The sequence below is a fragment of the Canis aureus genome, chromosome 1 (genome assembly GCF_053574225.1).
Source record: "Canis aureus isolate CA01 chromosome 1, VMU_Caureus_v.1.0, whole genome shotgun sequence".
NCBI classification, from domain to species: Eukaryota; Metazoa; Chordata; class Mammalia; order Carnivora; family Canidae; genus Canis; species Canis aureus.
Genome location: NC_135611.1, coordinates 102,383,143 through 102,454,817, shown reverse-complemented (window position 1 = coordinate 102,454,817; position 71,675 = coordinate 102,383,143). Strand labels below are relative to the sequence as shown.

At 42.0% G+C, this 71,675-nt stretch overlaps 2 protein-coding genes and 1 long non-coding RNA gene across 15 annotated transcripts in view; 1 reads left to right on the top strand and 2 right to left on the bottom strand.

Moving 5' to 3' along the window:
* Positions 1-20,704: 20,704 nt before the first annotated feature.
* Positions 20,705-24,447, bottom strand: LOC144323406 (uncharacterized). The gene is made up of 2 exons (XR_013388841.1): positions 23,686-24,447; positions 20,705-21,009 (listed from the first exon to the last, which is right to left on the bottom strand). It is a non-coding gene; the product is annotated as an uncharacterized LOC144323406 (long non-coding RNA).
* ZNF667 (zinc finger protein 667) lies at positions 22,869-48,816 on the top strand. Of its 5 annotated transcripts, none has more exons than XM_077913223.1 (6): positions 24,452-24,596; positions 27,507-27,630; positions 37,661-37,752; positions 39,544-39,670; positions 40,166-40,258; positions 46,477-48,816. In XM_077913223.1, exons 3-6 carry the CDS (start codon positions 37,720-37,722, stop codon positions 48,054-48,056), a joined length of 1,833 nt encoding a protein of 610 aa, XP_077769349.1. In that variant the 5' UTR covers positions 24,452-24,596; positions 27,507-27,630; positions 37,661-37,719; the 3' UTR covers positions 48,057-48,816. The 5 variants fall into 5 exon arrangements, with proteins under 5 accessions (XP_077769357.1, XP_077769353.1, XP_077769347.1 ...); XM_077913224.1 differs by lacking the exon at positions 27,507-27,630 and adding an exon at positions 27,681-27,895 and having other exon boundaries at positions 24,469-24,596; XM_077913231.1 differs by lacking the exons at positions 24,452-24,596; positions 27,507-27,630 and adding an exon at positions 22,869-22,998.
* Positions 48,817-62,659: 13,843 nt separating this feature from the next.
* ZNF583 (zinc finger protein 583) overlaps positions 62,660-71,675 on the bottom strand; it is a 17,255-nt gene continuing 8,239 nt past the window's right edge. For 5 of the 9 annotated variants that reach the window (XM_077913270.1, XM_077913261.1, XM_077913279.1 and 2 more), the window contains 2 exons: positions 71,450-71,545; positions 63,463-65,653 (listed from right to left, as the gene is read on the bottom strand). In XM_077913270.1, the coding sequence (XP_077769396.1) occupies positions 64,179-65,653; positions 71,450-71,545 (1,571 nt within the window). In that variant the 3' untranslated portion in view covers positions 63,463-64,178. Of the gene's footprint in view, positions 65,654-71,449; positions 71,549-71,675 lie in introns of all 9 variants that reach the window. The other 4 variants (XM_077913244.1, XM_077913252.1, XM_077913242.1 and 1 more) reach the window with 2 other exon arrangements.

Below are 71,675 nucleotides of genomic sequence, written 5' to 3'. Positions count from 1 at the left end.
TGCCCTATCTAGGGTCACACAGCTTTGGTTGTATATGAAATTGTATCTTGGGGTGCCTGGTGGCTCAGTCGGTTAAGTGTCTGACTCGTGATTTTGGCGTGGCTCATCATCTCAGGGTTTTGAATTCAAGCCCACACAGGGCTCTGTGTTCAGTGTAGAGTCTGCTTGAGTTTCTCTTTCCTTCTCCTTTGTTCCCCCCTCCCCTGCAACCTGCTTGCCCTCTCTCTAAACAAAATCTTTAGTTTTTATTTTTATTTTATTTTTAAGATTTTACTTATTTATTCATGAGAGACAGAGGCAGAGACATAGGGAGAGGCAGACTCCATGCAGGGAGCCCGAGGTGGGACTTGATCCCAGGATTTCAGGATCACATGCTGAGCCGAAGGCAGACGCTTGATTGCTGAGCCACACAGGCATCCCTATTTATTTATTTTAAGGAGAGAGAGAAGGTGCACAGCTCAAGGAAGAGCAGAGGGAGAGGGACAAGCTGATTCCATGCTGAGCACAGAGCCAGACTAGGGGCTCATCATCTCAGGACTCTGAGATCATAACCTGAGCTGAAATCAAGAGTTGGATATTCAACCAACTGAGCCACCCAGACACCCTAACAAATAAAATCTTTAAAAATAAAATAAAATCTTTAAAATAAAAATAAATAAAATAAAATTGGTTTTTATGTCTTAACACGTACAATGTTCACATGATTCAAAAGTTAAATTTATATAAAAAGGTAGACGAGGGCAGCCCCGGTGGCGCAGCAGTTTGGCAACGCCTGCAGCCTAGGGCATGATCGTGGAGACCCGGGATCGAGTCCCACATCGGGCTCCCTGCAAGGAGCCTGCTTCTCCCTCTGCCTGTGTCTCTGCCTCTCTCTCTCTCTCTCTCTCTGTGTCGCTCATGAATAAAATAAAATAATAAAATAAAATAAAATAAAATAGCAAAATAAAATATAAAATAAATAAAATAAAATAAAATAAAATAAAATAAAATAAAATAAAAAATAAAAAAATAAAAGGTATACGAAGGGCAGCCCCGGGTGGCTCAGCGGTTTAGCACCGCCTTCGGCCCAGGGCCTGATCCTGGAGACCCGGAATCGAGTCCCACATCGGGCTCCGTGCTTGGAGCCAGCTTCTCCCTCTGCCTGTGTCTCCGCCTCTGTGTGTGTGTGTGTGTCTCTTGTGAATAAATTAAAAAAAAAAAAAAAAAAGACGAAGGGAGGTTTTACTCACATCTCATTCCCGTGGATCCTCTCCAAGTAACCATTTCTATTTGTTTTTATCGTTTCTGTGCTTTTTTTTTTTTTTTTTTTTTTATGATAGTCACACACACACAGAGAGAGAGAGGCAGAGACACAGGCAGAGGGAGAAGCAGGCTCCATGCACCGGGAGCCCGACGTGGGATTCGATCCCGGGTCTCCAGGATCGCGCCCTGGGCCAAAGGCAGGCGCTAAACCGCTGCGCCACCCAGGGATCCCCGTTTCTGTGCTTCTTATCCAAAAGGCATGACACTGTAGACACTCATTATTGTTACTATTAATAAACACCCCAGATGCAAACACATAGAGGGGATGAGGGGACTTGACAATATCTACCCCCTCTTTCCACATGTATCTGGTGATGAAGTATTCCAGAATATGAAACACATACGGGATAGGGGATTTTACAATGCCTTATTGTATTAGTGGTGCAAAAATCAGGGCAGGGAATTCGCTGTAAACATGGAGAAATGTGAAGGACCCAAAGAATAAAGCACTGGATGTTCCAGTCTTTTCCTTTGTAAATATACTTTGCTCACCTGTGCAAATCAGGGGTCATCAAAGTTTGCTATAAAGGGCTAGATGGGGGGATCCCTGGGTGGCTCACTGGTTTAGCACCTGCCTTTGGCCCAGGGCACAATCCTGGAGTACCCGGATGGAGTCCCGCGTTGGGCTCCTGGCATGGAGCCTGCTTCTCCCTCCTCCTGTGTCTCTGCCTCTCTCTCTTTATCTCTTTCATGAATAAATAAATTAATTAATTAAAAAAAAAATAAAGGGCTAGATGGTAAATATTTTCAGCCTAGTCAGCCACACAGCCTCCATTACAATTATTCAACTCTGTCATTGACATGCAAACACAGCCATAGACAATAGATAAACAATTTGGCCTGTGGGCCACTGTTTATCCACCCCTCCACATGGCTTCCAAGAACCCAACACATTGGTCCAGAAGAGCTGTTTGTGAGGATTGTTTCATAAGCCCTGGAATCTGGAGGTGAACCTGGGCATTTCCTCTTACATTCAAATCAAATTGGACAAAAAAAGCCCTGACTGTCACCCAAGTGGAAATCCAAGATGTCTAAGGAGACGCCCTGAAACCCTATTTTGTGGGCAAATTGGATCTGGAAGAATGGTGGCTTCTCAGAACTTGCAGAATGGAGGCGTCCTTGAAGGGTATTTTGTTTTGTTTTGTTTTAAGATTTTATTTTTAAGTAATCTTTACACCCGTTGTGGGGCTTGAACCCACAACCTGAAATCAACAAGTTACATGCTCCACCAATTGAGCTAGCTAGGTGCCTGAGGGTATGGTTTTAAAGTCTTCCTATCACCTGTTCCCTCTGAGCAGAGGCTGCACCCAAAGCAGCAGTGGGGTGAGCCTGACAGGGGACCTGACTGGATCCGGGAGAACAGCTCACACTGTAGACAGAGCAGGGAAGATGAGGAAAGCAGACTCTGAACATTAGATCTTTGGGCATCCCAGAGGAAGTCAGAATCACTTTTCACAATACTCAATTTTTCTCTTAATCAGGGTCAGGAGCCATATCCATTCAGTGAATACAATGTTAATTGTAATTTAGGATATTTTGGCTATAACCAAAAGAAATAACAAGGGAAACAAACTTAAGCAATGAGAAAAGTTTTGGAAGTCAAAACAACTTTTGTGTTTCACAAAGTCAAGCACTTTTTTTTCTATCCTGTTTTCATTTTCTCATGGCAAAATTGTCACCCTAAGTTCTGGGAATCCCTGGGTGGCTCAGCAGTTGAGTCTGCCTTCCACCCAGGGTGATCCTGGAGACCCGGGATCAAGTCCCACATCAGGCTCCCTGCATGGAGCCTGCTTCTCCCTCTACCTGTGTCTCTTCCTCTCTCTCTCTGTCCCTCATGAATAAATAAATAAAATCGTAAAAAAAAAAAAAAAAAGAAAAAAAGAAAGAAAGAAATAGCCAGGATAGTTTTTGTGAAGAGAGCTTAAATACTTTTAAGTTATTTCAGAGAGCAGATGCCTAACAACTGTTTCAGTGAGCTCCGTCTACGGGCAAAGCCACCAATGATTTCATGATACCTGGATTAAAATGTCATCCTTCCTGGTCCTCAAGACCAGAAAGTACAAATGAAGCACTCACATATACACACTCTGAAATCACTGCTTATACTTCAGGAGTGATGACCTCACAATTCTTCTTCATGGCTGACAGCAGTACAAAGACTATGGCAGAGGCTATTCAAATTTTTTTTTCCCCTGGGACAAACCTGAAATCTAGAGTTCTCTGTGAGAGACTTAAATTGAATTCTAAAATCCTCTAAATTTTTCATGTGGATTCTTCTTTTATTTTTAAGATTTTATTTATTTATTTATTTATTTATTTATTTATTTATTTATTTTTAAAGATTTTTATTTATTTATTCATAGAGACACAGAGAGAGAGAGGCAGAGACACAGGCAGAGGGAGAAGCAGGCCCCATGCAGAGAGCCCAACGTGGGACTCATCCAGGGTCTCCAGGATCATGCCCTGGGCTGCAGGCGGCGCTAAACCGCTGCGCCACCGGGGCTGCCCTATTTTATTTATTTAAAAGATTTTATTCATTCATTCATGAGAGACAGACACACAGGGAGAGAGACAGGCAGAGGGAGAAGCAGGCTCCATACAGGAAGCCCGACACAGGACTCGATCCCAGGTCTCCAGGATCACACACTGGGCCGAAGGCTGTGCTAAAACACTGAGCCACCTGGGCTGCCCATACATCTTTCTTTTTAAAAGCTCATTTGAATCCAAGTCTGAAGTGTGGAAATACCATGGTACAGACCTCTCTCTGACAATCAGACAGGCACAAACAGAAGAATGTGGAGAGTCAGTCAGGCTTTCTTCTGAGAATTCTCCATGCACCATCTATTCACTCCTGGCTGGTACAGGGGGATGGGGCTTACAGCTTCTGAAATCTCCAGGGGAGAGTGAAGGTACCACAGATTCTCCAAGATGAGAATGTCTTAGAAAAATTCCAGAGTTCTTTTTTTTTTTTTAAGATTTTTTTTAACATTTATTTATTCATGAAAGACAGAGAGAGAGAGGCAGAGACACAGGCAGAGGGAGAAGCAGGCTCTATGCAGGGAGCCTGACGTGGGACTCGATCCCGGGACTCAGGATCATGCCCTGGGCCAAAGGTAGGCACTAAATCGCTAAGCCACCCAGGGATCCCCCCAGAGTTCTTCTTAAAGAGATGCTACTATCATGATTGTTTTTTGTTATGATAGTGATGTATAAGTAATATGTCTTAGGGGCTCCTGGGTGGCTCAGTTGGTTAAGTGTACTTCTGCCTTCAGCTCAGGTCATGGTCCCAGCATCCTGGGATTGAGCCTTGCATCCGGCTCCCTGCTCCCTCTCCCTCTGCTTCTCCCCCTGCTTGTGCGCTCTCTCGCTCTCTCTCTCAGTCAAATAAATAAAATCTTTAAAAAAGATACCTTAGACAAGATATGATTGTCACTCAAGAATTTGAAAGGTTGGTACATCTGATGATCAGAGGGCATGAGATCTTAGTATGATTTCTGATACTTCACTGTCAATGATAATAGGAAGATTAAGAAGACGGGAAGAAGGACGAAGAGGAGGAGGGGAAGGATCAAGACAATAACACCACTTTAGGACTTAGTTTGTTTTCACCCTTCATACCTACTCCTCAATCCTTCTGCCAACCTACAAGAATACTGTGGTTTTCCTTATTTTGTAGTTTAGGACAAGGAGGCTCAAAAATAATTTGACTAACTTCACATAAATAAGAAATGGACACCTGGGTGGTTCAGTCAGTTGTGCATCAGGCTCTCAATTTCAGCTCATGTTGTGATCTCAGAGTCATGAAATTGAGCCCCATGTCAGGCTCCATGCTCAGCAGAGAGTCTACTTGAGGATTCTTTTTCTCCCTCTGCACCTCACCCCCTGTGCTCAGGCTGCCTCTCTCTCTCTCTCTCTAATAAATAAATCTTTAAAAAAAATAAGAAAGCCAATGATGCTTGTAATAGGGATGTAGTTAAGCATGATAATGGAGATTTCAGGGCTACTCACAAGGGGAATTTTTTTAAAGTGCTGGATATCTTGCCATTGGAATAGAAATAGCTGATCTGGCTGCTCCAACCACTGCAGCCAGAGGGAGGCTGCCATGGCAGCTGTAGTTAGGAATGGGGCCCTTGTGACCACGTGCAGATTCAGTCTTCTGAAAGGCCAGGGACACCATGTCTCTGAAGTCCAGAATGGAGACACCCACGGTGAGGTTGGGAAGCTGACTGGCATCTCTGTGGATCTCCTCAATGGCTACTGCAAAGCTTTGTGCCCCTTCAAAGTTTATCTCTGAAAAATCTGAACAGGAATATCAAGAACCAGGCAAGAATCGATTAGAATAATAAACAAATTCAAGCGCTCCTGGGTATTGCAGTAGGTTAAGCAACTGACTCTCGGTTTCTGTTTGGGTCTTGATCTCAAGAGTTCTGAGATCCAGCCCTGGGTGGGGCTCCATGCTCAGCGGGGAGTCTGCTTAAGATTCTCTCTCTCCCTGCCCCTCCCACTTGTGCATTCTTTATTTATTCTTTGAGAGAGAGAGAGAAATGCATGAGTGCGGGGGAGGGGCAGAAAGAGAAGGAGAAGCAGACTTCCCCCAGAGCAGGGAGCTAGGACTCTGGGATCATGACCTGAGCTAAAGGCAGATGCTTAACTGACTGAGCCACCCACGCACTGCTAAATAAATAAATCTTAAAAAAAAAAAAAAAAAAAAAACCTTAAAAAAAGATACGATTTTATTCTTGGGAATTTCCAGGGCTTTCTATGTCTTTCGATAATATTGTTAATACCTTGATTCTCAATGACCATGTAGTCTCTTTTTACTCTTTTTTGACTTCTTAAATTTTTAAAAACTTTTATGTTTAGTTGGGATCTAATTAGTAACTTTACCGTGTTGGTCTGATGAGTCTTGGATAGCATCCATTGTATTATATTTGTGTATTGTCCGTGGAGACAATATATAAACAGCATAGTGGCAGAACTGATATTCTCTCTCTTTTTTTTTTTTTTTTTCTTTTTAAGATTTATTTATTTATTCATGAGAGACACAGAGAGAGAGGCACAGACACAGGCAGAGAGAAGCGGGCTCCATGCAGGGAGCCCAACGTGAGACTCGATCCCTGGTCTCCAGGATCACGCCCTGGGCTTAAGTCGGTGCTAAACCGCTGAGCCACGGGGGCTGCCCTGATATTCTCTATTGTTCTGATGGCCAAATAAGTGGTCATCTAGCTGTCCAGTGGCCATTTAGTCTTTTGCAAAACTCGCTATTAGTCTCCTGTGGTTTTTATAGCACCCTCTTATCTTTTACCTATAAAAATTCACAGAACATCAGAGTAGATAAATCCATGTACTTACTATGACATCCATATGCACCTCGTCGTCCAGTTGTGCTTGATTGTGCAGTTTCACGTGCAGCATAATTTTGTAAAGGTTACACAACAATAACAAAGTTTGCAGGTAACCCTCGTTCATTTTATTGTCTAAAAGGTCCATCTCGGGTAGCCCCGGTGGCGGTGGCGCAGCGGTTTGGCGCTGCCTTCGGCTCAGGGCGGGATCCTGGAGAATCGGGATCGAGTCCCACGTCGGGCTCCCTGCCTGGAGCCTGCTTCTCCCTCTGCCTGTGTCTCTGCCTCTCTGTCTCTCTGTGTGTGTCTCTCATGAGTAAATAAATAAAATCTTTAAAATAAAATAAAAGCTCCATCTCTTCTACAGAAATCATTATGCAACAGTTTAGAGGTCGAGTCTGAACTTCTTGGGATGCCTGGGTGGCTCAGTTGGTTAAGCATCTGCCTTTGGCTTAGGTCAAGATCTCAGGTCCTGAGATGAGCCCTGCATCAGAGTCCCTGCTTAGCAGGGAATCTGCTTCTCTCTTTTACTCTGTTCCTCCCCTTCTCATGGTTTCTTTTTCTCTCTCTCAAATAAATAAATACAATCTTTTTTAAAAAGTCTTTGAACTCCTTATCTCAGATGACTGTCATCAATTTGTCTCACTAATCTGAAACTATTGTATAATGATTCCTACTCAATCCTTAGAAAAACTCTGCATTGAAAATTCCACTTAGGGATCCCTGGGTGGCGCAGCGGTTTGGCGCCTGCCTTTGGCCCAGGGCGCGATCCTGGAGACCCGGGATCGAATCCCACGTCGGGCTCCCGGTGCATGGAGCCTGCTTCTCCCTCTGCCTGTGTCTCTGCCTCTCTCTCTCTATCTGTGTGTGACTATCATAAATAAATAAAAATTTATAAAAAAAAAAAAAAAGAAAAAGAAAATTCCACTTAAATCACCTTCGAATCACAAGAGAAAATGTCCTAACTTGCATTCTCCACACAGAGGGCAGGAGACACGGTTGAGGAAATGCCCTGCCTGGTCAGAATTAGAGTGTGTTTGACTCGTCTCACGGACGGTCACCTTGGTGATATCTGTGTGCTCTATTCAACAGATGTGAGGAGGGTGAATAAACATGTAGGTAGGTTGGAGCAGGATTAGTAAAATAGAGAATGGGAAAATAAAGGCATGCTCTTGCTTAATCAGCAAACATCCAGAAACAGAATGTGAATGGTCTGTTTCCATTTCTTTTTTTTTTTTTTAAGATTTTAATTATTTATTCATTAGAATACACAGAGAGGAGAGAGAGAGAGATTCCTTAGGACAGGGGATTGAAGGAGATTATTCATGGTATAAGGGCAGCTTTTCCCCAGTGGACATTTTTAAATTCAATAAAGGTGGTCCAGAGGCTGAATTGAATTTTTTCTTTTTTCTTTTAAGATTTTATTTATTGGGCAGCCCGGGTGGCTCAGCGGTTTAGTGCTGCCTGCAGCCGAGGGCCTGATCCTGGAGACCCGGGATCGAGTCCCACGTCAGGCTCCCTGCATGGAGCCTGCTTCTCCCTCTGCCTGTGTCTCTGATTCTCTCTGTCTCTGTCTCTGTCTCTTTCCCCCCCGCCCCCATGTCTCTCATGAATAAATAAATAAAATCTTAAAAAAAGATTTTATTTATTCACTGTGAGAGAGAGAGAGAGACAAAGAGGGAGAACATAGGGAGAGGGAGAAGCCAATTCCCCACTGAGGAGAGACTCTGATATGGGACTCTACTAGCACAGAGCCCAATAGGGCTCAATCTCACAACCCTGAGATCATGACCTGAGCCAGAATCAAGAGTTGGATGCTCAACCAACTGAGCCACGCAGGTGCCCCTAAGTTTGTATTTCTCAGAGGGGTATACTCTTGAAGACACAATGCAAAGTCACAATGACCCAACTACTCAGCAAGAACATCTTTGAGGAAGACAATGATATAACAAAACTGAGCAAGGAAATGGGATGTTCCATGGGTGGATTACTGCTCTCAGGACCAAGCACAGGGACATGCACTGTATAATAAACATTGTATCATCTCTCCTTTAAGCTTTATAAGCAGTACTGTATGATCTCATATGAGAGTAAACCAAACAGAACCAGGGAATGAGCCTGTTTTGCACCATGTCACACCATTGGAGGGTGGGGGTGTTGAGAACAGCATTCAGAGAGCTAAACGTTTACTACATACAGGCCTAGGCCAGGGATTACCACAGGGGACCCTCAAAATTGACTTTACAAGTGAGAAGTGCCCATTCCCAAAACCCCCTTCTGATCCCCTCTGTGAAATCCCACGATCCCCTAGGCCACCTTTTCTCTGGAACTTCATACCTTCATTCTTCAAAATCTTCCTATGTTAATGTGTTGTCCAGAGGGCAGAGCATGAAGCACATTTCAGCATTAAGGCTACGAGCTCATTTAGTCCTTAGAACTTAATGTGTATTAACGAATTACCTGATCCCGACCCAGTAAGGAAGAGGTTATTATTACCCATAGTTTGTGAATGAAAAATCACAGGCACTGTTTGTCAGGTTTAATCTGATCAGTAGTGAAATGGAATAGAGAGGCCAGGCAAAAGTTAGTGGAGACAGGCTTTTAATGGAATGAGCTCTTGGGTGAGATTCCGTGGCCTGCAGCGGAGGGAGAGAGTGGGGAAGTCACCTGCTGGGGAAGTAGCACGCAGGGCTATCTGAACCTACCTTACCCAGACCCCATATAAGGGCATAAGCAGTTATCACTCCATACAGATTTCACCACTAATATGCCCTAATGTCTATCATCCCGTATGGACACACAACCCCTTGCCACCCACTGACTTGCCCTGCATTCCTCAGAGATGCTACAGTTGCAATTTTAACCATGATACCCTCCAATAACTGTAGCTCCTTCTCTGGGCCAGCCAGTGAAACCTGGGTGGAAGCTGTTGGAAAGTCGCCTTGATTGCTCCGGCAGGGCCAGCCTTGCTGGAGAAGCCCAGGTCTGCGCCTGGGGCATCACTCTTTGATTTCTGGAGAAAGGGGTCCAGCTGGGGGAACTGAACCATCCATCAGTGATTAGGGGACCTAAAGCTCTTCAGTGGTTCCAGTCATGTCCCCGTCTGCTTAGTCATTATGCTTAGAGGAGGAAATATCTCAAAGGTAACTTCTTTATTACCAGATAGAATTGTGGTAAATAGATAAGAGTGACTTCCCATTATTTAGCTTTAATAATGTGGCCTGGCTTTACCATTGGGAAGAGTGATAACTGCTTATTTTAGAAAAGGGGAGGGCAGAGTAAGCCATCAAGATAAATACTGAAAATAATTGATATTCTATATAGATGGCCATTGTTAACAACTTGGCCTAGGACAGCCCCGCTGGTACAGCGGTTTAGCGCCACCTGCAGCCCGGGGCCTGATCCTGGAGACCCGGGATGGAGTCCCCCATCAGGCTCCCTGCATGGTGCCTGCTTCTTCTTCCGCCTGTGTCTCTCTCTCTCTAGCTGTGTCTAGGAATAAATAAATAAAATCTTTAAAAAAATAAAGTTTTAACAACTTGGCCTATTCTCAGTTCTGTTTCTCTGAGCAAGTTTATATTGAAGAGATAGTCTATCCAGGGACACCTTTGGGTAGCCTACCTCAAGCTTAACTTCTTAAAAATTTTCCAACTCAGGGCCAGGAAGTGTGATGAGCAGACTACAGATAATAGATGATAAACCTCTTTTCAAACATACACAGAATCTTTTTTAAATGTGTTGGCCTGGTGAGACTGGGGACCTCAAGATGGCCGACCCGGGGACCCCCATCTTCCCACCAAGGCCACCTTACAATGCCGCCCTGCCCCCATCTTCCCGCCAAAAACTCGTTATAAACCCTCCTGCGGTTTGCCTGGGCACGACTTCCCTCACTCGAGCCTCTCAGAGTTGGAATCTCACCCGGCGCTTCCCATTAAAGCACGCTCGAACCTACTACCTGGCTCTGCCTTCTTTAATTTCTCTGCTGTTCATCGGGAAAACCTAACAAAATGACCATATATTCGGCCAGGTTACAAAGAATGCATCAATACGTCTAAAAATTGAAATTACAAGTGACATGCTCACAATGCAAGAAATGAAGAGATTTAAAGGAGAAAATGAAAATATAAATAGATGTTTACACTGGAAATTATAAAATATTTCCATTAAACAACTCTAGGATAAAAAGAAAAATATAAATGAAAATTATGAAAAATGGACAGTTTCAGACAATTAAAAATGAACATAAAAATGACATACAATCACATATACCTATATTTTACGTTTATAGTTCCAAGTTTCTGTAGTTTCTTTATAGTTTTGTAGTTTTATTATTATTTTTTATTTTTTATTTTTTTATTTTTTTTTATTATTTTTTTATTATTATTTTTTAAATTTTTATTTATTTATTCATGAGAGACAGAGGCAGGCTCCATGCAGGAAGCCCAATGTGGGACTCGATTCCAGGACCATGGAATCACACCCTGAGGCAAAGGCAGACACTCAACTGCTGAGCCACCCAGGTGTCCCATGTAGTTTTATTTTATATATTATGTTTATATATACATATTTATACATTTATACATATATACATTTATAAACATGTATATATGTTTATATATACATATTTATAAATTTTATATAAATTATATATGAATTTAATATACAAAACATGTTTTCTACATACATTTTATGTATAGATAGGTTTAAAATTTTAAGTTTTGATGTTTATATTATTTTTATTTAAAAATTTTTAAATGTTTTATTTATTTGAAAGAAAGAGAGAGCAGAGGGAGAGGGACAAGCCGACTCTTGCACAGAGCACAGAGCCCAATGTGGGCTGCATCCCATGAATCAGAGATTGTGGAGGCCGAGAAAATTAAGGCCATTCCACTTTAAGTTCAGCGTTAGCAAACGTCCAACCATCCCAGGCCCTTGTGAAGAAGAGCTGAACTTTACCTTACTTCAGTTACAGGAAGAAAACGACTTACAGCTTAACGTCCTATAAAGCCCCATATTAGAATAAAAACAGAGCCCAAGCCAAGGGCAGGAAGCCCCTATTAGAATGAGAACAGAGCTCAATGCCCTTGAAGGCCCCATATCAAAATGTAAACAGAACTTGAGGAATTGCTCCACCCCTTCTGGAGGTCCCCTAGACCAGTCCTTAAAACTAAGCTGAAACCCACCTTGGGGTCCAAGTCCCTGCTCTGCTGTGTCAGGTACACTTGGACCCAAGCTCGAGCTTGTAAATAAACCCTCGTGTGTTTGCATCGGTGTCGGCTCCTCGGTGGTTTCTCAGATTTGCAATCTTGGGCACAACAGAGATCATGACCCTAGCTGTAGCCAAGAGTTGGATGTTCAACCAACTCAGCCACCCAGGTGCCCCTGGGTGTTTTTCTAAAGGATTTTTAAAAATATTTATTTATTTATTTATTTATTCATGAGACACACACACACACACAGAGGCAGAGACACAGGCAGAGGGAGAAGCAGTTTTCTTGAGGGGAGCCTGATGCGGAACTCGACTCCAGGACCCTGGGATCACAACCTGAGCCAAAGGCAGACGCTCAACCACTAAGCCACTCAGGTGTCCCAAAATATTTTAGTTTTTAAAGATTTTATTTATTTATTCATGAGAGACACACAGAGAGAAAGAGGCAGAGACACAGGCAGAGGGAGAACCGGGCGCCATGCAGGGAGCCTGATGTGGGACTCGATCCAGGGTCTCCAAGATCAGGCCCTGGGCTGAAGGCAGCACTAAACCACTGAGCCATACCCAAGATTTTATTTATTTTTTTAAGGAATCTTTTTTTTTTTAATTTTTTTTAAATTTTATTTATTTATGATAGTCACAGAGAGAGAGAGAGGTGCAGAGACACAGGCAGAGGGAGAAGCAGGCTCCATGCACCGGGTGCCCGATGTGGGATTCGATCCCTGGTCTCCAGGATCGGGCCCTGGGCCAAAGGCAGGCGCCAAACCGCTGCACCACCCAGGGATCCCTTAAGGAATCTTTATACCCAACATGGGGCTCGAACTCAAAACCCCAAGTCAAGAGTTGCATGCTTCACGGACTTAGCCAACCAGGAGCCCCTATATGTTTATAGTTTTAATGTTTATATATTTTATGTTTATAGTTATATTTTATATACATATTTTTATTTATTTTATATATTTTACATAAAGATAGGTTTTGTATATAAATTTTATACAACCATGTTTTCTTTATATATTTTATATATAAATATGTTCACAGTTTTAAGCTTTTATCTATTGGGATACCTGGGTGGCTCAGCAGTTGAGCGTCTGTCTGCCTTTGGCTCAGGGCATGATCCTGGAGTCTTGGGACTGAGTCCCACATTGGCCTGCCTGCATAGAGCCTGCTTCTTCTCCCTCTGTCTGTGTCTCTCGTGAATAGATAAATAAAATCTTAAAAAAAAAAAAAAAACATTTTGGTCAAGCAATAATTTCTCCTGCTGATCTACTCAGGACAGATGTAAATAAACCAGTGTTAAGACTGCAGATGTAGGTGGCTACATGTAGTGGGACACCTGACTAACACTTCTAAAATAGATATAGTTTATTTGAATCACACAACAAAATGTCTCAAAATAGGCAATTGTTACTCTTGGCTCAAAGGATCTGTGATTCAGTCCCTGGGAAGAGCTGGCATGTGTGACTGTATGGGCTTTCTCTCCTTGGGCCAGAGGGCAGTAAGTTCTCTCAGCTCATTAGAAGAAGCAGATGGCTACATGTGGTATGTCCCTCTGTAGGGCTCTCTGCTATCAGAGAGAGATCCTTTCTGACCTTTCCTGAATCCTCCAGAACACTTTTTTTTTTTTTTTTTTTTTAAGATTTTATTTATTCACAAGAGACAGAGAGGCAGACACATAGGCAGAGGGAGAAGCAGGCTCCATGCAGGGAGCCTGATATGGCACTCAATCCCAGGATTCCAGGATCATGCCCTGCGCCAAAGGCAAACACTTAACCGCTGAGCCACCCAGGTGTCCCTCCAGATCATTTTTTTTTTTAAGATTTCATTTATTTATTTGACGGAGAGAGAGCATAAGCAAGGGAGCAGCAGGCAGAGGGAGAGGGAGGAGCAGACTCCCCACTAAGTGGGGAGGCCAATGTGGGGCTCCATCCCAGGACCAGGGGTTCACGACCTGAGTGGAAGGCAGACACTCAACCAACTGAGCCACCCAGGCGCCCCTCAGAACACTTTCATTTATAGTTCTGGTGTGGAAAACAAAGACAGAAGAAAAATTATTAAATTTTCTTATTTACAGCCCACTGACAAGTCCTTGAAGCAGGCAGTGACCTTTCTTTCTTTCTTTTTTAAGATTTCATTTATTGGGGATCCCTGAGTAGCTCAGCGGTTTGGCGCCTGCCTTTGGCCCAGGGCGTGATCCTGGAGTCCCGGGATTGGGTCCCACATCGGGCTCCCTGCGTGGAGCCTGCTTCTCCCTCTGCTTGTGTCTCAGCCTTTCTCTCTCTCTCATGAATAAATAAATGAAATCTTTTTTTTTTTTTAAATTTCATTCATTCATTCATGAGAGACACAGAGAGGCAGAGACACAGGCAGAGGGAGAAGCAGGCTCCACACAGGGAGCCCGACTTGGGACTCGATCCCGAGTACCCAGGATCACACCCTGGGCTGAAGGCGCTAAACCACTGAGCCATCTGGGCTGCCCCAGAGTTGCCTTTCTCTAGGAACTCAGCTGACCGGATGTTGATACTTTGCTAAAGGCAAAAGGCAATCTTAGCTCTGCCCTCCAGGATCCTGTGAGTTTAACATATAAAAATTCCTTTATCTCTACCCCCAACCGCCCAACCAAGTACATGTTGGCAATCATCCCCCAAGCATATGACCCACCAATGTACATCTGAAGGTCTCATGACTCAGGTTTTTTTTTTTTTAATATGTGCTGCCGAAGCGAGCACGACTTAGGTTTTATTAGAGGGTAATAAATGACCTTTTCCCAACAATAGCTAGCCCCTTCAAGGTCCTGGGAACATTTGCTTCTAAAATTCCTTAGAGGGATCCCTGGGTGGCGCAGCGGTTTGGCGCCTGCCTTTGGCCTAGGGCGTGATCCTGGAGACCCGGGATCGAATCCCACGGCGGGCTCCTGGTGCATGGAGCCTGCTTCTCCCTCTGCCTGTGTCTCTGCCTCTCTCTCTCTGCGTGTGTGACTATCATAAATAAATTAAAAAAAAGAAAATTAAAAATAAATAAATAAAATAAAATTCCTTAGAGACATAGGTTATTCCCCAACCGCCTCTGAACCTGAAAGTGTATATGAGCCACTGCTCATGACCCCAGGGCAGCTCTTTCTGCCCCCAGGTCCTTCCTTGTGCTTAATAAAATCATCTTTTTGCACCACAAACATCTCAATTCAATTCTTTCTTGGCTGTCAGCTTTGGATCTTTCCTACATCAGGTGATTTTCAGGTATTCAGTCACATGTTCAACACTGTTAAGTTTTTTAGTAACTAGATGGAAATGAGACCGCCAAGGCAAGCGAGGGTCCAAGAACAGATTTTATTGCAGGCACCCTCGGGCGAGGTTCCACGACTCACGGGGGAAAGAGAGTGAGTCGAGGAAGTCGTGCCAAGACAACGTGGTAGGGGGTTTACATAACGTTGTAAGGCAGAACGGTTTCCTATTGGTTGGCTCATATGCAAAGGAAGGATTGCAATCCAACCAGTCAGAGTGACCCTCACTATGCAAAGGAAGGATTGCAATTCGACCAGTCAAAGGTGACTTCCTCCTCTGGGGTTTGAAGGGCATTGGGTTCAGTTGGGGAAGTCCAAAGGAGAGGTGTAAGGGTCTGCTCAAGCTGTCAGCAGGTCATTGGTCCATTGGCGCCCCAAGTGGAGGTGGTGACAGGAACCTCAGCCATTTTGGCGTATCCGCCATCTTGAGGAGTTTCCCTTCCCGCCTGGCCCCAACAAACACTAGCTCAAATTGAGTAGAGAGAAGAAAATTAATGTTTGGCTTTTGTAGTCAAAACTGGTAGCTGGGCAGCCTGGGTGGCCCAGCGGTTTAGCGCCGCCTTTGGCCCAGGGTGTGATCCTGGAGACGGAGGATCGAGTCCCTCGTCGGGCTCCCTGTGTGGAGCCTGCTTCTCTCTCTGCCTGTGTCTCTGCCTCTCTCTCTCTCTCTGTCTCTCACGAATAAATAAATGAAATCTTAAAAAAAAAAAAAAAAAAAAAACTGGTATCTGCTTCACTGAGAATCTGTGTCACTTTCCTTGCATGCACCATCTATGAGCGCTGCTTCAGAGTGGGGGACACCCAGACCTGGAAGATGGTGGGACTGACTCTCCTGGTAGAGTTCAGAATGTCTACAACAGCTTTCTGCTTTGATAATTCTCTCCAAGCAGTCACATCTTATGTATGAAATAGCATCAGTGGTTGGGTGGAGCGGGGGGTGGGGTCAGATGTTAAATGCAGAATGAGGAGGACGCAAACATACTGAGCGGCAGAAGCCAGAAGAGCGGGACAAAAGAGAAGTGTGGTCAGATGGAAGCCAAAAGAATAGAGTATCTCAAGAATGAAGAATTAATTTAATGTTCCTGAGTAAACAGGATGAGGAATAAACACATCACGTGGACATGTGCGTCACTGGTGAATTAACAAAGTGATTTTAAGATACACTAGTTGGTGGGGTGGGGCTGGAGGCTCCACAGCTGGCATGACAGCACTGCAGACCTGCACCCCAGGAAAATGGTGAAAATTATTTTTAAAAAAGAAAACATCCACTAGATGTCTTGGAAGTAGTCCAAAGAACATACAGCAAATGAAGAAACATTGATTCAAGATAACCTACTAGAATTTGGTTCTTCCCTTCCTGCTAGTGCCCAGTCAGATGGCTATCTTCCCAAGAGGTCCAAAATGGCAGTGCTTCTCACCATGCCCCCAGCTATCTGCTGCTGATGCCTAGTTCTCTGGGCAGGTGAGGTCAAGATATGGGCACTTGATTGTTCTACCAGCTCCCATTCATGTGGCAGGAACCTCAACTTGGGTACAGTGTTGATGAGAAAGCAGAAGGTAAGCTGAGGGCAAAGCACAAGCAAACCCCCCACTCCCAATGTGTGACATTTCTCAGGGACTCCTGGCTGCCCTAAAACTAAGAGAAGGGAAAAACAAATGATTAACTAATAGGGATCACAGTCCTTCGGGGTGAGAGTCTCCATCAGTTTACAAAAGTCTTCGTGATTTACAAGGAAAAAGTCATCAATAGCTTAATTTTCAGAGACCCATAACTCAATTTCCGGGAGCCCTAACATCACCCTTCCCTCCACAATGATGTGGGAAACAAAGGTAGAAGATAATGTAAATTAAAAATTGCCTTATAATCTGCAGCCCATTGACAAATACTTGAGTCAGGTAGAGTATAACATTCCTCCAGGAAACTTCCAACTAAATGTTAATGCTTTGGTAGAGGGATAAACAACCTTAGCTTCTTTATTTTTTATTTTATTTATGAGAGACACAGAGAGAGAGAGGCAGAGACACAGGCAGAGGGAGAAGCAGGCCCCATGCAGGGAGCTCCATGTGGGACTCGATCCGGGGTCCTCAGAATCACACCCTGGGCTGAAGGGGGCGCTAAACCGCTAAGCCACCCAGGCTGCCCACAACCTTGGCTTGATGATGATGGCAGGGCCTCCAGCATCTGGTAGGTTGTCTTTAGCATATGAAAGTCCTTTTGGAAACCTCCCTTTTTCCTTAAACTCCCCCAACTCCCAGGTCCCTAATCCATCACCACTCACAACCCCAGTGTAACAGCTCTTTCTGCCCATGGGTCTGCTTTAATAAAATCACTTTTTTGGGGATCCCTGCGTGGCGCAGCGGTTTGGCGCCTGCCTTTGGCCCAGGGCGCGATCCTGGAGACCCAGGATCGAATCCCACATCGGGCTCCCCGTGCATGGAACCTGCCTGTCTCTCTGCCTCTCTATGTCTCTGCCTCTCTCTCTCTCTCTGTGTGACTATCATAAAAAATTTTTAAAAAATTCACCTTTTTGCACCAAACACGTTTCAAGAATTCTTCCTTGGTTATTGACTCCAGACCTCTCCAACATTCCAAAACTACATCACCAGGAGATGTTTTAAAATGTACCCAGGATTTGTTCTAATCGGGTATCATATGGTGACAGGCGCAAAGGCAACTATCTTTAACAGTTTATTACTCATATTTCCCAAGAAAAGAAGACACACCACTCCACACAGGGCAAGGTGGAGATGCCCCAGGTTTGGGCAGCAGGCAGAAAGGAATGAAGGGAAAGCATGGCCCACAACCTTCTCTGTGTTTTCCAAGGGAAAGGCAAGGCAGGGCAGGGGAAATAGTTTCACGTTGGTGGCTTGTGGGCTATAGTGCTGGTCTCTTGTCTTGCACCTGGCTCTGGGTTGATTTAGGACAGGGAAAATACTGGTTTGCTGATTAAGAGTGAGGTAAAGGAGATGGGTGGGAAAGAGTTCCTAGGGATTAGTTGGTTTGCATGTGAAAAGTGTGTAGTTTACTATCTCTAGGAATTAGCTTGCCCGGAAGGGGCAGTCTCTCCCCAGCAAGCTAGGCCCCCCAAGATTTCAAAACACCATATGGAAAACAACCCAAGAGATCAGACATAACAGGTCATAGTATACAATTCCATCTATATTTAATCTCCAGAGTAGGCAAATATTTAGATACCGTAAGTTGATTACTGTTTGCTTAAAATGGGGGAGTGGGAGGAAAGAAGCATGAGCCAAAGACAATGAAGTGGGGATCCCTGGGTGGCACAGTGGTTTGGCGCCTGCCTTTGGCCCAGGGTGTGATCTTGGAGACCTGGGATCGAATCCCACGTCGGGCTCCCTGCATGGAGCCTGCTTCTCCCTCTGTGACTATCATAAATAAATAAAATCTTTAAAAAAAAAAAAAAAAAAGACAATGAAGTGGTTTTTTGAGGCAATAAAAATGTTTTAAAATTAACTGTGGTGATGGTTACCACCTACCTGTGAATATACTAAAAATATGTTATGGAATTGTATATTTTATATACAATTTATATATAAATTGTATATAAAATAAAATATATTATATACATATATCTTTATATGGATATTTTATTTTTTTATATGGATATTTTATATGGATGAATTGTATGGTATGGGAGTTCTAGTTCAATAAAGCTATCATTTATTTTTATTTTTTTAAAAAAAATTTTTATTTATGATACTCACACAGAGAGAGAAGGGCAGAGACACAGGCAGAGAGAGAAGCAGGCTCCATGCACCAGGAGCCCAACATGGGATTTGATCCCAGGTCTCCAGGATCGCACCCTGGGCCAAAGGCAGCCGCCAAACCACTGCACCACCCAGGGATCCCTAAAGCTATCATTTAAAACAAATGCAGTGTTAGGGTGAAAAGTCATGTTGAAATAGATGACATAGATGACACTCTCTTCTTCCCTATTCAGGAACCAGTTGGATGTTGGAGGTCATCCACTCCAAGGGAGATCCCAGCTGGGAAAAATCTGTGATCAACTGGGATCAATCACCACAGATAGAAAATAAATCTAGGTGAGAATAAGAAAAAAAATCAGCCCCACACTTCTATGTGTCCTCTCTCCCTATTCAGTTATCCCCCAAGTCATTCTTCAAGGCCAAGGCCAAGGTGCACTAACAATGTAATGGCAGTTTGGATTACTTCTCAGGGTGTCCTGAATGCCTGTATTTGTGGAATGGAGTTAAACTTTGATTCATTAAAGTGCACATATCAGAAAACTCTGTTCAAAGCTACATATTCATATACTAGTTACTCTCCCTGGTATTGCTCTAGAGAAGTTTTTATTAGTTAAGTGTATCTTTGCTTCATCCTGGTATAAAGTGCCTGACATTGAGTTGCTTATATGGAAAGCAGCTCAATTATAAATCATCATCTAATTCAGAGGAAACATGGTTTGGTTCACATTTGAAACCCAGGTGGGCTCCTCTAATCATGACATCTATGTAGGGATTGTCTTTCCCACCCACTAGCTCCAAAACCATGATGCATAATTTCAGGAGCTCTAAAGAAAGTTGCTAACTTTGAATATCCCTAGGGATATAAATGTGAATGTCTTAGATTCTGTTTTACATCATGATTAAAAAACATTATCTAAACTGCATGAGATTCTCTCAAACCATCTTATGTGATGAGGTATTGGATAAACTATCATATTTTTTAAAAAAGATTTTTAATATATTCATGAGAGACACAGAAAGGCAGAGACATAGGCAGAGGGAGAACCAGGCTCTATGCAGGAAGCCTGATGATGTGGGACTCGATTCCGGGATCCCAGGATCATGCCCTGAGCCAAAGGCAGACCCCCAGGTGCCCCACCTACCAGAATATTCTTTTTTTTTTTTTTTTTTTCAGAATATTCTTATATCAGAGTGTGTTATATGTATTTTGTACTCCAATTCTATTTTTTGTTTATTTACTGTAAGGGTCATTTATTTGACTGCAACTCCTATATGGGAAACAAAGGGAAAAGAAAAATTGTTAAATTTCCTTAATACTTACAGCTTGTGGGATCCCTGGGTGGCGCAGCAGTTTGGCGCCTGCCTTTGGCCCAGGGCGCGATCCTGGAGATCCGGGATCGAATCCCACGTCGGGCTCCCGGTGCATAGAGCCTGCTTCTCCCTCTGTCTATGTCTCTGCCTCTCTCTCTCTCTCTCTCTCTGTGACTATCATAAATAAATAAAAATTAAAAAAAAAATACTTACAGCTTGTTGTCAAGTCCTTGAAACAGGCAGAGTGGGTGGGCGGCCCCGGTGGCGCAGCGGTTTAGAGCCACCTGCAGCTCAGGGCGTGATCCTGGAGACCCTGGATCAAGTCCCACGTCAGGCTCCCTGCATAGAGCCTGCTTCTCCTTCTGCCTGTGTCTGTGCCTCTCTCTCTCTTTGTGTCTCTCATGAAATAAGATCTTTTTTTAAAAAAGAAATTCCTTTGGAAGAGCCTTTTTCTCTACATTCCCCCTCCCAAAATACATGTTTTTCAGGTTTAATCCGATAGTGAAATGAAATAGAGAGGTCAGGCAAAAGTTGGCCAAAACAGGCTTTTAATGGGATGCGCTCTCAGGCGAGGTTCTGTGGCCCGCAGGGGAGGGAGAGCGGGGAGTTGCGGGCCTGGGAAGTCCGGCGCAGGGGAGGGCAAGCGGGCTTTTTAAGAGGGGAGGGGTCAGCGGTTGGGTGTCCATAGGGGATGATAGGTATTAGGGCATATTAGTGGTGAAATTGGTATGGAGTGATAACTGCTTATGCCCTTATGGGGTCTGGGTAAAGTAGGTTCAGGTTTCCTGCATAGGTCCGGTGTCCCCCTGATGACGTGTCTTCGTGTCTTCGGCAGCCTGCTGGTGATGGGAAAGTTCTGAGGTGGGGCAACAAAGTGGAGGGTCTGCCGCCATTTTGTTGGTGCCTCCTGATCCCCCTTGATGCCGCCAGCCCAACAATGTTAGGAATCATCTTCTAAGCATATGGCCCACTGATACACATCTGAAGTGTCTCATGACAGAGTTTTTACTAAACAGTAATAAATGACCTTTTCATAACAATAGCCAGCCCCCTCAGGGTGCTGGAAACCTTGATTCCAAAATACCTGGGAAGCTTCTGCTATCCCTAATCCCCTCCCAACATGAAACTATATAATCAGTCCTCAAAACCCTAGTGCAGCTCTTTCTGCCCTTGGATCCTGTCCCTGTGCTTTAATAAAATCACCTTTTTTGCACCAAAGAGACGTCTCAAGAATTCTTTCTTGGCTATCGGAATTCGAACCTTAACACCTTTCCTACATCAATCTCTTGGCCATCCCCTTTGTTCCAGCACCACCAGGTACTCAGAAGAATTCCGGGTCAAGCAGCAGCTTGCTGTAGGGAAAAAAAACCCTGAAGGAGTGGAAAGAGCAGGGGGTTTTGGAGCCAGCAAGACCTGGATTAAGTAATCAGCTCTGGGATGCCTGGGTGGCTCAGTGGTTGAGCCACCTTTGGCTCAGGGCGTGATCCTGGAGTCCCAGGATTGAGTCCCACATCTGGCTCCCTGCATGGACCCTGCTTCTCTCTGCCTAAGTCTCTACCTCTCTCTCTAGGTCTCTCATGAATAAATAAGTAAAATCTTAAAAAAAAAAATCAGCTCTAACCCTTATTAGCTGTGTGATTTTGGGTGAGTTACCTAACCTCCCTGTGCCTGTTTATGCACCTGGATTTGGGAGAAACAACTCTGAATATGTTGTGCCCAAGATTGCGATTGTCACCACCAAGGAGCTGACACCGATGCAAGCACACGAGGGTTTATTAGCAAGCTCGAGCTTGGGTCCAAGTATACTCCACACAGCAGTGCAGGGGGGTTGGATGCCAAAATGGGTTATAGCTGGGTTTTTTATAGGCTGGTCTAGGGGATTTTCAGAAGAGGTGGAGGAATTTTTTTCCCATTCCAATATGGGGGAAAGGGTGGGGGAGTTTCTTAAGATCTGATATGGGATTCTCTGCCGAGGGCATTCTGCAGTTTTTCCTGTAAAGTTCAGCTCTTATTCACAGGGGCTTAAAATGGCTGTACTTGTGCTAATGCTAAACTTGAGGTGGAATGGCCTTAATTTTCTCAGCCTCCACAAATAGGGTTAAAAGGATTAAGTAAGACCTGAAGTGGAAATGACACCTTTCACCAGTGACTACAATGTGCTAGCTGCTAGCAGTGGTGGTAGTAAAAGTCCTATAATAATACTTGTTAACTATTTTGATTATTACCACTACCTTGTCATACAAATGGGAATCCAAAAATTAGTCCCTTATGCATTCACTCTTAACACATAGCCCCAGAAACTCATTCATTCATAGGGTCACACCAGCACAATCACAAATCCTGTTTCCCCCATACGTGCTGTAATATTGTGCTTTATAATAAGAAATACATTTGTTGTTTGCACCTTCCTGGCATTGAGCTCCCCAAACCCTTGGAATTTCCTAAATGATGAGAGCGTGAAGGGCGTATTTTGCTACTTAAGGAACTGGAATGCGGGAGTGTTGGTGGTGGGGGCTATCACTCCTAACCAGGTGGGCTGGTTGCTAGGGGAACCAACCAAGAGATTAGAGGGTTAGAAATTTTAGTCCCACCCCCCACTCCTGGAGGAGGAAAGGGGCTGGAAATTCAGTTCCATCACCAATGGCCAATGGCTTAATCAATCATCCCTATGTAACAAAGCTTCCATCCCAAAAAGGCGGAGTTGAGAGAGCTTCCGGGCTGGTGAACAAGCAGGGGTCCTCAAAGAGTGGAGGCTCGGAGCCCCTTCCCACGTACTTTATTTGGCCATCCCTGAGTTACATCCTTTTAGAACAACTGGTGATCCGGTGAGTAAAACATTTCTTGAGTCCTGCGCACCGCTCTTAGCCTATTAATCAAACAAGGAGGCGGGCCATCGGAGACTCTGACCTGCGGGCTGGTAATTAGCGTCTAATGTGGGAGCAGTCCTGTGGACGGTGCTTGACCTGGGGCATCTGAGCTGGCCCAGAGAGGTCCTGTCAGAATCCAATATAGCCGTAGGACACCTCGCTCGTGTACAGGACTGAGGAGATTTGCTCGATGGGGAGCAAATCCACACACCGCAACAGGAATAAAAACGGAAAAATGGGGGGCGCCTGGGGACTCGGTGGTTGAGCCTCTGCCTTCGGGTCAGGTCCTGATCCTGGGGTCCTGGGATCCAGTCCCACATCGGGCTACCCACAGGGAGCCTGCTACTCCCTCGGCCTGTCTCTGCTCTCTGTGTCTCTCATGAATGAATACAATCTTAAAACACACACAAAAAAGTCTACACCACAGTCACAAACATTGGTTTCACACACACTTATGTGGGCCATACAACTCGTAACACAAATACTCAACGCTGCCGTTGTGTAAAAGCAGCCACAGACGACATACCTTCGGGTCACATACACGCAAAACAAGAGGATCACAAAAACAGTCTCACAACACAGTGACACAACCCGGGCCTCACGACGCAGACCCCCAAGCAGGAGCAGGGCGGCCACACTACACACCTCTGAGACTCCCGACCTCTGAGACTCCTGACTACCGCGCGCGCCCCGGACGCTCTGGGCCCCGACCGCACGCGCTGCGGGGCCTCCTGGGAAATGTAGGCAGCGGGCCGGGAAGGCGCAAAGGACACTGGGGGTCCTTCGGTCTACGTTGGGGCAAGTGAGATTCCAGTGCTAGTCTGGTGCAGCCTCCTTACGTGCCTCGTGAGAGTCATTTCGACTCCAGGCCGCACAGATCTCTGCCACCGCAGGCCCGGGTCCCTCAATCGCACGTCTGGGGCCTGGCCGACCAGGGCCGCAGCGCACGGCCCCCCAAAAGGCTCCTGGGGGGGGGGGCGGGTTGCAGACTGAGCTCGCAGTGCGCAAGCGCGGGGCCTCATCGGCGAGTGTGCAAGCCCGGAGGGCAGCCTACTGCGGAGGCTGGGTTTAGTCCGCGGATCACGGGAAGACAGCGCCGAGTGCATCTACGTGACTCAAAGAAGACACTACCGCGGTGCACGGTAGGGTCCGTGCGTGCGCGTTGCCCGGCGAGATGCGTGGAGACGTGAGGGGGCCGGGTCTCGGCGTTGCGCGCGCAGCGGCGGCCCCGGCACGGCTCTGATGTCGTGAACGTGCTTTCGAACGGCTGGGGGCCGGGGAGGGGAACGACCTCAAGCCCTGTTGGTGGGAAGATCCCGGGAGAGATGCGTGAGAGCGTGCGCGCCGCGTGGCTTTGTTTAGGGGCGGGGCCGGGAGCTCTCGGGATCGCCAAGGGGGCGGGGCCGTGGCCGGTCTACGCGTTCCTCGCGTGAGGAGGCGGGGCCGGTAGTGGCGCCGGGGATTGTGGAGGGGAGTGCGCAGGCGCCAGGGTCTGGTGCTGCGCAGCTATCTTAGTGGGCGCCGCGGAGCCGCGACCCCTGAGGACTGAGGGGAATGTAAGTATCTGCTGTGAGATGGTGGGGTTGTGCGGCATTGGGTCGTGAGGCGGTGAGGGGTGGTGAGGTGGTGAAGGATCTGGGGGTGGTAATGGGGCTTGGGGTGGTGAGGCGGTGAGTGGTCCCGAGGTGGTGACGCAGCTCAGGGTGGTGAGGTGGTGAGGGGTTCCGGAGTGGTGAGGCGGTGAGGGGTCCCGGGGTGGTGACGCAGCTCAGGGTGGTGAGGTGGTGAGGGGTCCCGGGGTGGTGACGCAGCTCAGGGTGGTGAGGTGGTGAGGTGGTGAGGGGTTCTGGAGTGGTGAGGCGGTGAGGGGTCCCGGGGTGGTGACGCAGTCGGGGTGGTGAGGCGGTGAGAGGTCCCGGGGTGGTGACGCAGGTCAGGGTGGTGAGGTGGTGAGGGGTCCCGGAGTGGTGAGGCGGTGAGGGGTCCCGGGGTGGTGACGCAGCTCAGGGTGGTGAGGTGGTGAGGGGTCCCGGGGTGGTGACGCAGCACGGGGTGGTGAGGCGGTGAGAGGTCCCGGGGCGGTGTGGGCTTCAGCCCACGACCGTGGGTGATGAGAAGGAAGGCAGCGATGAGAGGGAGGGAGGGCGGGCAACGGCGGGCACCCCAGCGAGCGAGAAGTAAGGGGGTGACACGGGTGAGACACCCAGGGCAGAGCTGGTTGGTGCGGTGGGTCATAGTGCTGGGGGTCGCGTGTCCCCTACCTGGGCGGAGGCGGGGGCGTGGTGGTGAATGCTAAGGCAACATTTGTCTTAGAACCTGAGATGAGGGTACGACCTCCCCCAGTGCAACAGCGGTGCCCCAGCAGGCCAGACGGCCTTAGTGTGCATTTAGAGGGCCGGCAAGGCCCACCGTGGCCTCTGGGACCTATGGCTGCGGAGGGCTGCAGGAACCATCACTCACTAATCTTGAGAGTTCAGGAGAGGTTTCTGAAACCTGCCCCTCCCTTCACTCCCCAAACGGGGGTTGGTAGTCCTACTGATCCTAGGCTTGTGGCCAGTGTTAAGTAGAACAGTGCCTGACGCAAGAAAGCAACACATAAATGAATGCGTAATTATTAAATAATGACCCCCAGGATCTCACACCCACTTAGTAAAAGCTAGGGGAAGAAAAGCAGAAGTTGAGCCCAGAGTAAAACGTTTCAGGTCAACATATAATCCTGAAGTCTAGGCTGGAGGAGCTTAGGTTCAGAATTTTCTGGTCAGAGTCCTGAGGGGGCAGTAGTTGGTTGTGGGAGGGGAGACAAGGAGTACAGGGTCTTCCAGGATGAAGATGTCCCTAGGAAACCTGTGGGGTGAATAACCTGGGTTGGGAAGTAGTAGCTGGGCCCCAGGGTGGGAAGTATTTTGCAATAACACAGGGATCTGGAGATGTTTCTGTGTCTAGACCAGGGTTTCTCATTCTTTGCATTGTGAATACTTTGGGCCAGATAATTTTTTGTTGTGTGTATATGGTGGGCAGGGGCTGCCCTCATATTGTAAGATGTTTAGAATTATCCATGGTTTCTATACACCAAATGGCCGTAGCATACCCTCCCCCCACAACTGTGAAACTAGAAATGTTTCCACGTATTGTCAGGTGTACCCTGGAGGGCAAAATCACCCCAGTTGAGAATCACTGGTGTATAGAGCTTTGATAAGGGCACACTATGGACTATACGAAGGTGTGAGTATGGGGAGGAGAATAAAGGGGCTGGAGGAAAGAGGTAATAAAGGGATGATCTCTAGATGAAAAGAAAGAGTGTGTTCTGCAGGTTGGGTAGGTTCTGAGAGGCTTCACTCATTTTGTAGTGTAACGGTCTGCAATGGTTCAGGCACTGTGCTTAACTGACAAGACAGAGATTACCACTCATCTGGAGTTTGCATTTGATAGGAAGACAATTCAGTTCATATTAAGCGGTCATAAGTATTTTGAGAAATAAGGCGGAGTGAAGGGATTATGAATTAAGAACGGGATCAACACCCAGGCTTCCCATCTCATTTAACTCCAAAGCCAGTAATGTCCACCAGCAGTGACTTGGTGTCCTTTGACTGGGAATCCAAGAGTTTGGTTTTGAGCTTACCACAGACTTTTCTTCTTCAGCACTGAGGTTTGAGTTTCAGCAGAGGGAGGTCAGATCTTCAGCCCTACTCCCTGAGGCTCATAGAGACTGGTGGAATGGTTCTTTTTAAAAAAAAAAAATAATTTTATTGATTTATTCATGAGAGACACACAGAGAGAGACAGAGACATAGGCAGAGGGAGAGGCAGGCTCCATGCAGGGAGTCTGATGTGGGACCTGATCCTGGGACTCCAGGATCACACCTTGGGCTGAAGGCAGGCACTAAACTGCTGAGCCACCCAGGCTGCCCTGGTGGAATGGTTCCAAACTATGGCTTCCTGGAGCACCAGAGTGGCAGTCAGTTGAGTGTCTGACCCCACTCCCAGGGTCCTGGGTTCTTGGGATTGAGCTCCCCACCCCCACCCCCATCAGGCTCCCTGCTTAGCAGGGCGGCTGCTTTTCCCTCTCCTGGCCCTCCTCCCTCTCATGTGTAGAGGTGCTTGTGCTTTCTCTGTCTCTTAAGTAGATAAATCTTAATAAAATAAACTATGGCTTTTATTTATTCTTTAAAGATTTTATTTATTTGAAAAAGAGTGCACCCCCTGGCACCCACGAGCTGGGGATGGGGGGCGAGCTGGGGATGGGGGGCGGAGGGCAGAGACAGAAGGAGAAGCAGACACCTCGCTGAGCAGGGAGCTTGACATGGGGCTTGATCCCATAACCCTGGGATCATGGCCTGAGCAAAGGCAGACGCTTAACTAACTGAGTCACCCAGGCACTCCATCAACTTGGAAATCTTTTTAAAAAAATGTCCAGGGACAGCTGGGTAGCTCAGTTGGTTAAGTGTCTGATTCTTGATCTCAACTCAGGTGTTGATTGTGGAGCTGTGAGTTCAAACCCTGAGTTGGGTTCCACACTGGATGCGGAGCCTACTTTAAAACATTCCAGGCTTGGTCCCCAGAGATTTTGATCTGCCATCCGGCTCGGTCATTGGTATGTATTAAAAAACTCCTGAGACATTCTTTTTTTTTTTTTTTTTTAAGGTTTTATTTATTTATTCATGAGAGACACAGGCAGAGGGAGAAGCAGGCTCCATGCAGGGAACTCAATATGGGACTCAATCCCGGGTCTCCAGGATCAGGCCCTGGGCTGAAGGCAGGCACTAAACCGCTGAGCTACCGGAGCTGCCCTCCTGAGACGTTCTAAAGTATATACAAGGTTGAGAGCTTTAGCTCTGAGAGGTGGATTGAGGAATAAGGTAAATTAATTTGGTAGAGGGAGGGGAGGGTTATGAGTGACCAGTGCTTTCAGTATTTTGTCTAAGGCAGTCCTGAAAGCTGTGCTTTCCTGCAATAAGGATATTCCTAGCTCCGTCCTCTGAATGAGATCTATTACCATGTAAAGCAGAGAAACATCAGGGCTCACATCACATTCAAAGCCCGTGTTTCCTGTTATAGTTGGATTTGCGTCTTTAAGGAAAATGTCTTCAATATTCTTGGCCTTTGAGGCTGGCAGGTTCAGAGTAGGGATGATCTTCAAATATTTGACAGATGGTACAGCAAAATCAAACTTTGAAAGGAAGCAGTGAGACTGTACATTAATTGACTGGTTCTCAAGTACTTTGAGAGTTGACTGAGTTCTCAAGTACTCAGTGCTCAGCTGCAATAATCAGTTCTACTTGAGGAGAAAGGAAAAGCCATGGGATGTACTTACCTGATAAATAGTTTAAAATATGTTTATATTAACACAAACATCCCCCCAGGGTCACAGAAATGTTGGGGCTGAGAGGAAGGAACCTAGTTGTCTTCCTCTGAGGGGAGGCATGACCACTCCCAGTACATCTTTGAAACTTGTTTCCATCCAGATTTTTGCTGTGCTCACTTTAGTATGAGGAATTTAGCTTTGTGTTAAATTTATCTATCTATCTATCTATTTAGTGTTGAATTTAAATGGCAGAGCCCTTTTCTCACACTATGTTGGAGATTTAGAAGACAGGCCAGGCATACAGCTCTAGCCTGAGGTAGTATGAGATTCATGCTATTTTATTTGTGTTGTTTTGAAGAGGTAGTTACTATGCATGAAACACAAGTGTCAAAGTGTAGATTAGGAAAACTGAGTTTCGAGTTTCCTTTCCCATGCCAAGTGACCCAGTTCCCTTCTTCAGAGACAATCAGTGCTACCAACTTCTTGATTATTTTTCCAGAACTTGTCTGCCTTTTCACACTCATGTATTGGTTTTCTTTACTTTTTTCTTTTTTTCAAATATTTTATTTATTTATTCATGAGAGACACACACAGAGAGGCACAGATACAGGCAGAGGGAGAAGCAGGCTCCACGCAGGGAGCCCGACGTGGGACTCGATCCAGGGTCTCCAAGATCACACCCTGGGCTGAAGGCAGCGCGAAGCCGCTGAGCCACCTGGGCTGTCCCATGAATTGGTTTTCCATGTTTCCTTTTTCCTAAGTTTTCCTCTGCCCTTTCTTTTATCATTACACCACATCATGGAGATCATTTCATACAATGCCGGTAGAGTAGGTTTCTCAACTTTGGCACAGTTGATGTTTGGACCAGATTGTTCTTTGCTTTGGGGGGGTAGGGTTTGCTATCCTCTGGAAGGTAGGGTGTTGAACAGCATCCTGGCCTCTACCCACTAAAAGCCAGGAACACCCCCCCACCCCCGTTATGACAACCACAAATGTCCTCCAACATTGCAGGTGTCCCCTGGGTGCAAAGTTGCCCCCAGTGAAGAAGCACTGAAGTAGTGCTACTTTGTTCCTTTTAAGTTCTACATGGTGTCCCATTGTGTGTACATAACACTCAGCCATTTTCCTATTGGTGAGCATTTTGGTTATCTCCATTCTCTTGATAACTTATATTTGGTAAGCACTGGCACTGCTCTAAGCTTGTTACCTGTTTTCACACTTAATCATCCTAACAATCCTGTGAAGTCATTGTTATTTGCCCCATTTGGCAATTGAGGAAGCTGAGGCCTAGAGAAGAGGACATGAGAGGTCACTCAGACAAGGGTAACAGAGTTGGAAGTTGAACCCAGGCAGCTTCCAGGTTCATGCCATTCAGTGTAGGACTCTACTACCCCTGCCTACAAGCCTTGCCACAATGAATACCTTTGTGTTTCATTTTATCCACATGCAAGGATTTCCAAAGACAAATACCAGAAATGAGGTTTACTGTGTTAGAGGGTGTGTGTCCTTCCAATTTTCACAGATTGCCAAATTACCCTCCACTGAGGTTGTGCTAATTTCTTTCCTGCCTGCAGTATATGAGAATTCTACTCACAGCCTTCTGAATGGGTCTCAGGCTTCCTTGGTCCTTTGGGCTTCTTTTTAAGATTTTATTTATTTATTCATTAGAAACACACACACACAGAGAGGGGGCGGGGGCAGAGACATAGGCAGAGGGAGAAGCAGGCTCCACACAGGGAGCCTGATGTGGGACTCAATCCTGGGACTCCAGGATCACGCCCTGGGCTGAAGGCAGGCGCTAAACTGCTAAGCCACCCAGGCATCCCCTTCTTTGGTCCTTTGGATGCTTGGTGTATACTGAAAAAAAAAAAAAAGGATAAGGAAGGTGAGAAATTAGTGTGTGCCTCTGGCTGAAGATAGCTCTTGTAAAGGTAGTTCATATACACTTCCTAACAGCTAAGGATGAGGTAGATTTTCTTTACCCTAAAATTGGCAGAGGCAAGTTCTTTGTATGTTTTGGTTTTTTATTCATTCATGAGAGACATACGGAGAGGCAGAGACACAGGTGGAGGGAGAAGCAGGCTCCCTGCAGGGAACCCAATGCAGGACTCCATCCCAGGACCCTAGGATCATGACCTGAACCGAAGGCAGATGCTTAGCCATTGAGTGACCCAGGTGCCCTGGCAGAAGCAAGTTTTTTTTTTTTTTTTAATTTATTTATTTATGATAGTCACAGAGAGAGAGAGGGGCAGAGACACAGCCAGAGGGAGAAGCAGGCTCCATGCACCGGGAGCCCGATGTGGGATTCGATCCCAGGTCTCCAGGATCGTGCCCTGGGCCAAAGGCAGGCGCCAAACCGCTGCGCCACCCAGGGATCCCCCAGAAGCAAGTTTTGAATCCAGAATTATCTGATATCAAACTGCCGTTCTTTCCTCCCCAGCAGTGCTGATTTCCTCAGAAAAAAAAATTGTGGGCAGGAATTGTGCTTTTCTAATTGGGGTGCATGGCTGAGTACAGTTACAAGAAATCACAGGACGGACAGGGTACCATTTGTTGCAATAATCTATTCTACCTGAGGAATCGGAAAGCGAAAGCCATGGGATGTACTTATCTGATAAATAGTTTAAAATATGATGTTTATATTGACACAAGCTCAGATTTATTAAGATACAGGATGCCAAAGGCATGTGGATGTTTCAAAATGAAACAGAACCAACCAGCAGAAGTTTTCTGTAGTGAAGAAGCTGCATTGGGTTATGCCCAGACCACAGAACTAGGCATTACCTCTGTAGTTTGGAGATACTAGTTAAGCAGATGCTACAGATCACCCAGCATACCCCTGCCTTGGAATCTAATGCAGAGAGAATTCAGGCATCACAAGACTCTGGGTAGGCCCCTTTGGCTCCATTTTCTGGAGGAGGGCAGCCTTGCTTACTTAGCACAGTCACAGAATGGAAGGCCAGGCCACTTAGTCTGTCACTGAGCCACAACTCTTCACCTTAATGTCCTGTGCTGTAAATCTCCCCAAGTCCTGTGGCCATTCTGATAGAACAATGGTTTATGTCTCATAACCATGGTTATGTACTGATGTCTTTTAGACCCTGCCATAGAGGACAGCGGGGGTACTTCCTGTGTAGAGTCCTGTCTCATACCAGGAGGGCAGATTGTGCTACATGTCGATAGGGGCTGAAACCTATAAGCAGGCCCATGTTGAGGTTTCCGTTTTCATTCTCAAAATGAAAAATGTTAGCCCCAGGTGGTCAGTTTGCTTTAAAGGTGAAAAGAGTTCATGTATTCATTTAAAATATTTAGTACAGGGGATCCCTGGGTGGCTCAGCGGTTTAGCGCCTGCCTTTGGCCCAGGGTGCGATCCTGGAGTCCCGGGATCGAGTCCCGCGTCGGGCTCCCGGCGTGGAGCCTGCTTCTCCCTCCTCCTGTGTCTCTGCCCCTCTCTGTCTATCATAAATAAATAAATAAATCTTTAAAAAAATACTTAGTACATCCCACATTCTTGTACTTACTAACTAGGAGGTGGTGATGTCACCCAGGGATGAGTGTATTCAACATACACACCTGAGTACTTCCCCAGAGCAAGTGGACAGCACAGTGATTCAGCCTTCTCCAGACTCTCAGCCCATAACACTGGCCCCTCCCCCACTCTAACAAAAACAGTGATGATAAATACAGCTCTCCTTACTTGAGCACTGACCATGATATTGGTATCCCACACAATGAACTGCATCCAGGTTGAAGAGGCCCCCCTGCCCCAACCAATGGGGCCAGGATGGCTTCTTTTTTTTTTTTTTTTTTTTTTTAAAGATTTTATTTATTTATTCATGATAGTCACACAGAGAGAGAGAGAGAGGCAGAGACACAGGCAGAGGGAGAAGCAGGCTCCATGCACCGGGAGCCCGACGTGGGATTCAATCCCGGGTCTCCAGGATCGCGCCCTGGGCCAAAGGCAGGCGCCAAACTGCTGCGCCACCCAGGGATCCCAGGATGGCTTCTTGAAGTGAAGGCACTGATATAGGGCACTTGGAGACAGACTGTAGCACCAAACAGAAAAAACAAGTTACATAGTGTTTTGGGAAGAACTCAGTCTTCCCCTGTGTGTGTGTGTGTGTGTGTGTGTGTCCTTAACTCTCACAGTGCTGCAGCATGACACTTCTGGCGCAGGTGTGTGGATTTTTTCCGTGAGGCAATTTTGCAGCACCAACTGGCTGTCCTACAGTGTAACTTAATTCTGACCCTATCTCCCTGGATAGAGTGCCAGATCCCACAGGTTTATGACTCAGGTCCATGAGATTGGCCTTCCACTTCACAGACCAATCACAATAGTAGGTCCCCAGGCTACCCACACCTTCTCTCCAACTTTGCTACAAATCAGAGGTTCCTGTGACCTTCTTCTCAAGATTTGTTAGAGTAGCTCATCAAACTCGGAAACATTTGCCCTTTTATTAAAGGCTATAATGAAGAATCTAGATTAACAGTCTCATGAAGAGCTACATAGGTAAGTTACATAGATGAGGTCTGGGAGGATACCAAGTGCAGGAGTTTCTGTCCCTGTGGAACTGGGTTGTGCTACCCTCCCAGTGTGGATGTCTTTACCAGCCTGGAAGTTCTCCAAACCCCATTGTGTAGGAATTTTATGGAGGCTTCATTTTGTAAGCATGATCAGACATTAATTGCAGATTCTCTTTTGGAAGATGGCAGAGTAAGCCTGAAAATTTCAAGCTTCTGCTCATGACTTGGTCTTTCTGGTGACCAGGCCCTGTCCAGAAGACCACCCAGAGTCACTTCATTAGAACAACAGACATTTCTAGTGTTCTTATCACTTAAGAATTTACAAGGGTTTTAGGAGTTCTGTGCTACCAAGGAAGGGGGCAGAGACCAATATACTCTTTATATTATCTTTTTTATTCTCTTAAACCTAGAGCATTAGTGATGAGAGCTATGGAGAAAAGAGAAGTCAAGGCTAGACAAGGGAGACTGGGAGTGATAGGTAAGAGGGTGGAAGGCAGGTTTGTAGTGTTATTAGAAAGGTTACAGTAAAACTGGCAGAGAAGTGAGATTGGAGCATAGAGCAAAAGGAGTGGGGAACTGAGGTCGGGCTGTTCTAGCACGTTCTGAGGCCAGCAAGAAGGACTGCACAAGGAAGGAGAGAGATGGAGGACCTGAGTTTAACTTCTATTAATCCTCACAACAACTCCAGTAGTTCTGTATTCTCATTTAATAGAGGAGGAAACTGGCATAGAGGTTAACTAACATGCCCATGGTAACACAGCTAATGAAAATAGTCATCACACCCAGGTGGTCGGACTCCAGAGTGATATGTTTATTTACTTATTTTTTAAAGATTATTTATTGGGATGCCTGTGGGGCTTAGCGGTTTAGCTTCTGCCTTGGACCTAGGGAGGGATCCGGGATCAAGTCCCACATTGGGCTCCTTGCAGGGAGCCTGCTTCTTCCTCTGCCTGTGTCTCTGCCTCTCTTTCTCTCTCTGTGTCTCTCATGAATAAATAAATAAAATCTTTAAAAAATAATAAAGATTATTTTAGAAATGAGAGCAAGTACACAAGAACTCAGGGGGAGGGGAAAGCATCTCAAGCAGATTCCCTGCTGAATGTGGATTCTAACACAGGGCTCCATCTCAGGACTCTCGGATCATGACCTGAGCCGAAATCAAAAGTGGTATGTTTAATACAGCCCTTACCTCTGACCCAGAGGGTTATCAGGGTATCTGGGTCAACATCAGCTTGAATACGGGCTCTGCCACTTCCTGCCCTATAGCCTTGGGCAAGTGATCCCTACTTCTCTGTGCTTTATATTACTCATCTGGAAATGGTGTCAGTGAGAGTACCTGCCCCACCAGGGTAGGAGTGAAGATTCAATTGTTACCTTCATAAAGTGGTACCTAGCATGTTTAAGCACTCGGTATTTATTCATTTTAGTATTAATCTTAGTATTATTACTTTGCTTTTCTCTTTGTAAAGAGAGAAGCATGATAAACCAAATGTTCTTCTGGCTGGGTTCCTTTGTATAGTAAAAGGTCATTTTAGGACTTGCATTTTGAATCAAAACATACCCATTATCAATCTCCAAACTTTTTTCTTTTTAAAAAGATTTGTTTATTTATGAGAGACACAGAAGGCAGAGACATAGGTAGAGGGAGGAGCAGCCACCGTACAGGGAGCCTGACGTGGGACTCGATCCTGGAACTCCAGGATCACGCCCTGAGCTGAAGGCAGATGCTCAACTGCTGAGCCACCCAGGCGTCCCTCAAATTCTGAACTCAATTATGACTTTGGGTTTCATATATCCTCCCTAACTGCACCCTTAAGGGAGAAAAAAAGAACAGCTGTAGAGAGAAGCATTCATATTTCCATTTTCCAGACTGTGCTGCTATATACCTTTTTCATAGAAAAGTCACCAAAAATTTTTTATGAAATATTTACTATTAGCACTGGAGTGGGTTGAAGGCATTCTTTAGAGGTATGTGCTGAGCCATTAGGCATGAACTTTGATCATGTCTATAACTTTGAAATGATTTCAGAAAAAAGGAAAATATTAACATTTGGTGAAAGGTAATGAGGTGTTCATTATACTGTTCTTTTCTCTAGATTTCAAATTTTTTCAAAAGGGAATATATAAAGTATACTCCGATTTCTGCCTTTTCTAGACCCTGACCTTTTCCAAAAGACAAGTTTAGAGAGCTTGGAGTGACTGTCAGCAAAAGTGTTTCTCTGTAAGATGATATTGGCATAAAATGTGGTTACACTCCACCCCAATTTCAGCATGCCAGGAAGCATTCTGGACTGTTGTTGATTCAGTCAGCCAGGATTTCTTGAGCACTGCACTGTGCCAGGCACATTCTCAATTCCCAGGAGAACAGTGAAACAGTCTAAAAGTGCTTGCTTTCATGAAGCCCCTGTCAAGGTGTGGGAGATTGTCCCACACAAACAAAAATGTAAATAAGCCTTTCTCGGGAGGCAGGTTGTGGTGTGAAGAAAATGCAGCAATAGAATGGTGTAGACTCTAGTATAAAGCAGTGTGGTCCTGTGGAAGTGTAATGCAAGACATAGATTTTAAATTTCTAGCAGCTGTATTGAAAAAAGTGAAAATAACAATCATTGCAGTTAATTTCAGCACATTTTATTTAATTTAGTGTATCCTAAATACCAGCTTATGGTCAGTATAAACAATTATCAATTAGGTATTTTATATATTTTTTTTAAATCTTTTTTTTTTTTTTTTAGATTTTATTTATTTATTGAATGAGAGAAAGAGAGAGAGAGAGAGAGAGAGAGAATGGCTGGGACACAGGCAGAGGGAGAAGCAGGCTCCATGCAGGGAACCTGACGTGGGACTCGATCCCCGATCTCCAGGATCACACCCCAGGCTGCAGGCGGCGCTAAACCGCTGCGCCACCGGGGCTGCCCTATATTTTTTTCATACTAAGTTTTTTAAATCTGTGTTTTGCACGTGTAGTACACCTCAGTTCAGACGCTTTATTAAATCTCTTCATTTCTTGAAGATTTTATTTATTTATCTGACAGCACAAGCAGGGAGAGCAGCAAAGGGAGAAGGAGAAACAGACTTCTTGCTGAGCAGAGAGCCTGACTCAGGCCTCGATACCAGGACCTGGGGATCATGACCTGAGCCAAAGGCAGACCCTTAAGCAACAACTGAGCCACCCAGGCATCCCTTGATCTATATTTAAATTTCATAAAACTTATCATTGGAAAAGTAGATTCACAAACTCCGTTGTTTCAAATATTCTTCAAAGTTTTACATTAACTAAATCAAGGATTAGTTTTTAATTTAGGTTAATAAAACAATTCACTGATTTTAATATTTAATTATGTCTTTTTTTTTAAGGTTTTATTTTATTCATGAGAGAGAGACAGAGACATAGGCAGAGAGAGAAGCAGGCTCCATGCAGAGAGCCTGATGTGGGACTCGATCCCAGGACCCCAGGATCATCCCTGGGGCTGAAGGCAGACACTCAACTGCTGAGCCACCCAGGCATCCCAAATTATGACTTTAGTAATAAATCAGTTGAAGCTAAATAACACTAGACACTCAGTTGCGCTAGCCCTATTTCCAGAACTCACTTGTCACCTGTAGCTAATGGCATGCATATAGAGCAGCATGCGTGCAGAGTGACTCAGTGATAGAGGGGCCTAATCCACCCCACTGAATTTCCCTGCTGGATTTACACATACCTGCCTAGTGAGTTCCCTCTTCAGCTCTCGCATCCCCTCCACTTCTTATCAGTCATACACATTTTATTCACCACATAGCGGCCCAACAAATTTTATTAAATGTCAAGTCAGGTAGGTATGTCACTCCTCAGACTCCTGCTCCCTCAGTGATGTCTTATCACACTTAGGTTCAGTTCCAAACTGCTCGTGACCCCCTTCATGATGTGGCCCTCCTGATTTAAGCCATCTCACAGACCACCACTCCCCACCTTACTTGTTCTACTTCAGCACACCATTCACTCTATCCATATACCAAGCACACACCTGCTGCAGGGTCTTTTTACCTTTTGTACCTCTACCCAGAATGCTTTTCCCCAAGTGCCTCATACTTGCACTACATTCAAACCTGAACTCAATGTTGCATCCTCTGAGAGGCCTCCCTCAACCATCCCATCATTCCACCCTCTGCTCTGATCCTTTTTTTTTTTTTAAGCAGTGATCTCAGCTGACCCCCCCCCCTTTTTTTTAAGATTTTTATTCGAGAGAGAGAGAGAGAGAGGCAGAGACAAAGGCAGAGGGAGAAGCAAGCTCCATGCAGACAGCGCGATGTGGGACCCAATACTGGGACTCCAGGATCATGCCCTGGGCCGAAGGCGGTGCAAAACCGCTGAGCAACCCAGGGATCCCATAACTGACACTTTTTCTATATAAACTTGCTATCCCTGTTGGGATGTAAGGTACAGGGTTGCTGGTCCTTCTTTGTGGTAAATCTGCTCTTTGCCCAGCACCTGGGACATTACCTGGCACATAGTAGACACAACAAATGCTTGTCAAATGGATGAATAGGTGTCTTCATGTTTCATTTGCCTCCTGATCTAGAGCCTTTTGTGATCTTGGGAGCAGATAACATTGGCCATTGCCCCTTCCTGACCCTGAGAAGGGGCAGAAATGTTGCAGATGTCCTGACCTTTCTCGATGTGTATCTGTGTACCTGTGTGTATGTGTGCATGCATGTGCATGTGTGACCAGGATGAAGGAGCAGGGGATTATTATCCTAGAGACTCCAGGACCACCTAAAAGGCCCTGTCATCCTCATGACTTCTCTTCTCCCACAGCCCCACCTTCTCAGCACTCTGCCCTTCTTCAAGTTTGGACTCTCAAGGGGGAGGAAAGGATGCCTGCTGCACGAGGGAAGTCCAAGTCCAAGGTAAATAGTGATTCTTCTTGGAAGGAAGTTCCATCTTGTAAGATAGGGGCCATTGCTTTCTTTCCATGGAAATTCTGCCTGACGGAATCCCATCCAAGACCTGGTCTGTTTCCTCCCATCACCGTGAAAGGTAGGAACATGAGAAGAGCTCTAGGAACCCATGTAACCACTCAGCGCTCTCTCCTTTTTTTCTGTGTGCACATGGCCACTGACCTGTTTGTTTAGTATTTCCAGAGTGTTTGACTGGGCTGCTCCCTAGAAGGAAGAGGAGAGCCACTGTGATTTCTCAAGGTAGACATGAGTACCTACATGGGATCTGCTGAGGCAGAGGAGGACTTGAGGTTGTGCTCTAAAGTTAATCTGTCAATGTCTCTATTTTTACTTGTACAACGCATATTTACAAGAAGGAAATTTGGTTTTTTAAGAGACCCATATAACCCTGTATTTAGGTTGGGTTAATTGGAACCAGGCCAGTGAGTCAACCTTCTGTTAAAAAACCTGCGTAAAAAAAAAAAAAAAAAAAAAAAAAAAAAACCTGCGTCACCACTTTAGATGATGAAGTGATTTTCTAAAATAAATATCTTGAACACAATTTCTGTACCAAACAGTTTTGTCCTCTTAAGTTATGTGTTCCCTGTCACTGCTATAACAAATTTCCACAAACTTGGCTGCTCAGAACAGCATGTATTTATGGCTCATAGTTCGTGGGTCAGAATCAGGCATAGTGCATGGCTGGGTCCTCTGCTTTGGGTCTCACAAGGCTGAAAAAAGGTATTAGCTGGGTGTGTGGTCACGTCTGAGGCTCTTTCTTTCTTTTTTTTTTTTAAAGTCTTTTAAATTCATTCATGAGAGACAGAGAGAGAGAGAAGCAGAGACACAGGCAGAGGGAGAAGCGGGCTCCATCCAGGGAGCACGATGTGGGACTCGATCTTGGGACTCCAGGATTACGCCCTGGGCCGAAGGCAGGCGCTAAACCGCTGAGCCACCCAGGGATCCCCATCTGAGGCTCTTCTAAACTGTTTATTAGCATATTCAGTTTCTTCTGCTTTCCATGTGGCCCTCTTCCATCTTCAATCCAGCAGTAGCAGGTCAAATCAGGCTTCCAATATCTTTTTTTTTTTTTCAGGCTTCCAATATCTTGACTTCTCTTTCCACTCTCCTCTTCCAGTAGGGGAAAATTTTTCCACTGTTACGGGCTTCTGTGATTACATCACCCACCTACAAAATCTAGGATAATCTTCCCATTTAATGTCAAGTGATCAGTAACCTTAATTACATCTACAAAGAACCTTTGGCCCTGTGTAGTTGAGTCACGTGCTCTTTAGAGAGTATGAACTTAAGCATGAATCAGAAGTCGGGCTGCCCAGATTGAACTCCAGCTCCTCCATTCACTAGTTGTGGACTTTCCGTACATCATCTCCCCTCTCTGGGCATCTCATTTCCTCATCTGTAACATTACTGTGATTCTCTTAGCAGTGCCCCAGCCAGGTCACTGGCTCACATGAGTCAGTACCTGTAGAGTGCTTAGAAAAATGGCTTTTGTCAATGCCCAGTAAATCCAAGTTGATAATGCTTTCTATGGGACATTGTCCTTAATTAATAGCTATATCATATCGTATTGTGTTGTATTTATTTTATTTTATATACCTGTTTGTCCTGGCCTCAGAACCTCAAATGTTTCGAAGAGATTCCTGGCACCATAGATTTCTGGTATTTGGGACAAGTTCCTTGTTGTCTCCAGCCGAGGGAAAGTAAGCCTGTGGTGAAAAGACATGTGATCTTCTATTTCAGGTGCCAGTGACATTTGGAGATTTGGCCATCTACTTCTCCCAGGAGGAGTGGGAATGGCTGAGCCCCATTCAGAAGGATCTGTATGAAGATGTCATGTTGGAGAACTACCAGAACCTGGTCTCTCTCGGTAAGGCTCTCTCTCCGTAATCCACAACCAACCCTTTGTGGGACAGAAATCAGCCTAGTTAGGAAAATAGAAGCCACTGTAGCTTTGTTTAAAGATTTTATTTATTCATGAGAGACACAGAGAGAGAGAGGCAGAGACATAGGCAGAGGGAGAATTAGGCTCCCTGCGGGGAGCCCGATGCAGGACTTGATTCCAGGACCCCAGGATCACAACCTGAGCCAAAGGCAGATGCTCAGCCACTGAGCCTCCCAGGTGCCCCTGTGGTCTGATTTTTCAAGAGAATAGTTGGTTTGTAGAGTTAGAAATGAGCAATTGTAGAGTTAGAAATGAACAATTCAGCCCACTGTAATTGAACTTTCATCTTCCTCCTCCACCACCTGCCCTTCATACCCTTTGTACTCCCTTTGTGCTCATAAACCCTCATTCCCGTTGACATGGGGCTTGGCTCTGTGGCATGCATATCATGTTCAGTTCTGTTGTTTTTCCTGAATGCAGGACTTTCCTTTCGGAGGCCAAATGTGATCACCTTATTGGAGAAAGGGAAAGCACCTTGGGTGGTGGAGCCAGTGAGGAAACGCCGGGGCTTGGGTGAGTGACAGAGAACCAAGGCTTACATGTTGCTATTGTTTGTTTCTAAGAGCACTCTCTATCTTGAGAAGGCAACCTCTTAAAGATGTTTGCAAGCTGCCGCTTTCCCTGCCTTAAAGGCCACAGGCCTGTGATGAAAATTCTGGTCTCTTTCAGTGTGAGCTCCTAGAAGGAAAATAACCAACATTTAATAAACCCTCTACTAGGTACCAGAAAAACTTCTAAGTACAGGTTCCTCCCAGTCCTATAAGGTAGGTACTATTATTATTCCTGTTTTGTATATGAGGACACCAAAAATCAGAGTTCAATAACTTGTCTAAGGTAACCCAGATAGGAAGTGGCAGCAGAGCTAGGTTTGAACCCCAGCTTCTTGTCTCAGAAGCTCAGCTCTTAATGCCCTCATGATGTACCTATCATATTCCCTCCCTGCTTCAGCATTTTCCTTCAGAGAAAGCATATTCCAATTCTCTCATGATAGCATTGATAATGTTCAAACATGCATCATTTTCTTCATTCTTTAAAAAAAAATGAAAATATTTTCCATTACTGTTCATTTTGACTACTTTCCAAGAACTCATTCCCTTTTCTGAAAGATTTCTCTTTATTTTACTTACTTACTTAACAGTTCTATGAGTGTTTTTTTGTTTTGTTTTGTTTTTTTAAGATTTTATTTATTCATGAGACACACAGAGAGAGGCAGAGCAAGAAGCAGGCCCCATGCAAGGATCCTGACGTGGGACTCGATTCTGGGACTCCAGGATCACGCCCCGGCAGAAGGCAGGTGCTAAACTGCTGAGCCACCCAGGGATCCCTACGAGTGTTTTTTTTTTGTTGTTGTTGTTTTGTGTTTTTTTTTGTTTTGTTTTTTTGTTTTCTTTACATTTTTAAATTTATTTTTGATACAGAGAGAGAGAGAGAGAAGCAGAGACACTGGCAGAGGGAGAAGCAGGCTCCATGTACCAGGAGCCTGATGTGGGATTCGATCCCGGGTCTCCAGGATCGCGCCCTGGGCCAAAGGCAGGCGCCAAACCGCTGCGCCACCCAGGGATCCCTTGTTTTGTTTGTTTTTTAAGTGGGGTCCACACCTAGTGGCTTGATTTTACAACCCTGAGATCAAAAGAGCTAGACACTTAACAGACTGAGCCACCTAGGCACCCCTGAATTTTTTTAATTGTAAAAAATTCATAACATTGAATTTATCATCTTAACCATTTTTAAATGTATAATTAAGTGTGCAACAGATATCCAGAACTCTTCCACCTTGTCATAACTTATGAAATTACACTCACTAAACACTAATATTCCTCCTCTCTTCCACCTGGTCCTTGTTAACCACCTTTCTTTGTATTTCTCTGATTTTGATTACCCATGGATACTTTATATGAAAGGAATCAAAGAGTATTTGTCCCCTTTTTTTCAATATAATTCAGGTAATTAACATATAATGTATTACTGGTTTCAGAGGTAGAGATCAGTAATTTAACAGTCTTATATAATATCCAGCAATCATTACATGCCCTACTTAATGTCCATCATCCACTTACCCCATCCCCCCTCTACTCTCCCCCACTCCAGCGAGTATTTGTCCTTTTGTAATCTTTTTTTTTTTCCTGAGTGCTCGTTCCTTGAGGTTCATCCATGTTGTAGCATGTGCCAGGATTTTTTTTTAAGGCTGCATAATATTTCATTGTATATATCATATTTTCCTTATCTATCAATAGATATTTGGGTTGTTTTGCTTCTTGGCTGCTATGAATAATGCAATAATCAACATGGGAGTACAGATGTATTTAAGATCCTAATTTCAGTTTTTCTGGATATATATCCAGAGGTGGGACTGCTGGATCATATGATAATTCTGTTTTTTATTATCTGTGGAACCTCCATACTGTTTTCCATTTGTCGTTTCCACCAAGAGTATACAAGTGTTTCGACTTCTTGTCAAGTTGTCTTTTTTTTTTTTTTTATAGTGGCCATCCTTATGGATGTGAGATGATATTGTGGGTTTGATTTGTATTTCCCTAATGATTAATGATATTGAGCATATTTACATATGTTTATTGGCCATGTGTCTATCTTCCTTGGAGAAGTGTCTATTCAAGTGCTTTGCCCAGTTTTAAAAATAGGGCTGTTGGGCAGCTCTGGTGGCTCAGTGGTTTAGCGCCGCCTTCAGCCCAGGGTGTGACCCTGGAGACTCAGGATTGAGTCCCATGTCAGGCTCCCTGCATGGAGCCTGCTTCTCCTCTGCCTGTGTCTCTGCCTCTCTCTTTCTCTCTCTCTCTGTGTCTCTCATGAATAAATAAATAAAATCTTTAAAAAAAAAATTCATCAGAGATATTGGCCTGTAGTTTCCTTTTCTTGTGTTGTCTTTGTCTGATTTTGGTATTAAGGTAATGGTGGCCTCATATAATGAATTAGCAAGTATTCTCTCTGCTTCTATCCTCTGAAAAAGATGATAAAAATTGGTATGGTTTCTTATTTAAATTTTTGGTAGAATTTACTAGCAGATGAATCTAGGCCTGGTGCTTTCTGTTTTGGAAGTTATTGATTATTGGTTTAATTTCTTGGATACATAAGGCCTATTCACATTGTCTATCATATGTGACTTTTGGAAGACTGTTCAACAAAGTGTTTTCTTTCATCTAGATTTTCAGATTTATGGGCAAAGAAATTGTAATTTTCCTTTATTCTTTTAATTTCCATGAAATACATATTTCTGTCCTAATTTTTATTTCTAACAATAATTTGTGTCAGAATTCTCTTTTTTCTTAGCTTATCAACTTTATTTTTATTTTTATTTTTTTTTAAATTTTTTTTATTTATTTATGATAGTCACACACAGAGAGAGAGAGAGAGAGGCAGAGACACAGGCAGAGGGAGAAGCAGGCTCCATGCACTGGGAGCCCGACGTGGGATTCGATCCCGGGTCTCCAAGATTGCGCCCTGGGCCAAAGGCAGGCGCCAAACCGCTGCGCCACCCAGGGATCCCTAGCTTATCAACTTTAATGACTTTGAAAGAACCAGCTTTTGGTTTTGTTGTACTTTTCTATTTCTTGTTTTCAATTTCAGTGATTTCAGTTTATTTTTTCTGCTTATTTTGGATTTAATTAGCTTTTTCTGATTTCCTAAGAGGGGATCTTAGATTACCAATTTTAGATCTTTGTTCCTTTTTAACATGCATATAGTGCTACAGACTTGTCTATAAGCACTGGTTCCGATGCATCCCACAAATTCTGATGTTATGTTTTATTTTCATTGCGTTTAAAATATTTAAAAATTTCTTTTGTGATTTCACACTTATTTAGAAATGTACTATTTAACTTTCAAGTAGCTAGGGATTTTCTAGTGATTGATTGATCTTTTTTTTAAGGATTTTATTTATTTATTTAAATAGGAGAGAGAGAGCGTGCACAAGTAGGGGGAGAGGCAGAGGGAGGGAGAAGCAGACTCCTTGCTGAGCAGGGAGCCCAATGTGGGACTCAATCCCAGGACCCAGGTCATGACCTGAGCAAAAGGCAGACACTTGACTGACTCAGCCACCCAGATACCCCTCCAGTCATCTTTTGTTAACTGATTTCTAGTTTAATTTCACTGTGGTCTGAGAGCATTGTGTGATTTCTATTATTTGTTAAGGTGTGTTTTTAAGGCCCAGAATGTGGTCCACTTAGTGAATGTTATATGTGAGCTTGAGAACGATGTGACCTCTGCGATTGTTGGATGAAATAGTCTATAGATGTCAGTTATATCCAGTTGAAAGAAGGTATGGTTGAGTTCTACTAACTGATTTTCTGCTTCCTGGATCTGTTCATTTATGAGAGAGGGATGTTGAAGTGTCTTAAATATGATAGTGGATTCATATATTTCTCCTTGCGGTTTTATCAGTTTTTGTCTCTTATTATTTCATGTTTTGTTGCTTGACATATATCCATTAAGAATTTATAGCTTCTGAAGAATTGATTCCTTTGTCATTATGTAATGCCTCATTTTATCCATGGTAACTTCTTTTTTTTTTTTTTTTTTTTTTCCCATGGTAACTTCTGTGCTTTTAAAAGTCTGCTCTGTCCAGAATTAATAGAGCTACTCCTGTTCTCTTGTTAGCATGGTCTATTTTTCTGCATTTACTTTTAATCTGTGTCTTTATATCTAGCATGAGTTTCTTAGAGACAACACATACTTGGGCCATGGTTCTTAATTCACTCTGAATAAAATCAAATTCAATCTCTTTTGATTGGTTTAGGCTTTTGATTGACATTCAAAGTGATTATTGATATATTTGGATGATATTTACTATATATAAAGTAAATATTTTATTTGATGTCTTTATTCCTGTTTTTGTTTGTCTTCCACTCTTTTTCTGGTTATTGTGATTTTACTTTTTTGTTTTGTGGTTTTAAAAGAAGATTTATATGATTCTATTTTCTGTTCTTCCTTATATCATATGTGTGTGTGTGTGTGTGTGTGTATGCGCACATACTTTTTTTTTTACATGGTTGCCCTAGAATTTACACTATATGTTTGCAGCTAATCCAAGTCCACTTTCAGGTAACACTATACCACTTTATGGGTAGTGTGAGTACCTTACAATAACAAAATAATGCTGATTCCTTCCTCACCTGTATCACTGCTATCATTCACTTAATTTATATATAAAATACATGTAAGCAAGCATATATATATATATATATATATTTACGTGTATACATCAAATAAATATATAAGCATACACAATTGAATACATTGTTGCTGTTATTTTGAACAAACTGTTAAGTCAATTAAGAAGAAAAATGGTTTTTTTGCCTTTACTTATTTTCTTTCTTTCTTCTTTTTCTTTTCTTTCTTTTCCTTTCTTTCTCTTTCTTTCTTTCTTTCTTTCTTTCTTTCTTTCTTTCTTTCTTCCTTCCTTCCTTCCTTCCTTCCTTCCTTCCTTCCTTCCTTCCTCCCTCCCTCCCTCCCTCCCTCCCTCCCTCCCTCCCTCCCTCCCTCCCTCCTTCCTTCCTTCCATTATTTATGTATTCATTAGAGACACAGAGAGGCAGAGAAAGAAGCAGGTTCCACGCAGGGAGCCTGATGTGGGACTTGATCCTGGGACTCCAGGATCATGCCCTAGGCCGAAGGCAGATGCTTAACCACTGAGCCACCCAGGCATCCCTACTTATTCTTTCTTTATTGCTTTTCCCTTCTCTATATAGATCCAAGTTTCTGATGTATTAGTTTCCTTCTAACAGACCTCTTTTAACATTTCTTGCAAGGCAGGGCTACTGGCAACAAATACTCCCCTGCAGGGAGCCTGATTTTCCCTCTGCCTATGTCTCTGCCTCTCTCATAAATAAATAAAATCATTGAAAAAAGATTTTATTTGAGAGAGAAAAAGAGAAAGAGACCAAGCATGAGTAGGGGGGAGGGGCAAGGGGAGAGGGAGAAACAGGGTCCCTACTGAGCTCGGAGCTGGATGTGGGGCTCCATCCCAGGACCCTGGGATCACTAGCTGAGCTGAAGGTAGACGCTTAACTGACTGAGCCATCCAGGCACCCCTGCTTTCTGGTTTTCATAAGGATTCTGTTGATTGAATCCTTTAGCCCACAGAATTTTTCTTCAGCTATGTGGAATCTACTAATAAGGCCATTCAAGGCATTTCTTTATTTCTGTTAGTGTCTTTTATCTAATGTTTTGTTTTGATTCTTAGGTTTCCATCTCTTGCTTACATTGCCCATCTGTTCTAATATGCTGTGTACTTTATCTATTAGAGCTCTTAACATATTAGTTTTAAATTTCTGGTCTGGTAATTCCAGCATCCCTGCCATATCTGAGTCTGGTTTTGATGCTTGCTCTGTCTTTTCAAATTGTGTTTTTTGCCTTTTGGTATGCCTGTATTTTTTTTTTTTATTTTTTTTTTAAGATTTTATCTATTCATGAGAGACAGAGAGAGAGAAGCAGGCTCCATGCAGGGAACCTGACGTGGGCCTTGCTTCCGGTTCTCCAGGATCACATCCTGGGCTGAAGGCGGCACTAAACCACTGAGCCACCGGGGCTGCCAAGATTTCTTAAATTCTAATTATTAAATATTTCTATAAAGTCCTTACTATGATAAAATTATACTGACTGTCGTTATTGTTATTATGTATGGTAATGGTTATTATTATTATCATTGATAATGACTGCACAGAAACTTCAGTTTTCAGCATAGAAAAACAAATATTGAATTTCTTGCTATCTTTCAGACTCAGGGTTTAAATGTGAGACCAAGAAGTTACCTCCAAATCTGGGCATCAAATCTGGGCAAAGTATCTATCAGAAACAAGTTTCTGCATCACAAAACATTCCCACAGGAAAGAGAAGCTGCAAGAAAAGTTCAGTCCCGATAAAACCCAAGAAGGTGCATTCAGGGAAGAAATCTTTAAAATGTAGTGACTGTGGGAAAACCTTTGGTCAGAGTTTATCCCTTCAACTTCATCAGAAATCTCATACTGGAGAGAAGCCTTATGAATGCAGCAATTGTAGAAAAGCTTTCAGGCAGATCTCCTCCCTCATTCTTCATCAGAAAATTCACAATGGAAGGAAAAGCTATGAATGTGATAAGTGTGGAGAAAGCTTCATTCAAAGAACATCTCTTATTCTACATGGGAAAGTTCATAATGGAAAGGAAACTTTAGACTGTGGGAAGCCTTTGAGTCGGTGCCCACCTCTCACTGTGGGCCAGAAAATTAATTTTGTTGAGAACATCCACCAGTGTGGAAAGTGTGGGAAAGACTTCATTCGGATGTCATCCCTTTTACTACATAGGAAAATTCACAGTGGAAAGAAAATACACAAATGCAATAAATGTGGGAGAGGCTTCAATAAGAAATCAGCCCTTGTTATACATAAAAGAATTCATACTGGAGAGAAAACCCATGAAAGTAAGAAGGCTATAAGTCTGATTCCACAGCAGAAAATTTATCATTTAGAGAATCCTTATAAATGCAGAGAATGTGGAAAATCCTTTAATAGGATTTCATCCATTATGCTTCATCAGAGATGTCACATGTCAAAGAAACCCTACAAATGTGATAAATGTGAGAAGGTCTTCAGGCGGCATTCAACTCTAATTCTACATCTAAGAATTCATAATGGAGAGAAACTGTATAGATGCAGTAAATGTGAGAAGGTTTGTAATCGGCATTCATCCCTTATTCTACATCAGAAAGTTCATACAAGGAAAAAGAAATTGTTTGAATGTAAGGAATGTGGGAAGATGTTTTCTGGAACTGCCAACCTTAAAATACATCAGAATATTCATTCTGAAGAGAAACCCTTCAAATGCAACAAATGTAGTAAAGTTTTTGGCCGTCAGTCATTTCTTATTGAACATCAGAGAATTCATACTGGAGAAAAACCCTATCAGTGTGAGGAATGTGGAAAAGCCTTTAGTCATCGAATATCTCTTACTCGACATAAGAGAATTCATACTGAAGACAGACCCTATGAATGTGATCAATGTGGGAAGGCCTTCAGCCAGAGTGCACACCTTGCCCAACATGAAAGAATTCACACTGGAGAAAAACCATATATGTGCAAAACATGTGGGAAGGCCTTTAGTCAACGCACATCCCTTATTCTACATGAAAGAAGTCATACTGGAGAGAAACCATATGAATGTAATGAATGTGGGAAGGCATTTAGCAGTGGCTCGGATCTTATTCGGCATCAGAGAAGTCATTCTTCAGAGAAACCATATGAATGTAGTAAATGTGGGAAGGCATATAGTCGGAGTTCATCCCTGATCCGACATCAGAATACACATTCTGAAGAAAAAGCCTAAGTTTTTTAATATGTGAAAGCATAGAGTGAGGCTGTCAAAGTAGCAGAGACCAAGGCATGGAAAATGCATTTGTCTATAAGATAAATTTTGTAAAAATGGGACCACTTGATAATGTGCCTCATTTTGAAAGCCAAAGAACAAAAGTCACTGGTGACTTTGACCAGATGATTTGTAATCAGTGAGGCAGTGACTTTATCATAGATCTTAAGTTGAAAGTAGTAAGGTCAGACAGTTGGAGCACTCATTTTTAATGAAGACCACTCTTCACTTGATAAGAATTACTGATGTTTTATTTCCATTGTAATTTAAAGGTATTTCGTTAGTCACATAAAACAAGGAACATCTGCTAAGTCCGTATTTGTAGATGGGTCTTTGAGCCTGGTTTAAGGTCACATGAAGAAAGAGTTTGAGGTTGTCCCTTAGGACTGGAACTATCACATATAAGAGATTTCTTGGGCAAACCAGTGTGCTGCTTCCAGCTGACAGAAAATTATGGCTGAGAAAAAAGAGTGAGTCTTGAAGTAGATAAAGGTTTCACTCATAAATGTGTGAATCATTACCATATTGTTTCCATATGAAGATATATGATGTTCGTTGTGTGTAAAATCTAACAAGCCTGTGATGGGCTATTGGGAAAGGAAACCAGGATATACTGAAGAATGAGAACTTAAAAGCAGGGAAAAATTATTTGTTACTGTTTTGTTTGAAAATAAATGTGTTTATATTTATATGAATAAACATTGGTATTTTCATGTAAGAATACTGGTGTGCAATAAGTGATTGGTGGAGAATGAGATGCAATTCCCTGAAGGTGTCCTCTCAGATTTCAAACCCCTATTTTTAATGTGGTTGGTATTTGGAAATGGGATCTTTGGGAGATATTTAGTGATAGATGAGGTTATGAGGGTGCATCATGATAGGATTAGTATTTTAAAAAGAAAGAATGCCAGAGAGTTTGCTCTCTCTTCCATGTGAAGATACTGCAAGAAGATGGCTGTCTACAAGCCAGGAACCTAGCCTTCAGTACCATCCAACCATATGACACCCTGATCTCAAACTTTTAGCCTCCAAAAGTAAAAATTCAGTTTCTTTTGTTTAAGTCACCTAGTCTGTGGTATATTGTTATGGCAGCCCAAGCTGACTAATCCCTGGGGGAAAACCCTGGATTTATGTACCTGGCTATTTTCCTGCCAGCTAATCACTATATATAATAGCTCTTTTTTTTTTTTTTTTTTAAGACTGTGTATTTATTCATGAGAGACAAATATCCAGATTTGTGAAGAGTGAACATACAAATACGGGAGCACATAACAGAATGCTCATGGAGAGGCATGTCTAGTCTCCTTCCCCTTCTACACCCCTCTATTTAATTACTTTGCAGATCTGCCATAAGATGGTTCCAAATCATTGGTCATGAACCTAATATATATAAACTAATAAGATATTTTTGCCTGCAGACACAGTTTATAAGGGCATACAGGATATTGAAATGTGGAGACATATACACAGGTAATATCGGAGAGAATGGTGAACTCCGGTAAATGGAGGATATGTGGACAGGGATCACTTGGAGATAGTGACCATATTAAAGGAAGAACAGGACTTTAAAGATGACTAGGTACACAAAAGTTGGAAGGCTGCTGAAGCCAAAGTACAAATGCACAACATAATGGCAGAGGGTTGTGGAGTATTAAAGGAACTGTAATCCAGTATTTAGTACAGTGACTAGTAAATAAGTGATCAGCGCTCATTAAATAGTGAATAAATAATGAAAATGTTTTAGCATAACCGGATTTTCTCTGAGACATAACAAGGAACACAACCCTGAAGGCGACCCAGATATTGAGATAAACCACTGGGAAAACAGGCTCCTGTTCTAAGGAATCACTAATGTTTTAAAACTGTCTTGAACTCAGGGTAACCACATCCAACCAAACTTAAACCTAATTGATTCCTGTTAATGACCCTACTCCACACACCTACATAGGCTTAACAGAAGGAATGACTATTTCCAAGAAATCTACCTCTTTACTGTCCTACACAAGATTCCTAGCTTTGGGGGCTGGGGGGAGGTGTGGAATCGCAAGGCATACAAAACAAAAAAAAATCACCCCCCACCCCCACCAAGTGACAGAACAATCTAGAACTACTCAGAAGTGACACAGATCACTTGGACTGACAAAATTTAAACTATAATATGTTTAAGGTTCTAATAAAGTTGCACAACAGGCAAATTACATGGGTCATATGGGTCATTTGAGTAGATGAATCATGGAAATACTAGAACACAAACCGTGCCTTCAACATACTTGACACAGCCAAGGAAAGAATAATTGAACTTGAAGATAGGGGAATAAAAATCACCCAAACCAAACCAAAGGGGGATGTGGGGTGGGAGGAGGTGACAAAACATCCAAGAGCTGTGGGGAAAGATCTGGTCAGCACATAACTAGCATCCCAAAAGGCATAGAAAAAAATGAAGCAGAAGAAATATTTGGAAATTCAATGGCTGATGACACCAGAACATGCATATATAAAGCTCAGAATACGAAGAAGGATTTTTTTTTTTTTAATTACAGAGGAACAAAGATAAGAATTACAGCAGACTTAGAGTAAAAGAATTACAATAGGGGATCCCTGGGTGGCGCAGCGGTTTGGCGCCTGCCTTTGGCCCAGGGCGCGATCCTGGAGACCCGGGATTGAATCCCACATCGGGCTCCCGGTGCATGGAGCCTGCTTCTCCCTCTGCCTGTGTCTCTGCCTCTCTCTCTCTCTGTGTGTGACTATCATGAATAAATAAATAAAATCTTAAAAAAAAAAAAAAGAATTACAATAGACTTAGAAATCATGCAAACTGGAGGATAATGACATTTGTAAAGTCCTGGAAGAAAAGCTGTCTTTGTGAAACTGTTCATGGAAATCTTTCAAAATTGATAGAGAAATGAAGATTTTATCAAAATAAAGACAATACATTGCCATAAGATCTATTTGAAATGTTAAATGAAGTTCTTGAAGAAGAAGGAACGTGAAATCACAACAGATCCTTGGATATACACAAAGGAAAGAAGATAAATGGAATAAATGAAGGTAAAATAATTTTTCTTCACTTATGTAAATATTTAAAAGATAACTTTAAAACAGTAACATGCTTTGTGTGTTTATCACATATAAAAGCAAAATGCATGACAAGTACAAAAGGTGGGAGGGAGAAACGGAATATGTTGTGCAGGATCTTGTTAGGTGATGTATAACTTGAAGATCTATTCTGGCTAATTAAAGGTATATATTCTAAACACTAGGATAACCCCTGAAATATTGTAAAGAGGTAAATTTGTTAATAGAATAAAATGGAATAATTTAAAAGTATTTAGTTGAGGGCAGAAAAAGAACAAAAGACAAAGGGCAATTAGAAAGTGGTTGAGGGTAGGTTGATTTTAATGCAAATATACTTTTTAATTACATCAAAAGCAGATACTCTCTGCCTCTCTCTCTCTCTCTCTGTGACTATCATAAATAAAAATTAAAAAAAAATTAAAAAAAAAAAGCAGATACTCTAAGCATACTTAAAGACATTTAAGACTGAACGGAAAAGCAGGACCCAACTAGATGCTAGCAGAAACGTATTTTATACAGGCATAGTTAATTAAAAGTTAAATGGGAAAAGGATCATACAAACAAAAAGACAGTTGGGGGAAGTGGGTGACAGGCACTGAGGGGGTCACTTGATGGGATGAGCACTGGATTGGTTATATGTTGGCAAATTGAATTTAAATTAAAAAGTTGAGGGATACCTGGGTGGCTCAGCAGTTGAGTGTCTGCCTTCGGCTCAGGATTGAGTCCCACATCGGGGTCCCCACTAGGAGCCTGCCTCCCCCTCTGCCTGTGTCTCTGCCATGAATAAATTAAAATATTTTGAAAATTAAAAAATGTTGGAGTCACTATAGAAATAACAGATGAAGCTGACTTTTTTTTTTTAATTTTTATTTATTTATGATAGTCGCAGAGAGAGAGAGGCAGAGACACAGGCAGAGGGAGAAGCAGGCTCCATGCACCGGGAGCCCGATGTGGGACCCGATCCCGGGTCTCCAGGATCGTGCCCTGGGCCAAAGGCAGGCGCCAAACCGCTGTGCCACCCAGGGATCCCGAAGCTGACTTTAGAACAACAAATATATTCAGTGATCAAGAAAAACATTACATAATAAAGGGATCAATTTCCAGGTAAATGTAACAATCCTAAATGTTTATGTATTAGACTACAGAGGTGCAAATTACACAAGTGAAAAAAAGAACAAAATGGGCAAATAGATCAACCCACTATTACAAGGGATTTCTCCTTTGTCTTTCAACTATCAATAAGACAAATAGACACAAAATCAGAATATAGACCTGAACAACACAACTGACCAAGTTAACTAGTTGACATTTATAAAACACAAGAGCAGAATACATTCTTTTCAATTACACATGAAGGAGTACACAAGACCATACAACAAATTTTGAGTTTTAAAACGTTATATAAAGTATATTCCTTGGTATTTAGTAGCAGAACTAAACTAGCAATAACATCTGGAAATATTTGGGAGAGTTAAATTACAGATTCCTTTTTTTTAAAAAAAAAGATTATTTGAGAAAGAGCAAGAGCACAAGCAGGGCAAGCAGCAAAGGGAGAAGGCAAAGCAGGCTCCCCACTGCGCAGGGGAGTCTGTTGCAGGACCTGATCCCAGAACTCCCCCTCCCCCCATCATAACCTTAGCCAAACGCAGATGCTTAACCCACTGAGCTACCCAAGTGCCTCATAAATACGTTTTTAAATAACTGTTCAGATTATTTCTTTAGAAACTTGGTATTTTCTTTCAAGAACATTTCCCATTTCATCTTAGTTAAATTATTTACATAATAATTTACATAAAGTTCACAACATTCTCAACCCATTTCATAACAGAGTTTGTGGTGATGTCACCCCTGGCATTCTAGATATTGGTACCTTGAGTATTTTTTTTTCCAGTATTCTTAAGATTTACTGGTTTTATTGACCTTTTATTTTTGCTTCCTATTTCATTGATTTCTATTAGTAATTACTTCCATTCTTATGCTAACTTTGCATTTCATTGCTTTTCATATTCTAGTTAAGGTGGAAATTGAAGTCACTAAGATCTTTCAAAATTTTATAACGGTACTATTTATTACATTTCCTTCTATGAACTGTTATTTGCATCCCACACATTCTGACATGCTGTAAGCCTGTTTTAAGTTTTATTCAACTTAAAATAATTCTTGTTTTCCCTTAGATTTCTCTCTTGACCAATGGGATACTACCTAGCTCCAAACATTAGGAGATTTTCCAAGTATCTTTCTGTTACTGGATTTATAATTTAATCCCCTCTGGTCAGGAAACATATTTTGTATGACTTGAATTCTTCTAAGTTAATTGAGATATATTTTGAAGCCTGGGATGTGATCTGTTTTGGTAACTATTCTTGGTATATATGAAAATAATTTGTGTTCTGTTCTTGAGTGGAGGGTTTTCAAAATGTCAATTAGGTAAAGTTGGTTGGTTGTGTAGTAGCCTTATGATTTCTCTCTGCTTGTTGCTATGAGAAATCTGTGTCAGAATCTCTTATTATAATTTTGGATTTGTTCATTTCTCTTTGTAGATATTTCCATTCTTTCCCCAGGTAATTCAGGTGATTTCCTCCTCACATGCATGCACACTGATCATTGTTCTGGTAAAAACTAGAGTTTTTACACAGATGAAAAATTCTATGTCTAGGTTTTTTTTTTCTCTAAGAGCTCTCAGGCAGTTCCTGGGAACTCTAGCCATCCCAATCTCCCTGACTCCCAGATCTGTCTTCTCAACTCAGAGTGACCATAATCTGGAAACTCTTCATGCAGTTATTTGGATAAGTCCTAGTACTCCTTTCATTTGTTTCCCATTTTTTCATTTCGTTGAAATGATGCCCAGTGTCTTGAAACCAAGGTTTCATATATTTTGTCCAGTTTTTATAGTGTTTCAGATGGGAGGGTAAACTATTCCCCCATAATTCCATCTTCACCAGAGGTGCATTATCTCAAGTACACATTTAGTGAGAACAGGAATCCCTATGGATGTAGAGTTTAAATAAAATACAATGTTCAGTTCATATTCTTGTACATAAACTTTTGAAAATTTTTACCAATATTTTTGGAGAAGTTCCTGGATCAAAAAACAGGTAAGTTCTAATATTCAATTTAGAATATATACATATTAGTATAGTTTTTCAGAATTTCTTCTACCTGCTTTTTCTCCATTATTCCTAGTCCTACCAGAGGGCAGAAAGTGCCAAAGATCCTGGCATGTCCTTTTAGTGTGGTCCCGTTGTTTCTGTATTCAACTTTTCATTGTGTGATGTGAGGTGATATCACTTTGCTCTTTTAGATGCTGAGATTTTTTGTTGCTGTTCATTTTGTTCAGTGTTGGTAGAAGGAAGTTCTGTTAAGTCTGAGTCTAACATTATTCCATAGAGTCTTTGAAAGGCTAGACTTTTAAATCTTTGAATAAATAGAGCTCTTCTTTATCTAGCTATTTATGCAAGGTCAGTACTCCAGACTGGCAGGAAATTTGTTTTTAGCCCAGTGACTCTTTTTTTTAAAGATTTTATTTATTCATGAGAGAGACACACAGAGAGAGAGGCAGAGACATAGGCAGAGGGAGAAGCAGGCTCCATGCCAGGAGCCCAATGTGGGACTCCATTCTGGGAGTCCAGGACCACACCCTGGGCCAAAGGCAGATGCTCAACTGCTGAGCCACCCAGGGATCCCTAGCCCAGTGATTCTCAATGTTACTGTGTATTCAGATCACCTGGGGATCTTATAGAGATGTAGATTGTGAATCACTAGGTCTGGATTAGGGCCCACTATTCTGGAATTTTGACCAATTATCAAGTAATGCTGATGCTGCCAGTCCATAGCTCACACATCTTGAGTAGTAAAGATTTAGCCTTTGCCTTGCTGTCCTGCATATCATTGACAGTTTTTCTCCCATGACATGATAGATCCTTTTCAAAACCCAAGTGTTTCCTCCTTGAACCCTTCAGCTTCTCACCCTGCCACTCTGCAACTGTAAACAGTTTAGGAAGGCTTCTAAAGTCAGACTTTTTGAAGTAACACTTTGAAGGTTCCAATCAAGGTGCCTTTTTAAAAGGATTTTATTTATATCTGAGAGCATGGGGGCAGGAGAAGCAGAGAGAGAGGGAGAGAGAATCTCATGCAGACTCCATGTTGAATGTGGAGTCAGCCACTCAACCGTCGGAGCCACCCAGGCACCCCTCAAGGTGCCTTTTCTTTTGTCCTTCCAGATATGACACTGCTTTGGAGGGATATCATACTCTTCTATACAGCATCAATTTACCACATTTTAGCAGTATTTCCTTATGGATTTTGAAGCTCAGAATTGTAGATATTTTTTGACTTCATCAAAGATGGAAGTTCTTACATTTCTTACATGTTTCTTACTCTCCTTGTTTTAATTTGGTTACAAAAGGGAGAAATGGCTGGATGCATCTTGGTTCCACCTCTTTATTTTTTAAAGATTTTATTTATTCATGAGAGACACAGAGAGGCAGAGACATAGGCAAAGGGAGAAGCAGGCTCCCTGTCGGGAAATGAATGCAAGACCTGATCCTAGAACCCTTGGATCATGCCTTGAGCCCAAGGCTTGAGCCCAGGTGCTCCCTTTGCAGGGTTTTAAAAGAACTTCTAGCATGAATGGTTCAGGTGATGAGGCTCAACCACTTGTCACCCAAGCCCTAGGCTCTTGAAGTGGCCTTAACTAGCATGCAGCTGTTTTAGGATTAGAGGCAAGATAGCTAAATTATAAGTTACAGTGTACTGAGTCCACTTCACTCTTGGCAATTTAACTTACCTTTGTTACAGGATCTGAGTCAGCACCACCTAATCAAACAGTCTTTCTGTAGCAAAAGATAGGAATATTCACATATTTTGTGAGTGAGTTGATAAATGCCCTCCTGTCAGTTCTGGTCAAGTTTTTTCTTTACGCGAACAGAATCTTAACCAGCATCCACACTGCCTCTGTTCCATGTGAATTTTTGTGAACTGTTCAGTCCAGTGATCCAGTCCTGCTGCTGGAAGTATGTGCACTTAACCTAGACTGGCCAGAGTATCTCATATCATGGATCCGGTCATTGATCCAGAGTGGACACATAGCCTAAACTGGAACAAGTTGTATTTTTCTTCTCTGATTGACATGGAAGCTAAGAGCAATGAAATCACCTTCCTTTTGAGACTAAAAGCTCGAAGGATATTTTAAGTCTAATATCAGATGCCATTTTTTTCCCTCACAAAGAGAGAGCTTGCCCGAGTATGAAACAGAGCAGAGCTACTAATCTCATGAGTCTAGTACTTGCCTGAAGCTGTACCATATATACATTATACCTTTCAATTATAGGTACTAATAAAAACCTTTATTCTAAGCTAATTGGGATTAGGGTTCCATCGGAATCTTTTTTTTTTTTTTTTTTAAGATTTTTTATTTGTGAGAGATAGCATGAGCTGACCAGGGGCAGGGGCAAAGGGAGACACAGACTGCCCCTGAGTGGGAAGCCTGATGCAGGGCTTGACCCAAGGATCCTGAGATCATGACCTGAGCCAAAATCAGATGCTCAACTGAGCCACTTGTGCACCCCTCTGTCAGAATGTTTATGACAGTTGCTTGTTCTCCATTTATCAACTTTATAGACTCTTTAGTAATATTTTTTAAAAGATTTTATTTATTTGAGAGACACAGAGGGAGAAGCAGACTCCCCGCTGAGCAGGATGCCCTGAGATCATGACCTGAGCCAAAGACAGACGCTTAACCAACTGAGCCACTCAGGCACCCTTTTAGTAATCTTTACTATGATTACATATTCATAATCATATATTATGATTATGGATTATATATTCACTACTGTGTTGTATTTTACTTTGAAACATAGCTAATCTATATTTCTTAATCTTCATTCTTAATTTCTTCAATTTTATTTATTTATTTATTTATTTATTTTTTTTTTTTTTATGATAGTCACAGAGAGAGAGAGAGAGAGAGAGTCGGAGACATAGGCAGAGGGAGAAGCAGGCCCCATGCACCGGGAGCCCGATGTGGGATTCGATCCCGGGTCTCCAGGATCGCGCCCTGGGCCAAAGGCAGGCGCCAAACCGCTGCGCCACCCAGGGATCCCAATTTCTTCAATTTTAGATCTCTTGAATCCCTTCTCTGGGAATATTGCCCCTTACCCTTGCTTTATTCGGTCTCATTATTACTATCCACCTCCCACCATCCAGTCTATCAGCTACATTTGCCTTTCACATTAAGTAGACAGTAGGTCTATATACATACAGAGACAGACTTAAGTGATTTGTCTATATATTATAAAGCTGGAAATAAAATAGCACTTGATCATTATCACAATGTAAATATTCTCTGAAGCGTCAGAGCCAAGCAATATGTGATTACATATCCTTCTCTGTAGGTCCAATGTTATTATCCCGGTATGTGCTTAAAGGAGTGAGTCTCTTCCTAATATCAATCAAATGGAATTTTTTTTTAAGATTTCATTTATTTATTAATGAGAGAGAGAGGTAGACACACAGGCAGAGGGAGAAGCAGGCTCCATGCAGGGAGCCCGACGTGGGACTCGATCCTCGGTCTCCAGGACCAGGCCCTGGGCCAAAGGCGGTGCTAAACCACTGAGCCACCTGGGCTGCCCAATCAAATGGAGTTTTTTAAAAGATTACTTATTTGAGAGTGCATGATTAGGGGGAGAGGAATTGGGAGAATCAGACTCCCCACTGAGCAGGAACCCCCGATTCAGGACCCTGGGACATGACCCAAGCCAAAGGCAGATCCCCAACCAACCGAGCCACCCAGGTGCCCTGGATTTTCTTTTTTTATATTCTATTTTCCAAAATCATACCACATTTCATGGGGGCTTGTTTTGTATTCAGATCTGACAACTGCTATGGTTTCCTCTGTTTTTCCCAGAGCCAGTAATTGCCTTTCTTTCCGTTTTCCTAAGGACAGACTTGCCTTTACCATATTGCTAAAATGATCCGACTTCATACTTATGTAATGTAACCTATTCCAATCCTTCTGAAGATTTTCTTCACTGAGTCCCTGGATTCCTCCCCTACCAGTAATTTGGTCTGATGGTTGTAAAACAATCATCTTCATCATCCTCAATAACACTTTCTCAGGTTAGATCCATTGTTTATTGAAGCCTTTCTTGCTACTGCCTTCCTGTTCTATCCAAATTTTACTAAACCTAATCCTTTAATACCCTAGGGAAGGGTAAATGAGAGTAAACTGAAGCAAACTGCATATACAGAGTATCAGTCTTTGGCCTTATGCTTTTGGGTATAGATTTCCAGATTCAAAGTGATTTTACCTTATAACTTGGAAGATCCTGTTCTATGTTCTGTTATCTAATATTGCTAACAGGAGAGAAAACTAACACTAACTTTAATGTTCTTTTTAGGAAACATTCACATATTTTAAAAGCTTTTCAGGATGGTTTCATCTTCAGTATTCTGAAATTTCACAAGCATAATTCTGGATATTTTTTTTCTATTGTAATTGTGGTTTTTGCCAGTTCAGTCTGCCCAACACTGAGTTGTTCTAAGCTGAATATTCATAACTTGCTTCAGTTTAGAAAGATTCTCAATCATTTATTTGATATATCCCTTATATTTTCTATGTAAACTTTTCTGGAACTCCTATTGATTAAACTTCTATGTCTTTTTTGTTTCTTATTTTCTTTTTAATTTATGAGCTTGTAAAGTTTCCTCTGTTTTCTTTAAAACTTTTATTAAGTTTATTTCAGCAATAGTATTTCATTCTCAGGAGTTCTGACTTCTCTTTTTTCTTTCCAGAAAACATGATTTTTTTTTTCCTATTCATGTTTTTCTTTAAAAAAGTCATTTTTTTAAAGATTTTATTCATGAGAGACACAGAGAGACACACACACAGAAACACAGGCAGAGGGAGAAGCAGGCTCCATGCAGGGGGCCTGACTTGTGTCTCGATCTCAGGTCTCCAGGATCATGCCCTGGGCTGAAGGCGGTGCCAAACGGCCGAGCCACCCAGGCTGCCCTAAAAAAGTGATTTTTAAACATTTTAATTTCCAGTATAGTTAACAGTATTTAAATACTAGTTTTGGGACGGCTGGGTTGCACAGTGGTTGGTTGAGTGTCTGTCTTCAGCTCAGGGCGTGATCCCAGAGTCCCAGGATGGGGATCAAGTCCTGCATTGGGCACCCTGGAGGGAACCTGCTTCTTCCTCTACCTATGTCTCTGCCTCTCTCTGTGTCTCTCATGAATAAATGGATGAAATATTTTAAAAATTAATTTCAAGTATACACTATTATCTAATTCTTTTTTGATAGCGTTCCATTTTTACCTGTTGGAACCTAACATAAATTTTTAGTTTTCTTCTGTCATTACAGAAACTTTCTCGACTGTAGGTTTAGTTCTGTCTCTTGGTCCTTATTATGCTGATAGTTTTCTTCATATGTTATGATCCTTAACTGTCTAATAAGCATTTAAGAATAATAATGGCATGGGCAGCCGGGTAGCTCAGCGGTTTAGCGCTGCCTTCAGCCCAGAGTGTGATCCTGGAGACCTGGGATGAAGTCCCGCGTCAGGCTCCCTGCATGGAGCCTGCTTGTTCCTCTGCCTGTGTCTCTGCCTCTCTCCCTCTATGTCTCAAACAAATAAATAAAATATTTTTTTTTTTTAAATTTTCATTTATTTATTTATGATAGTCATAGAGAGAGAGAGAGGCAGAGACACAGGCAGAGAGAGAAGCAGGCTCCATGCACCAGGAGCCCGACGTGGGATTCGATCCCGGGTCTCCAGGATCGCGCCCTGGGCCAAAGGCAGGCGCCAAACCGCTGCGCCATCCAGGGATCCCACAAATAAATAAAATCTTAAAAAAAAAAAAAAGAATAATGGCTTGGAGTGCCTGGCTGGCTCAGTCAGCAGAGTATGTTACTCTTGATCTCAACTTTGAGTTTGAGCCCCATGCTGGGTGTAAAAATTACTTAAAAAAATATGGCTTGATTACTGCAGGAAGCTGTAGATGATTTTTCCTGAAGAGGAAGGGTTACTGGGGTCTCTGTATGCATGGGAAAGGCTGGCAAGTCAGAGATTCTCCAAATTCCAAAAAGATTTTGACTTAGCCACCATCTCTCATGCTAGCTACCCAAGTTTCCATAAGATCATTTTTTCATAAAGTTTCTTATATTATTACATTATTAGAACTTCAAATACTACAGATAACACTAGGTCTTCTCTGCGTGTGTCTCTCCAGAACCTTTTCTAAGCATTTGGATACTTATCTAAATATATTAGAAATGTTTAATTTTTTTAATTTTTAATTTTTTAAAGATTTTATTTATTTATTCAGAGAGACACAGAGAGGCAGAGGGAGAAGCAGGCTCCATGCAGAGAGCCCGATGTGGGACTCGATCCAGGGTTCCAGGATCACGCCCTGGGCTGCAGGCGGTGCTAAACCGCTGTGCCACCAGGGCTGCCCAGAAATGTTTAAAAAATATATAATACCATGCAAATCTGCAGAATATGCTGTTTCAATGTCCTTTAGTCAAATCCATCCATGTCAGTCAATATCACCGGTCCATTCTTTCCAACTGCTACTAATATCTCTAGTCATCCCTCATAGAAATTTAGATTTTTTCCACAGTTTCATGTACTAACCATACTGCCCTCCACAGCGACTATACTGAACATGTGAAAAAATTTCATTGCCTCCAAAGTGAGTGAGGAGTACTCATTGCTCCATACAGCTATCACTTTTTGATGGTACGTTATTTAAATTTGCATCTCAAATACAAGTGAGGTTAAGCAGGGACTTATATTTATCAACCATCTGTATTTCTTCTGTGATTTGCCTATTCTCGTATTTTCTCCATTTTTATACTTGCTTAGGTGTCCTTTGTTTTTTTATAGGTGTTCTTACATCTTTCCCTTTGTATTATATTACAAATATTCTCTTCCTGTTTTGAATTTTAAGAGCATTTTCTGTTTTAGAAACATGTTCAACATGAGTTAGTAAACATATCCTACTATACTACAATACTTTTACTCATTAGTTTTACATTTAGGATTTTATTTAACTGGATCTTTTTTTTTTTTTTTTTTTTTTTTAAGGTTTTATTTACTCATGAGAGACACAGGCAGAAGGAGAAGCAGGCTCCATGCAGGGAGCCCGACGTGGGACTCAATCCTGGGTCTCCAGAATCATGCCCTCAACTGAAGGCAGCGCTAAACCGCTGAGCCACCTGGGCTGCCCTAACTGGATTTTTGTGGATGGTGTGATGTAAGGATCCTATCCATTTACTCACAGAAGAGGGTAGACTGAAGAAGCTGTTGGCTTCCAAATAGAAAAGCATTTAATAGTCTTGTCATTGTTTCTCCTTATTTCCAACTTCCCTTCCCCAGCCTCTATACACGACCAGCTTGAAGCCTTAACTTGTCTAGGGATGTTCTGTACACAGCATTTGGGCAGAGTAGTTCCTCTTATTGAAATCCCTGTCATTCAAACATTTCAGGTCAAAGCAGCCTCTGCTACATTTCATGAATGAACACTTTTCCTCCATTTTGTCTTTTACTTGCTCAATTCTTTTCATCCATTGATGACCCTCTCCTTTTTGATCTTTGTTATCTCTTCCATTGTTTTATCTACTTTATGGGATATGGAAGAAAGATAAATCTGTATGCTGTTAAGTGCAAAAAAAAAAAATCTTGGGTTTCCCCAGTGAAAATTCTGATATTGACAAGTTGACTTTCTGAAAATTTATACAAATTCATACTCCTACACATCAGTTCATACATGTATCTCCTTTCCTGCTTTTGCAGGAATCAGTATCAATTTGATATTGACAGATGGATAGTTCATTGATTTAACTTGTATTTCTTCCAAGTCTAGTGAGATATGTATTCATCATATATTCATCAGTCACCTGTTGCCTCTTTAAATCCTTTGCCCATGGGAATAGTAATGTCATTTTCTTTCTTTTTTTTTTTAATTTTTTTTAAATTTTTATTTATTTATGATAGTCACAGAGAGACAGAGAGAGAGAGGCAGAGACATAGGCAGAGGGAGAAGCAGGCTCCATGCACCGGGAGCCTGATGTGGGATTCGATCCCGGGTCTCCAGGATCGCGCCCTGGGCCAAAGGCAGGCGCCAAACCGCTGCGCCACCCAGGGATCCCGTAATGTCATTTTCTAAGTGATTTGTAGGAGCACTTTTATGTTAAGGGTATGAATTTCATATATGTTGTAATAATCATCTGCAATACTGATATTTAAAACCTTGTTTATACTGTCTTTGACTATAGTCAAAGTATAGCATAAAGTATAGCATAAATCTTATGCAGTCCAATCTAAATCTGTGTGTGGCTTCTGGATCTCATGTCTTGTTAGGAAGATTGTTTTCACTCTGTGATTATAAATTATATTATTATGTCTTCTAATAATTTTTTCACATTTGGATAAAAGAATGGAGGAATTGGTTTTGTACAGGACAGAATCAATTTTACCAATACTGTGAAGCCAGTGACAAATTACCTTTATTTATGTATTTTATGTGTTTGTATGAATGTATGTGTGTGTATATTCACATGCACACAATGTTTCAAACCTTAAAAAAAATATTCTTAGGATTTTGTTAAGTACAGAAAATCTGCAGATTAATTTTGGGCCTCCAACATCTTGAGAATAGTCTTCCCCTGCAGAAGGATAAACTGTCTATTCAAGTCTTCCTTTTTATCCTCCATTTCATTATTTTATTTGTACCTATATTTATATGTGAATTGGTTACTGAATTGATTGTGTATTCAAAGCCTCCAGGACTCAGGCAGTAACATAAAGTATAAAATAAGTCAGATGTAAGGGAAGGAGTGGTTTTAACTGGATAACTGGAAAACACATACCCACATAAAGATATATATATTTTTTGTATTCATTTTAAACCTGATGAGTACCAAATAAAACATGTTTGTGGGGCTCCAGTTTATGAATAGTTTTCTTTAGTTTTGATCTATAGTTTTCTTTTCCCCTGTAGTTTTGGAATTACAGATTAGGACTAGCTTAACACCTTTTTCAGTTTTAAACGACATAGATTTCATACAGTTCAACCACCTGAAAGAGAGGGCATCAAACTTATATTTTCTATTCTTTGGTGGTTGATCTTTTTCTTTTTAAAAATACCTATTTTGCCTTTGTGTAAATGTAAATGAATACATCTCAGTAAGTTCAACTTCTCACTAGTAATTTTTAAAATCTGGCTTAGAACTACTGAGTATCTAATGAAGTTGGTTTTTCTTACGAACAAAGATAATCTTACTCTATATCATTATGGACTTTAACATCAATGCTACTGTATTAGATACACTTATTACCCACCTTTAGAACAATAACTACTGTTCCTAATCAAAAATCTTTATAATCTCTTAAGTGTTGAACTGCTGCTTGTTTCTCAGATGAATCTTGCTGAGATGATCAAGTCTTGTTTGTATACCACAGTATCTTTTCATTTTACGGTAACATTTATTAACTTTATGCTAGGCACTGTGAGCAATTTACATGCATTCTTTCACTTAATTCTCCCATCAACTTTTGAGGTAGTACCATTATTATTCCCATAATATAAATAAGAAGACTGAACCTTAAAAATAACAAAATGTTTCCCTGAAACTAGAGGGCTAGAATATGGAAAGAGCAAGGATTAAAAGCCAGATCTATTTGATGCTGGAATACGAGTTAATTCTGGATACGTATCCAAAGAATTTGGGGCAGAGCAGTCTTTTAGGCTATTTTGAGAAATATATTCTTCAACCCAAGAACTATGGGGGAACCAATGAAGGGTATCAATGAGGAAGTGATATTATCAAACTTTTAAAATACAAGTTTGACTGCTTCATAGGCAACTGACAAAGGAAATGGTAAATACAGGGAGACCAATCAGAAAGGTATTTCCATAGTCCATACTGAAATAGGACTACCAATACTGTGTACTGGATAAAGAGGATGGGATGGAAACGGATTAAAGGAATCAGATTTGAGGCATATTTAGGAGATAAAACCTACAGGTCTTGGTAACTGACTGGACATGGAGGGTAAAGGACAGGAAGGAGTCAAGAATGACTCCATAGTATGAATTCTCTCGTGTTGGGCAAGATGGGCACGCTGCCTGAAAGATTTCCTGCAATCCTTACATTCATAGGGTCTCTCTCCTGTATGAATTCTTTGATGTAGAGTAAGAGATCCACTATAGCTAAAGGCTTTCCCACAAACATTACATTCATAAGGTTTCTCTCCAGTATGAATTCGCTTATGTTGAGCAAGGCCTGCATTCTGGCTGAATGTTTTCCTACATTCCTTGCACATATAAGGTTTTTCTCCAGTATGACTTCTCTGATGTTGTGCAAGTGATGAACTATTGCTAAAGGCCTTCCCACATTCAATACACTCATAGGGTTTCTCTCCAGTATGAACCCTCTGATGTTGATCAAGATATGCAATCTGGCTGAAGGCTTTCCTGCATACTTTACATTCATAAGGTTTTTCTCCAGTATGAACTCTTTGATGTTGAGCTAGGTGTGCATATTGGCTGAAAGCTTTTCTACATTCCTTACATTCATATGGCCTCTCTCCAGTATGAATTCTTTGATGTACAATTAGGTATCCACGATGGCTAAAGGCTTTCCCACATACATTACACACATAAGGTTTCTCTCCTGTATGAATTCTCTGATGCTGAGCAAGAAATGAACCATTACTGAAGGCTTTTCCACATTCAATACATTCAAAAGGTCTCTCTCCAGTATGAACTCTCTGATGTTGAGCCAGGTGTGCAATCTGGCTAAAGGCTTTTTTACATTCTTTACACTGATAAGGTCTCTCTCCAGTATGAACTCTCTGGTGTTGAGCAAGGTGTGCATTCTGACTGAAGGCTTTCCTACATTCTTTACATTCATAAGGTTTCTCCCCAGTATGTATTCTCTTATGTTGAGCTAGGTTTGCACTCTGGCTGAATGTTTTCCCACATTCAACACATGCATAGGGTTTCTCTCCAGTATGAATTCTCTGATGAAGAGTAAGGGATGAGCTCTGGTTGAAAACTTTCTCACATTCATTACATTTCAAAAGTTTCTTTTGTATATAAACGTTATGTTTCATTTCAACTGATTTTTTCTGGTAACTTCTCTTTTGTGGTTCATGCTTATGTACTCTTTCTTTGGTGGGACAGGACTTTTTTATATCAAATAGTGCATCCTGATGGAAAGTTTGCCAAGATTTAGTATATTCATTACTTTGATCTTCAGTGAGGATTTCTTTATGAGTGATGATCAGTTGTCTGGAATGTACCTTCTGACTTCCTAACTGGTTCTTAAGCCAGTCCTCACTTTTACAGTCTTCTCTCAAACTGGGGCAGTCAAGGCTATAAGTAAGATGGCTTCTTCCCATTTTTACTACTTTGGATGTTTCTTCATAAATAACTTGCTTTGATGAAAATTCATTGCTTTTCAATATATACTCCCAATCTAAAAGATATCAAGAAAACAAAGGTTTTTTGTATTTGTTCATCCGAAGAGAAGAACTTCCAAACAAAAATTGAAAATAGGAAAGTTAGGGACTTAATAGTTGTAAGATGTAGTCTAAAAAGTATGAGATTATAAAGAATAAAAACTTAAAAGTTAGGATATAAATAGGAACCGAAGAAGTTACCTAAAAACAATAATTTTATATCTAATATTACAGTTTCCAAACAACTGTCCTGTCTTGCCTCAGGTTATCCTGAATTCAAGCTAAGTTCATTATTTTTTAAAAAGCCAATTCCATAATGTCAATGTGACTAAAAAACTTCCATATAAGATCCCTAGACCCAAAGATATACCAGATAATATTGGTTGCCTTAGGTTGTACATGCAACTATGGCTAAACTTTTGTAGCCTAAAAACTGTCTTTTGGGGGCCCATGGCTGGCTTAGTGGAGCATGCGACTCTTTATCATGAGTTTAGGCCCCACACTGGGCATGCAGCCTACTTTTTAAAAAGTCTCTTGCCAGGCTTTTTCTATGTGATATATTCCAACCAAATGTAAACTTTTAATTGATCCCAAAGCTAAAATGCCTTCACATAAAAGCAATTTTGATTAGGGGTGCCTGGATGGCTCAGTCAGTTAAGTGTCTGACTCCTGATCTCAGCTCAGGTCTTGATCTCAGGGTCATGAAGTTCAAGCCCCACACTGGGCTCCAGGGTGTGGAGCCTACTTAAAAAAAAGAAAAAAAAATTTTTTTTTTTTTTTTTTGTATCAAACTGCTTGATTTTTATTAACCTGCCACAGGTCTTAATTTGTTGCCTTCTTTCCATTCACCAGTCATCTATTCTGCTCGAGACTTTCCAATGGTTTCTCACATTTATAATAAAGCCAAAATTCCTATTATGCTTTACAAAACCAATGTAATACATGAACATGAATGTAAAACCTTTAATAAAATTACTGTAAATCCAATCCAGGAACTATGAAAGAAAGCATCATGATTACCAAGTAGAACTTATCCCAGGAATTCAAGATTGGTTTAATATGTGAAAAACAGTGTAATCCACCACATTAACAGATTAAAGGTGGAAAATCATATAATCATTTCAATATATGTAGAAAGAGTATTTGGCTAAATTCAACATCTATTTATTATAAAACTTGTTAGCAAACCAGGAATAGAAATATATATTGGGACACCTGGATGGCTCAGCGGTTGAGTGTCTGCCTTTGGCTCAGGTCCTGATCCCGAGATCCAGGATCAAGTCCCACATCGGGCTCCTTGTGGGAGCCTGCTTTTCCCTCTGCCTGTGTCTCTGCCTCTCTCTCTCTCTGTCTCTCGTGAATAAATAAAATTTTTAAAAGAAAAAGAAATATCAAACTGATAAAGGGCATCTATGAAACATCAACTTAATGGTGAAAGACTGAATACATTTTCCCTTAAGATTGAGAATAAGCAAGTGTATCTCTTCTTAATCATTTGATTCAGCATTGTAGAGGATGTCCTTACTATTGCATTGAGTCAAGAAAAAGAAGTTATAAGATCAGAAAGGAGGAAATAAACTGTTTGCAGATAACATGATGGTCTATGCAGAAAATCCTCAGAAACCTACAAAGTACTAGAACAGCTATTAAATAAACCTATAAGATAGTAAGATAACAAAGTTAATATAAAAATCAATTTACAGGAGATCCATGGGTGGCTCAGCGGTTTAGTGCCTGCCTTTGGCCCAGGGCGTGATCCTGGAGTCCCAGGATTGGGTCCTGCATCAGGCTTTCTGCCTGGAGCCTGTTTCTCCTCCCTCTGCCTGTGTCTCTGCCTCTCTCTCTCTGTCTCTGTCTCTCATGAATAAATAAATAAATAAAATCTTTACAAAAAAAGAAAAAGACTAATAAATGGCTAAATAAACCATATTCATGAATTAAATTCAACTGATGTTAATTTGGATGTCTGTTCTTCCCAAATTGATGTATATATAGATTCCATATAATTCAAATCAAAATCCTAGCAGGTTTCTGGGTAGAAATTCTCAACTTCATTCTAACATTTATTTGAGAATGCAAATGATCTAAGTAGTTAAAGTGATTTTACAAGTTGAACTAACTGATATCAAAAGTTACTATAAAGCTACAGTAATCAAGACTGGTACTGTTGAAATGATAGGCATATAGACTGATGTGACAATAGAGTTCAGAACTAGACCCATATAGATAAAGTCAAATGCTTTTGGTACAGAGGTACCAACAAGGTGGTATAATGTTAAGTCTTTTCAAGAAAAGATACTGGAGTTGGGGTGGTTGGGTGGCTCAGCTGGTTAAGGGTCTGCCTCTGGCTCAGATCATGATCCTGCTGTCCTAGGATCGAGCCCCACATCAGACTCCCTGGGGACTCTGTTTATTCCTCTCCCTCTGTTCCTTCCCCCGCTGGCTCATGTACTCACTCTCTCAAATAAATAAAATCTTTAAAAAAGGGGATCCCTGGGTGGCTCAGCGGTTTAGCGCCTGCCTTTGGCCCAGGGCGTGATCCCGGAGTCCCGGGATCGAGTCCCACGTCGGGCTCCCAGCATGGAGCCCGCTTCTCCCTCTGCCTGTGTCTCTGCCTCTCTCTCCTCTCTCTGTGACTATCATGAATAAATAATAATACAAAAAAATTTTTTTAAAAATCTTAAAAAAAAAAGATACTGGAGTAACTGAAATATCCAAATGTGGGGGGGACAGACACCTAAAACCTCAAACACAAAACTTAGCTCAATGGGTCATATACCAAAATGTCAAAGCTAAAACTACAAAATGTATAGGAGAAATCAGAAGAAAATTTTTGTGACTTAAGGAATAGCAAGAATTTCCTAGATATGTCACAAAAAGTATCAAAGATGACAAATTCATTGGACTTTATGAAAATCGAAAGCTTTGGATGTTCAAAAGACAGTAGCAGAAAAACCAAAACACAGGCCAGAGTTGGCACATGTATATCCTAATATATATAAATGGCAAAAAAAAAAAAAAAAAAACTTATATGAAGACTATATAAAGAACTCTTACAATTCAATAGCAAGAAAACCAACCTAATAAAAAACATGGGCAAAAGATCTGAACACTTCATGAAAGAATGGCCAATAAACACACAAAAAGATGTTCAACATTACATCATCAGAGAATTGCATATTAAAACCACAGTGAGATACAACACCATTATAATGAATAAAAGTAAAAAACTGACAAAGATGTGAGGTTATAGAGTTAACTGGAAGTCTTATACATTGCTATTGGGAATTAAAAATAACTGAATTAAAATTCAGTTACTTTGGAAAACTGGCAGCTTCTTAAGCTAAACCTATTCCTATTGTATAACTCTTTGCACTTTTAGGTATTTACCCAAGAGAAATGAAAACATACATGCACATACAAAGTCCTGTAAATGACAGCTTCAGAGCCCCTTTATTTATAATAGCCAAAACCTAGAAACCCAAATGTGCATGAACAGATGAAAGGAAAAATAAAATGTTTACACAATAAACTACTGCTCAGCAATAAAAGGCATAAAGTATTCATACATGCAAAAATATGTATGGTTTTCAAAACTATGAGTAAAATAAGCCAGACATAACAATATATACTACATGATTCCATTTAGTTTAGATGGAAACCAGTCTAAAATGACAAAGATCATTTATTGTTTGGAGCCAGGAGTGGAGAAAAATAAACTGCAAAGAGGCAGAGGCAATCTTTCAGGGTGATGGAAATGCTCTATGTCTTGATTCATGGGTGTATACAAAGTCAGAACTCATCACATTTTATGATGTACATGGATCTGATTTACTGTATAATTCCTTAATAAAGCTATTAAGAAAAAATAGATGGAAATAAGAAAGATAAGTAAAGACAGACTTTAATAACAATAAAAAAGTAAAACTCATGTAACAAGCTCTTAACACTGAAAATAAAGACACCTTGGAACCTATGGAACATTTTACAAACACCAACTACATATTATGCCATACAAAATTCTAAGTTTTCAAAGAATTAATGCTAATTCTTATCTGATCAAATATAATAGTATGTTAATAAATCCCAAACTTTTTTTTTTTTTTTAAGATTTCTTTATTCATTGCAGAGAAAGAGAAAGAAAGTGAGCAAGTGTTGGGGGAAGGGCAGAGGCAGAGAGAGAGAGAGAGAGAGAGAGAGGGACATGCAGTGCAGACTCCCTGCTGAATGGGGAACCCAACTCAGGGCTCAATCCCAGGACTCTGGGATCACGACCTGAGCCAAAATCAAGAGTTGGAGGCTTAACCAACTGAACCATCCAGGTGCCCGCATAAAACTATACTTTTAAACAACTCTCAAGTAAAATAAAATTTTCAAAAGTAGGTTATCTAGGAAAAAGCAATAATAAAAACATTAAATATTAGAATCTTTGGAGGATAGCTGAAGGTATATTCCGAGGAAAATTCACAGTCCTTCAAATATTTAGTGAATAAGAGAATGAAATGAATAGATTAAGCATTTATTTCAGCAAACCAGAGAACAAAACTTAAGAAAACTAGAATGATAGAATTAATGAAAAGCAGAAAATAAAGAATTGGAAAAGAGAATAATGGTAACACTAATAAATCCATAAGCTGGATTTTTAAAATAGAATTAATGACTAACTTACCTAATAATTTAAAAAATAGCTATCTAAATTAAAATTGGAAAGTACAAATATAAAAAAAATCACTTTTACTTTTACTTTATGAAAATAAATTTGATAACTAAATGAAACTATAATTGTTTAGAAAACTTAAAGTTTATAAAATTTCACCCAAGACAGAAACTGTAAAGAGATCATTTACCAGACAGAACACTGAGAAAGTTGTCAAAGATCGACTTTCCCACAAAGGCCCCAATAACCAGGGCTTATCTCAAACTATAAAACTAAGTGATCTCATCCAATCATACTAGCATCTCTAAATCAGACTTTTTTCTGAGCCTCTCCCCACCTAGTGGCATGCTGCATTTCTTCACTCAGAAGTCTCCATCTTGTGCACTATTTTCCCCCTACCAGTATATTCTTCTGACTTATTTCTTTTTTTTTTTTTTTTTTTAACTTTTATTTATTTATGATAGTCACACAGAGAGAGAGAGAGAGGCAGAGACAGAGGCAGAGGGAGAAGCAGGCTCCATGCACCGGGAGCCCGATGTGGGATTCGATCCCGGGTCTCCAGGATCGCGCCCTGGGCCAAAGGCAGGCGCTAAACCGCTGCGCCACCCAGGGATCCCTTCTGACTTATTTCTATTAAACTTATTTTCAGTTACCCAGACTTGAATAACTGGAAATCTTTCTTTGATGATTAATAAGCTTCTGAATAACCTCAAGAATTTAACAGAATGATTTTGTCAAAGTAAAAACTCACTGATCTTGGTAAAAGAATAAGTGAATAAATGAATCAAACCTTCACTCTAAAAGGAATGAGTGACTGAAAAGGAAAAAAAAAAAAACTGACATTGCTGTCTAGATTTTTAAAAAATATGATGGAGCAACCCCTGCAAAACTAAAAACCAAGAACAAACAGACACTGACATCTTGGACCCAGAGAATAGGAAAAGGTTGTCAGAGAAGACAGTAATTTGTGAGAGAATATATACAAAGACAGTAAGTTAGGGAGTTCATGCCAATGGCACCTCAGTGCTTCCTACCAGACCTTGAGCCTTTAAGAAAAATTACCCACAAAATATCAATTATAAGCTGGAACCTCTCAGAATAGTTGAGTTTTTCCTTGCAATGTCCTCTTCTACCTCCCTAGGTCTTTCTCACTCACCAGGGCATGGGCCTCTTGTCCCTTCCTTCTTCACCATCCAGGGTTCTTTTCCTTGTTCCAATAATGAGATCACATCTGGCTTAGAAACTGAAACTCCTGCTTATAAGAAATAAAAAGGGAATTAGCCAGGCCCATAAATCAGATCAAGGTACTTGGTCATCAGAAAGTCAAGGGTATTAAGAAGGGAGTAGAGGAAGAGGTGAAGTAGTCTCAAGAATGGGGAAGA

Coding starts and splice junctions, on each gene's coding strand:
- ZNF667 (XM_077913231.1), top strand. CDS start 37,720: ATGCCTGCTGCACGAGGGAAGTCCAAGTCCAAG. Junction 39,671..40,165: donor CCAGAACCTGGTCTCTCTCG/GTAAGGCTCTCT, acceptor TCCTGAATGCAG/GACTTTCCTTTCGGAGGCCA. Junction 40,259..46,476: donor GAGGAAACGCCGGGGCTTGG/GTGAGTGACAGA, acceptor GCTATCTTTCAG/ACTCAGGGTTTAAATGTGAG.